Raw genomic sequence first — 72,089 nt, forward strand, 5'->3', positions numbered from 1 at the left:
AAATATACTTAAAATACAGCTTGACATAGATTTTTTTTATCTTTTACTGGTTGTTTCATTCAAATTTTAGTTCTTTCATGCACTAATTCTGGTTTTGTGCCTTGAAGCAGATGTTAGCTTGCCAATGAAAATGTTTTTTACACCTCTTTTCTCCCTCTTTTGCAAGCATGCAAGTAAAGGATATAAATAGCTAAAAATGAAAATGTTTGCTCAGCAGTAAGGCCTGGTGCATGTAGTGAGGTATTTTTCTGATTAATTCCCTAACCTAGCTATTTCCAGAGCTTGCTTCTTATGACTGTATAAAACTTTCGCAGATGTATTTGGTGCTTTATGATTTCAGTATTTTTTGGGGTTTTGCTTGTTTTTTTGTTTTCTTTTCCTGACGCTTTGGGATACATGTCTAATTGATATTTTATGCTCTTCACACAAGCTTGTCAGTGCTGGGTGTACAATGTCCTTGTTTCCAGGGGTGGGTAACTCACTTCACAACCTTGAAGATCCCAAGTTTGCCTGACCTTGTAAGGCCTTATGTATCTTGGAGCCTGCTTATTTTATGTAAGAAAAAGAAAATAATTGGTCCCTTTTGATATTTTCCCCTGACCATGCAATGCACATACCCATCCTTTCCTGTTCTGTAAGAAGATTTTTTTTTTATTGTTGATGATCTAATCATCCTCATCTTCATCATCATTATGGTAACTGGGGGCTTTTGGTGAAACGTCTGTGCCAGTCTGTCTGTCAGTTTAAAGTCAGAAGATAAGAGAAAAAAATCCCACCTTGAATACTTGGCATTTTTCTAAGTGCAGGAGAGCAACTAGAGACCTGAGGCACATTTGGACTGCAGATCCAGTGAAGCATAGTAAGACATGAGTTTGCTTTCAAAGCTATCTCAGATACCACAGGCACCCAGAAACGACCATGGGATAATTTTTCTTAAATTAGCCCATGTGTTTCTCTCTGCTTCCTTGGCTCAGCTGTTTCAAGGATGTGAGCTGGGGACAGGCATTGATGTGCAACATTACAACACTGACCAAGCTTTCTGCCAAAGGAAAATCACATCTGTCCCAGCACAGACAGGAGAAAACCTTGTTCTGCATTACATTTCCTAGTGTGGATGCTCAAAAAGAACCATAAGGCGGCACAGGTCTGAAGTAGAAACAAAAGTAAGGTGCTAAAGGATTGCTTTACCCTTAAGATTCTCTCAATCCTGACCCTGCAATGAGGTTCATGCCGTGGTTCCCACTTTACAAGATCCAAAAAGCCAAGACAGCAAGTGCTTTCATCAGGAAAAGCACAGGTGTACCATGAATTTATACTACAAGAACCCATCTGTCAAACAGCTGTTCGAAGTTATAAAACCCAGGAGGAAAGCCAGGCAGCTTTTGTCAATCTTTAGTGTTGCATTTTGAAAAAATTAGCTAAAAGAGTCTTTTGGTAGCTCCATAACTACACTCAACTGTTCATTTCTTTCTAGCTGCTGTAATTGATAAGCTTTCCCATTACCTCTAAATCTTTAGCGATTAATTCTTATGGGAAAGAAAAAAGAGAACAAAATAAATATTTCCTATTTTAACATTAAATCCAGTTTTGTGTTTTTAAAAAGTAAGCTGTGAAATACATTCAACATCTCTGATTAGCTGTTCTCTCCCAGAAAACAACCCCTACCTTACACAAGCGTAATGTACCTCTTTCACATTTTGTTTTTCGATATTCAAACAATAAATGACTGTTCTAAAGAATTCATAAAATTTAAGATGGAAAGAGATCATTAAACCATGACATCTAAATGTCACAATTTCACCCAGTAAGCATACAGTAGACCCATTAATTGTATTGAACTAAATAATTCTACCAGGAGGGCACCTATTTTTGACTCAAACTCACTCAGACACACAGAATTAAGCAATTATTTCAATGGTATTTTTTAGAACCCTATGGCAGCCACTTGTAAATATTTATAACTAAATTTCCATTCTACCTGCAGCATTTTCTTCCATCGGTTGCTTCCTTTCACACCTCTTGAGTACATTGCATTACCAATCAAACAAAACTTTAGTGTGAAAACTGTAACTCTTGGTTACTAAGGTACTTTGGAAATGCTGATATTTTCCTTTTTAAGACTGAAAGTTATGACTAGTTTTTGGAAATTATTTTTTACATACAGGGTTTTTCAAAAGTATTCCTTTATAACTGCATTCTGGGGGAAACAGAAGCTGATGATATTAGAAGATCGTATAGAAAAGGCACAGAGAGGAAAATTCTTGTGGGACTCCTGAAGCATTACTACAGAAACAGTGGAACATCTCCCTTATTCCTCTGTACTCTCTATCATGCCATTCAGGTTTAGGAAAAAAAAGATCTTTTTCAAATAAGGTCATCTACTTATGTGAAGCAGGAAGCCTATATTTTAATAATTGATTGATTGATTGATTGATTGTTTATTCACAGTATTCATTAATAGAGGCCAATGGATACTTTTGAGAACAGCCATGCCCTGTTTCATTTTCTGCCACAGGTGGTACCTGCTAGAGAGCTATTATCCAGATACACAAGACAACACTGATTTATGGTATTTATATTGGGAAGGATGGACAGTGAGAAAATAAAGCAACTTGTCCACTTCCCACTGAAGCAGAGCAAATCACTTTTTTTGTTTGTTTGTTTGTTTTAGTATTCTCCTGTGTCATTGCTGTAGCATTCTGAGTATACTACAACTTTAGCTATGATTGCTGAAGATGTACTGTTGCTTGGTGAAGATGTACTATTGCCCTCCTTTTTACAGAGATAGAAAGAGGGAGAGAGGAAAAGTAAGTGAGGGGAAGTCAGGACCAATTGTTTGAACAAGAAGCTACTTTATGAGATGTGAATTTTTGGCATGTTTCTATAGTGACCTTAAGAAAACCATGTTGCTGAGCTGCTCCAGGGTATTAGCTATTACTGTATGTAATATACCTCACAAGAGTGGAACAAATATAATTTTAATTTGCTTTGCATTACACCCACTGTTAAAAAATGGCACTACTATAACAAATGCTCTTTAGTTTCTTCATTTGTAGCTAAATTCATAAATCTCAGTAACTATAAATGTATCTCAAGGTCAGAGTTACTACAGTAACCCATTCATTTTGTTTTCCTTTCACTAAATCCATTATCTGAACAAATTATTAGGTGACCTTTTTAGTTACAGCAATTCAATAAAACTTACATTAGGTGGAGTTTCAGGAACATTAGTCTAATGTGCTTTAAAAGATCACCTTCTCTGAGCAATATAATAAGTTTGTGTGAAAAGCATAAAGCATGTAATATGTAATAAAATCCAGCCTTTAATGAACCATCTAGAAAAACTGATTCATGTTATAATTCGATGGAAACCCTCCCTTAATTAATGGATAAGAAACCAACAGTAACTACTGGATGTTACTTTTGATTATATATCTAGCTTGTTTTTCCTTTTAAAATGTATGCTCTTGAATTATACTGTTCAAGAAATTACAATTTAAATGACCTTGGTTTCAAGATTAATATGCTATGAAAAGGCATACTTTCACAGCTAATTAAAAAGGGGTCTCTGATTACTAGTTAGTAGCAGTTCCACTAAGATACTGCTTAATTTTCCAAAGTGGTACTAGGTCAAGACTGTAAATTTAATAAACTGTCTTAGATGTTTGATGGATGATAGTTTTCTTCACCAGATACCTCGAGGCCAGCCAGATAAACAATAAATAAAACACAGCTCCAGCTATCAAGTAGAAATTTTTATCAGGGAAGATTGCACATGATCATTCAAATCCATGATTTCCGTTAAGAATATACATTAATCTGATTCTCTTTGCAAATAAAATAGGAATAAACACTTTAAAAACCCAGTTGAAATTCTCTACGTCTTGTGCTGCCAGACTGATGTCAAGAAGAAAACTAGTTTAACTTTAATTTCTAATCAGTCTAGGGAGGTCTGTATGCAGAAGGAGAAGCAATAATAAATTTCCACCAGCTCAACATCAGCAATCAGTCATTTCTCCTGCAGATGTAGGCATCAAAGGAACATGAGCCAACATAAAGGTCAGGACACATCAAAATATTGAACTAAATAAGTTCCTCTTGCTATTAGGGTTTATTGAGCAGTCTTGCATTCACCCAGTTTGTGGGAATTTTATTTAGCCCTATATTTTTCCAAATACTTGTGTGTCTGTGGCCCTGTGAACCATCTGGACACCCACAAACTTTTCAGGATCTTCTCCTAATTGCTCACCCACAGGAAAAAAAAAAAGTAGTAATTATTTCCTTTTCCCAATCGGCACCTCTACTACTGATTTGAGATAGAGGCACTGAAAATATCAACAAAATTATAGAATATGTCAGATAATTGTTTTACAATTTGCAGATTGGATGTTCCATCCCTGGAAGCATTCAAAACCAGGTTGGATGGGTCTTTGAGCAACCCAGACTAGTGGAAGTTGTTCCCGCCCATGGCTGAGGGTTTGGAACCAAATGATCTTTACTGTTCATTCCAACTCAAACCATTCTAGAACTCTTATTCTATGAAATGAAAACCAGTTTTAAATTGCAATATTACAGTTAATTAATAGATGAAATGTAAACAAACAGTTCAAATATGACAACTAAATGTTTGCATCATTTTTCAAGTTGCACCTTTAATTAGTAGGTTTATTAAATCACATAATAAATTTAGGAATACCATGAGGTCATAATGCTTTTAAAAACAAATACTTTTTTTTTGTTTCTCTGATGAAGTCAGTTGCATAATCTGTCATCTTCCACAGGTCACTTTCATTTTAACAAACAGGGCATTTAGACAGCAATCTCTCTGATTATCCTATAAAAAATTTCACAGCGCTACTCTGCTAAATTTTTGTGTAACATATTTATTTGAAATCCAAAGAATGAGAAGAATGTGAGTTCTTATGCTTGGGCTAGATAAGCAAATTCAAAAAATCACCTAGTTAATTATTTTCTCTCTTACAGTCATCAGTAGATATTAATTAAAATGAAATTTTTAAAAAGATATAAGGAATACTCAGTTTTCAGTTAGAGATTTAGTTCATAATCCTTTATCACATTAAGCACACTTTGATGTATGGTTTCCATCATGCCCTCTTCTAGAATTTTTTTTTTCCTTATAGATATAACCTATTTTCTTGTAGGTTTATTTATTATTCTCATATAAATTACTGAGATATGTAAATGGTCTGTTAGCTTTCCCTTGCTGCTCTGTGAAATTTAAGAGATTAAAAAAGTTGATTGCTAAAGAACTGCTTAAAATATGCTATGTTGCATGTTGATAGAGATCAGCCAGTGATCTATGTTTATTTTCCTTAAGTGAAGAATCAGCAACCCACAAACATAACCCAAAAAGCATTCAATTTATCATATTTTTGCAAGTTTTTCCCAGATTACAGACAGCCCAGCTCAAGATGAATTTGCAATGTCATGTTATCTAAGCTATGTCTGCTTTTTATTAATGTCTAAAATATTAATATAATTTCATATCTACCCCTTTAGCTCATTATGGAGTTCATATATCATGGTCAAAAAAATGTTTTGGGTTTTTTTTTCCCCGTTGCTAATAATAACCAGTTTCAATTCAAAACATAATGGTCTCCTTTAATTATTTTTACATAAACTATTTTTTCCTTGCCAGATAAAGTTTTTGAGATTATTAATTAGGGCAGGAAGCAATAATTTATAGTTTTTCATTTTAATCATATTTATTCTCTTTAGTAATCAAGTAGGTCTTAAAAATTTCACTCTAGAAAATCAGAAAAAACCCCAAAATTTCATAAACAAGGTAATAAAATCATATCCACTTATAGTTCAATTGTAATAACACTGTAGCTTGACTGAAATAATACAGTACTAATGCAGTGTGAATCATCAATAACAATTATCAATTTAGGAACTAATTTTAAAAGCTTCATCTTTTAAAAATATCCTTGAAAGAAAAATCCATGTATTTTCTTTCAATTGCAATCGAACTCGCCAATATGAACAAATTCTGCTAAAAATTTCTAAAATAATTTTCTTCAAACTTTATTTTCATCATTGGAATAAATCAGACACACTTACTTTTGAGAACTTATTGATAATTTAAGTGCTACAAATGGCTGCACATACATAACAGAGATACCAAGGAAAAAGCTATGCTACAATCCTGAAAGACTTTGCAACTGTAGATCCAAAATGAAAAAGTGCTTGGCAACTTAAAGGATGAAGCTGTGTTTACTAATTTTCTAGCTGGGAGGTTAAATAGGAAAGAATCAACTGCAAAACATATGTGAGCAGTCTGCTTGCCCACTTCTGTAAGTCCCTAAACAGCTGGTGTGGAGAAAACCTACTGTCGTGCCGCTAATGGGCATGAAGAGAAACAAAGTCAGTGACACTTTTCAAAGATCTCTCATGTAACTGTGTGAAATAAAACTCTTCAGGAAAAACCTTAGTGTGGCATGGCCTGGTCTTTTAACTGGAATGAGGAAAGATTAGGAGCTTTAACAGATGCCATGGCGACTAATTATCCATAGAGGCTGATGTAAATGAATTTATGAAGTCCATCTTAATAAGAGAATAGGCTTTAGAGGAGCTGAGGACATCCTCTTAGAAGGACATCACCGAAAGAGGAAAGCTTGGTATAACTGGCAAAGAAAAAACAAAAAGAAGCATGAAGAGATGGTTGTGATGGATATGTAGGGAGAATACATATAATTTACAACTTTGAAGGCAACCAAGCGGGTTTGAGATATGCTAAATATATAAATTTTGAATTTGGAGACAAGCACATGGAAGAAACAGGAGGCACCACAGTATGGTGGCAGTCATTTTACTGAGCTGGTCAGCATCAAGTCAATATCAAAGGACAGTACTTCTCTATTTATCAGCATGAGGGGTTACTTTAAAAAAAAAAAAGAAAAGAAAAAAAAGGAGATCTTAACAAATTCATGAGAAGATAACCACCAAAGATAACTGCAGGCAAGTCCCAACCCCAAATGTTTTGAGCCATCTGTGCTGCATTACAGAGTCATAATAAAGACAAATGCAGACAAGCTTCATGCACTGAGACCAACTGCACATCTGAATTACTGGGGAAAAAATGGTAGTTGTGGGGCTTTGTGGGTTTGGATTTTTGGGTGTTTTTTTGTCAGGTAGGTTGTTTCTGTTTTAAAACAAACAAACAAACCAAAAAGACAACAGGAAAGCAGCAACTTTACTTCTGTGACCTCCATTCCAGACCCTAGGAAAAAGGTTATACCACCCACATCAAAAGTGCAGCTCCTACAATTTTTTCCCAGCTAAAATCTCAATAAATGCTGTAGCATGCAGCAATTTTTTTATGTAACACCCCCTTAGATTAGAGAGTCTCCTTTTTTATCTTGATAAATACTGTTCTTCCTTCTTGCTTCCCTTCTATCTTTCTCTGTGTTGCTCTTTACCTTCCTCTCCCATACTTTGCTGCCCATACATGATTTGATTATGATAATTCTTGTGATTCTGTTCACCTTTTGGACTATTCTAAAAAAATAACTATTGACAATTATATTTTGTCCAGAGATATTGTGAATTTGTGGCACCCATATCTTTGGAGGCCAGGCTGGATGGGATTTTGAACAACCTGGCCTAGTGGAAAGTGTCCCTTCCCATTGCAAGGAGATAGGAACCAGATGATCTTTAAGGTCCCTTCCAACCCAAACCATTCTATGATTCTATTTTTTGGTCTAAGATCCCTGTCCTTACATCTTAGTAGATTTATATGTCCAGAGACTGCTGATTTAAACCTGCCCTATCTCCTTTTGAGGTTTTCAGAAAACAGAATTATAGAAGAAATATCAGAAAAAGGGAATTTAGAGAATACTTTTTGCACTCAAAACATATTTCATAGCTTTTCTCTTTCAGTTATCCCTATTAGAGAATTATCTCTTCTCATATTCACTTGCTCAAATACAAACTCCAAAGTTTCTAAGATGTCAGGACAGGGCTGGCTTTTTTATTATTGATAACACATAAGTGCTTATTTTTTAGCTTATAGCAGTATTTCTATGCATGAGTTTAATACTGGTCGCAAAAGCAACCACGAAGCCCTTAATTTACGACTTTAAGAATGTTCCATGAACAAAGTATCTCAATTAGGTAGAATAAGAGATTCATTTTGACTTGGAGACTGTGATGCCAATTATTCCAACCTTGGCTCCAAGTTGAGCTAATTTAAGCTTTAGGTGGAGTTGCTCCTGGCCTTTTCTGCCTTACTACTCAATTATTTCATTATTTCCACAGCTGGACATGAACAACCTCTGTGGGCAATCCTTCCTTCCTTTTCCCCTCGCTAGGATTTGTGTGCATTGTTTCTTATCCTTTCACTGTCTCTCACTCAGTCTGTCTGTTTTCTCTCTGACCTTTTACTAGGTATTTGAAGACAGGGATAAAACTTTTCCTTTACTATTTGTTTTTCAGACTGAAAAAGCTGGTTCCCCCAGGCACAAGGACAGCACTCCAGATGCAGCCTCACAAGTATCAAACACAGTAAAAAAAGAGAATTTCCTGCCACCAGGCAGCTATACTTTTGTATGGAGTTATCTTTCAACAGCAAGGGTCCAACGTGATTTGTATTCAATTTGTTGCCCACCAGAATTCCCAGGAAATTTCAATGGATCTGCTTTTTTTCAAGTTGTTCCCCAATTTGTACTGTTGTAGTGGGTTAACTTCATCCCATTTTCGGAATTTCACATCCACTTTTGCTGAACTTCACAAAGTTTCTGTCAGCCCATTCCTGAAACTTGCTAAGATCCCTCTGAAGATTTACCCTGCTCTCCCATGTATCAATCAATTATGGCCCCAATCTGGCGTTATCCACGAGGTCTCTGAGACTGGTTTGTCTCATGGTCACAAATTGTCAGTGAAAAACCTCTGAGGATTGTCTCTTGTAATGGCAAACAGTGAGGCTTCGAATCCCTAATTGCTACCCTCTACCCAACCTGTTTATCATTGGCTCATCAGGGAAAGGCTCTGGATTGCTACAATTGCTTTTTTTTGCTTGCCAATATATTGATCTTCCCTGCTCTATATACGATTTGCTATTTAACTAGGTCATAATTCCTGCCTTGAGTTTTAAATTCCTGACAAAAAAATTTAAACATTTGTATCTATATGAAAGGCAGAAAAATTATAAAGTTCCTGTCCATTTTCACTGTAAAAGGGGAGTTGGAGAGGATTCTTTTTGGTAGATTTCTCAGACAAGCATAAAGGGCAAACGAGGCAATATTATGTCGGAGAAGTGTTTGTTGATAAAGATAAGAGTTCCTAGTGAAGGGGAATAGAAAAGGGAGCAGAGAGGGGAAAAGAGAGACGCAGAGAGAACCCGAGCACCAGGACAGCGTCACCACAGTACCCTGGGCTTCGTGACGGCCTCATCTCGGCAGCCGGAGCTCTGGAAGCCGCGGTACGGGGCGGGCCGGGCGAGCAGCAGCCGGCAGCGTGTCCCTTCCGTGGGCGAAGAACAGGCTGCCTGGCTGCGAGCCCGAAGAACAGGCTGCGAGCCCGAAAAACAGGCTGCTCCCGGGCAGCTGCGGCTCTCGGTGTCGGGGCAGGCAGGGGGAGGCGGCCTCTCCGTGAGGGGAGCGCCGTGGGGTCAGGGTGCTTCGGGGAGGTGGCAAAGCACGGCAGGACAGGCGCAGCCAGGGAAGGCAACCGGGGAAGAACCAGGACCGCAGGAGAAAAAGGCGAGCGAGGCCAGGCTTACCCTCCCAGCGAGCCCTGCTCGCTCCAAGAAAACCAAAGAAAAATTACTGCTGTTGTGGTGCAGTTCACTGCTTTTAGGTGCTAAGACTCTTCCCATGGCCCAGTTTTCCGGGCCTTTTATTGCCGGGCATCCAGGGGTCTGTTCCACCGATGATCAGATCCCTGGATGCCCGGGAATAAAATAAAATAAAATCCCTCTGTTCCCGGCAAAACCTCCCCGGGAACAGAGCTCCCAGCATTTGCACAGACCCTAGAGTAATTTTTCAACACATCAATAACACATATTGAGGTGTAAATAAAAATCAGATTGGTTCCTCTCAGTTCCATTTAGCAAATTGGGTCCTGAAGATAAAATAGTAAAGAAATACTACTTTATATTTCCTCTTTTCCACTTCCTATTGCCAATTCCCTAAGAATTTCCACTATTTTCTGGGCAGCTCTAGCAATGCCTTGTTTACCTGTTTCATAATGAGTACCTGCTGATTTTTTTTTTCCATCAGGTTGTCTTATCCAGAACAGAGCACACACTGCTTGCTTTTAGTTAAAGACAACTGTAGTACAATACACTTTCTACTTGATCCAGTCTTGTAATAATCAACCCTTCAGTTAAGTACGTGATACAGCAATGCTTCATTGCAGCACATCTGCCCCCAAAGGCAAGGGAAAGGCAGGTCTGACACAGAGGGAGGAATGGTGCAAATGCTCAAACAAAAAAGATGAGACTCAATAAACAAGGTCATGCTAGACATCAAACATTTTCAGAAAGCTTTACACAAACAGCTAGATATTAAAAATTTAATTCAAAAGGTACTGCATTACAGAAATAACTTGTTCAAAAAGACAAAGGTTTTTCTTTTGCCTTTTGTCCTTCATCTAAAGATATTCAAGGTCCATTTATTGAATTGTAGCGTGAAGGACATTAAATTATCAGTCAAAGCTAACAGCCCATACACTGAAAGCTTCATTTTGCAGGAATGGATATTACACAAGGTAAGAAATTTCTTTGAATGCTCTTATAGATGCCCGTGCAAAACCACAGTCTCCACAAATGGACTTGTAAAGCTGCTGATTGAAAACAAACCACACAAAATAAAACCTGACAAAGGCTGCTTTTTGTGGTCTGCATATTATTTGCAGTCCCCCACCTTTTCTCTATAAATATCAGCTATATCAACCTGCCCTGGTCAGTACTTCATATATGTAAATCAGCAGATGGAAAGCCTGATTTACATGTTAAATCAAAAGAGAGTATTTTCAACCTAAAACCAGGCTATTAAATCACAAATTTCACTGCAGTTAGTGACAAAGCCCTTGTATTCAACAACATATTTCCAAGCTAAAGACAGCTCTCCCTCACACAAGGGAGGAACCATACCACTGCTTAATAAACAATTCCTTTCCACTTTTGTGTAGCATCCTAAGATAACATGACACAAGTAAAAATGGTAATATTTTGCTCAGAGAAAGCAAAACAAAACAAAACAAAATGCCAAACAGAAACCTTCAGTACTTGTTGATTGCCCAAGTTACAGCTCACAAACTCTTGACAGAAGCAGAACAATGAACTACTGAATGCTGCATGGAATGGAGATACACTACATGATGCTAAAGTAGAACAGTGTTTTGTGAGCTGATCATGTCAGACAATCTTAGTCAGTCCTTGACAACACACTTCTGATCTGAGTTCTTTTTTTTCAATAGACAGCAAAAACTTTTCTACAAATTTATGTTTATTCAATAAATGACCCAACAGCAAAGTCAGTGCTGTGAGTGCACCTGTGGCTGCCTTCTACCTGTTCCCCCCTTGGTCAATGTTGGACTCTGCTCCAGGTAAGTCTGCAAGGTTTACTTCTTCAAATGCCACCTCCTACAAAGCTGAGGCTGAAGTAGCTGTTCAGGAGTTGTTCACTGGTGTTTGTAGTACTTTCCTCTGCACTTCTGGGCTGAACAGTGAAGAAAACAAACGTGATTCTAGGGAAGTTGGAGGAGAAAGTCTCCATACATTTCACTGAACAAGATGAAGAAACAGGGTACTTCAGTTTGAAAGCCTGTTATGAGCAGTAGAGCTCACTACTTATCTCTTCAATAACTAAACTTCAGTAAAAAACAAGAGTGCAAGAAGTTTGGTCCTTAGATGCATGAAAAGAAGATCATCATGGAAAATTTAAGAACTTAAATTTTGCTACTCTACAGTTATTTTGGTACCATTACAAGAATACTGAATTGAGGACCAGCATCATGAATACATCAGTTTATCAAGAAGTCAAATGAGACCCACAAAAAGTAGCTTGGGGATTGGAAAACAGACACTCCAGGAGTGAAATTTCAGGAGTTTGTCTTATTAAGGTAGGAAGTGAATCAGGCATTTCATAGTGTTGGTGTAAATATCTCTGACAGTGGAGGCAAGTATTTCAGTCTTGCTGACAAAACTCTGAAATGTCTCAATAGCTAAAAGATGTAACTTTTCTAGCAGCAAAAATATTAGGTTATAAGGAGAAGGTTGGTATTGGTTTTCCCTGGAATTATTAAAGTCAGGTCAATTATGTTTGTAAAAAAGAATATAGAAATTGTAGAAAGTGGATTAAAATAAACAGCCTGTGTAAATGAAAGCTGGATCATGTCTTGGCCAAAGATCATACCTGATCTTGAATATACAAATCTTTAGAGTCTTGTGCATTGTTGTACATCATCTCTCTTTTTTTTTTTTTTTTTAATTTTGTACAGGATATCAGCAAAACCTCAGCGCATGGATGACATTTGTGGTTTTGTCTACCACTAGTTATTTCACTCTATGTGGTTTAATTAGATTAAGTTGAATGTGGATTACATCTGAACCTTAAAACTCAAAAATATCAGATCTTTATGTAAGTATTTAAGCAAGGGTCCATCTTTGAACCCATGTAAGGGTCTGGAATTAGTCTAGGGGTAACAGAAAACTCAGAGATAGTCAGAGACAGTCAAGCTCTTGTCTGAAAAAGTGAAATTGACAGTGACAGGTTGACATTTCATTTTGAGCCATTAACCAGTCTTGGACAAAAGAAAATTATTAAGACACGAAAAGCAAAAGAAACCTCAATGGGAAATACACAGAACTCTTTCATTTCCTTCAGAAATATTAAAAAAAAAAGGGGAAAAAAATGGCCAGTCAGGTATTGCTACACTGGTAATTCTTTTTTTCCCTAATCTAAGATGTGAAAAAAAAAAAAAAAGCTTTCTGCAATATGATAACTTGATCAACCAAAAGTGGTGGTTCTATGTTGACATTTGGGCTTGATGATGTTAAAGGTCTTTTCCAATCTTAATGATTCTATGATTCTGTGAAATATACTAGAAGATGTTGATGATGGTTTTTTTTAATTTTATTTCTCCCTCTTGTGTTTCTCAGTCAATTATTATCCCTGAAGGTTTCCCTAAGGCATAACCACATAGTCATTTTGCGCATCACACTGAGTGTCACCAAGCCTCAGTGCTTGGTGACATGCTTCATCAGCAGTCAGACGTGGATTCCTGCTTCTGCAGCAAGACTGCAAGCGGGGGTTCATTTGGGTACTACCCCATCTGCCCTAGTCCAAATCCAGATCTTGCCAACTGCCGTCAACAGTCATAGAAACTATGGAGTATTTGAGTTCTCCAGCACTGCAGCTCCAGCACTGGGAAAACTGTAAGGTACCAAGCCACTTCAGCCAAAGAAGTGTTTAACCAGTTGAATGTAGAAAGAAAGCTTTGTGTGACTTCACAGAAAATAGCTTGCATTGATTTAAGGAGTGAAAGCTGGCAATTAACACTGCTAAATGTTAGCACGAGGGTGATGAATAGTCTCACTGCAGTTCTAAGGGGAATTTCTCCACTTGGAAAAAAAAATATTCACACCAGAATTTGGCAGGACATTAGAGTTAATCACCACTATTCTTCATACAAATCTTTAATGATCACAAACAGTCAGGACCTCCAATTTACGTCTCATTTACAAGATGGCATCTTTTAGCAGCATGAAGCCTCCCAACATGCTCTCAACTATTAAATGATTAAAGATTTATTCTTGCAGTACCTAGATTTTCTCAATCTAAGCTTACTTACATCTGCTGCAATTACAACATGAAGATGCTTAGCCTGTGCTTACAGAAAAACAAGGATGTGTTTACACTTCATGAGTTTTTTCCTTCAAGAGGCTAAAATTGATCCTAATGAGAGAAAACAGCATCCTGTCCTTTCCTTCTAGCAAAATAGGACAAAAACCACTGTGCTCTGTCGATGAAGCACTCTCCAAAGAAGCAGATGAACAGACCAGATGTACACAGCTTGTCTGATACCTTGCTGCTTCAATAATTTTCATCGCGGTAAATGTTGCTTAATGCTGGTATAATTTGTTGCTCAAAGGAAGCAATTTTTGTTTCCTTTAATGCTGTTATGATGATGCCTGCTCTTTTCCTGAAAGACTCAGGACATCTCCTACCCATGGAGCAGCTTGGAGGTGAATCTGACTTTACAACCCTGAAAGGAAGTGGGCAGCCAGGGACATCTGAGCATGGGGTCACTGTGAAAAGCCATGAAAGCCTGGATAGCTGTGAGCCAGTGCAGTTTGTGCTGTGCATCAGCAGACATCAGCAACTGGCAACTGCTGGGGTAGCTGTCCTGTATTTACTTGGCATGCCGCTCCTTTGTATGGACAGCTCAGTTTGATTAATGGCCACAAGTGGTTGAAATGCTATTTGCATAAAGTACACTTTGCACTAAAAGTAATTTTATGTAGGAGACACACATAGTTTGGAAATGTTGCTTGGAGGGCTATTTTTCTTGGGAAAGAATTTACAATGAAAAGTAAAATTATACATATTAATGTATTTATATCCTCCTTGATCCCAATTTAAGCTCTTTTCAGCTGTTTAAAAACCATCTTGACCCTAACAAAGTCTTCCATTTCTGTTCATGGCATGAAGATTTTTAAGAAAATTCTAGTCTGAGGAGCTGACTAATTTTCTGGTTTGGACAACTCACCTGCTAGGCTCAGGACTTGTTCAGTCCATAAGATCCCTTAGAGTTTGCCTGTCACAGCACAGAAACAGTTTTTGATGCTGACAAAATTAGTAAAACTAACTCCCAAAATGAATCAATTAGTTAACATTCTTATGGGTCATTTTTTTTAATATCTTTTGCAGACTGTTGCATCTTTTCTATCCTCCGTCTTGGTTGGAAGGCCCTTTTTTGAGCAAGATTATCCCATCAAAATTAAACCTGTATCTTATATGTACTTACTAGATATAAAAATGCATTAAATTTTGCAATATAAATATTTACTAAACATATACCTAATTACACCTACTTATAGTTCAGTACAATGACCTTTCCCTCTCTTCTGTGTTCTTGCAATATAATGTTGTTAAAAGAGGCATAGGTGAGCATGAGAGAGGAAACACTTATTTAAGAAAGGGCAGCAATTTGTTAAAGCTTTCTTTGCCACACACGAGTGCAACAACTCTCCCTTGACACATTATTTGCACTAATTAGACTCTCATCTGTAGTGGCTTCACCCTAGCTGAATGCCAGGCACACACCAAAGCCTCTCTATCACTCTGCAGTTTGATAGGGGAGAGAAAATATACTGAGAGATTCATGGGTTGAGATAAGGACCAGGAGAGATCACTCACAAACGTCAACATGGGAAAAACAGGCTAGAATTAGAGATATTTATTGAATTTATTACTAACAAAATCAGATGAGGATGATGGGAAATAAAACAAATCTTAAAACCAATTTCCACTCGCCCCTCCCTTATTTCCAGCTCAACCTCCTGATGCAGCAGGTAGATATGTCATAGATGTTATGGTGAGTTCATCATGTTCTTTCTCACTTTAGTCAGAGAGAGAAATCCCTCCCCTGCTCTAAAATGGGATCTCTCCCACAGGAGACAGTGCATGACTGGGTGTGTAGGGACTTGTTTGTACTCATTAAGTGGGAGAATTCACCCCAAAATTAGAGGTGAGTGCATTGACCTGCAAAGAACCAATTTTGCTAATGTGCAGTCTTGTCAAAGAGTATTTCTGAGCAATGTAAAAGTCCCACAGTTCCATATACACAGCCTCGGCCTCTATACACTATCAGAATGCAGAACAAATGAAATCTAATAAAGTACATAATACTCAAATAAAGTATTGCTGCCACATGAATTAACTCAGTCAGAAACACAAGCTCAAATAGTGCTGTTTGGGTCATTTGAGATCTCTCGTATGAAATATTATTTTCCCTGCTATTAACCAGTATTTACTTTAGTGCTTTTGTGTGCACCAGATTAACGACAAGAGAATGATAAATACAAATGTTATCTTAAAAGATTTATCTCTTCCCCATATAAGAGCCAAGAACTTCAAAGTTAATACAAGCTTGTTAATCTGTCAAATATAGGCTTGCACTTTTCCCCATTTGCAGAAGAAGAGCACTGTCGCATATTAAGATATGGGGTTTATCTGGCTTTCCTAAAGTATCGAGAGAATAGTTCCGATATATAAATAGCATTTTCTGTACAAATAGTGGTCATTCATTGGTTCATTTCCCAAAAAAGATAACTCCTATAGCTCCCTGATATGCTTAACAGGTGCTTCTTTAAGCACACCTCCCTCTTTCATCATTCACTAACCTTCAATAAATCAAAATAATTTAGAATGCAAGTTCTGCTCTCAGAAATCTGCTGCTGTAACAGAAAGTTTCAACGTGATGGGGCAAAATTTTGTTAACTGCAGTGCAACAACGTGAATCGCCAAATTTGAAATGAATGAGCCTTGTAATGCTTCAGGCTTAACATTTTAGTGGCTGAAGTATTTGACACTACATGCATTTTGAGTTTCTATAATCCTGTAGTTATCCTGACAGCAGAGAAATCTCTGCTCAATAACAGTAACTGCACCGAGGAAATTATTAAAATACACTGTACATACACAGGAAGGAAATTTAGCTTCACAACTGGAGCTCTGTATTACATACCTGTAACATGAAATCAGCTTTTAGGTGACCCAATTATTCTATATTTTTTCCACTAAGATCCTCAACAGCTTTCATGTTTAAATATCTCAGTCCACTGAGAAAAGAGAAGGATAAGATTGAGTTTTCTTTCAGACACGCTAATTCCCGAGAGGAACAGGTATACATTGGTGTTAGAGCTGGCATAAATGAAAGCCCCATAAGGCAAATAAATTCTACAAAGAACAGAAATTATTTTGTTTAAAGAATAACTGTGTTGTTTCCCTCAGTTCTGAAACTTACACAAAGCTCAGCTCTTTTCTGTTCCCCCATGAAATTAATTTAGCCCACAGTTTCTCTAGGCAATACCATTCAATTGATGTTAAATTTGTTTTTAAGGACAAAACAGAATTGTACCACCTTAAAAATGCCCGAAGCACAGTTAAAATTATTAACATTTTTGTCTTCAGCACAAGTGTGGAGTAACAGAAACACTTTTATACCCATAGGTGGTGTTTGGATTTGGAGTATAATACCTAAATCCCAGCTAAAGTCAAGGAAGTGTCTGAAGTACCTAAGGCAATGCTGTAGCTGTACCAAGCTACAGTCAGAGTAGAAGACCATCCACATTCAAAGGAGGATTCAGCCCATCTATTCTTTCTGCTGATTTCAGAGGGAATCTAGAGGAACTGCATGCCAATAGGAGATATCTCAGTTTTTGCAGCTACTGCTGTTTTCATCTTCAGAAAAAGCTCTTGGTATTGAAGTTGTGCAGATGTGATCATCAAAGGTCCAAAGCTGAGATTGTCTAACAATGATAAGATCAAGATCTGGTGAGAAGGTTCCCTTAGGTTACATTTAGGTGGATAGGTAAGGGGGAAGAAAGAGCAACTCCCTTCAAGTTGCATAATCTGCCTTTTTCCCATTCTTAATAAAAATATTCTTTATCACATGGCTTTTAAAGACCTAAAGCAAACAAAGCATGTGGCAAGCATAAATCTATTTACATGTATTTTAGCTCTCTCCAGTATGCTAAAACCACTCCTATTTTGTCTAACAGTATGTTAATAGGGAGACCTAAAAATAATTATTTATTTCCCCAAATAAAATTAGTCCTCTGTATTTTGTTTCTGCTTTTTCCTAAACAAAGCTTTTCTGAGTGCGCTATACCAACACTAAAAATGAGGGCACTCTACACTGTGGAACATCTCCGATGGTGTAATGGGGATTTACTTCCTGTTTCATTGTACTTAATCACTCATAGTTTGAAGGCATCACATATGGAAAAAATTGTGAAATGTCAGATACAGTGTAATTAATCCACAACACAAAAATTCCAGCATTATTTTCACACAGGATAAAATACCAGAAGAAATAATAATAATAATAATAATAATAACAATAATAATAATAATAATAACAACAGTAATAGATCTACCAACTCCAGGCAGAAAGGAACATAATAGGAATTGTCCCTGCTCACCTGCTCTGAGAATCGAAACTTTGCATGGTGGCTGATATTGGACGGATTACATGAGGAAAGAGAAGAAAAGGCTACTAAAATAACATCCAGATAAGCAAATAATAAAAGGAATACTATCAAAGACATAGCAACAGAAACATTTCCCTTGAATGTACATACATGGAGAAATGCCAGTAGAAAGTAAGAGCACTGGGCTTTGATCCAAGACAATTTTATTGTTATAGCTGAGCCTCCTGTTTTTATTCATGAAGAAAAGTGATGGCTACTCTTTCATTTATATATTCTTGATGGGTTTTGCCTGATGATTTACCTGCACAGATGGACCTCACAAGTGTATAAACTACTTCTGTGCTGAGCAATAGACCAGGAAGCCTCAGAGCCTTTAGATTTTTTCTAGAGTCCTCTTTGAGTACTGGAGGCTCAATTGTATCTCGTCAGCAGCTGCTTTTCCCCCACATACTGCTAACAGTGTAATAAATAAGCACTGGCTCATAACTGCTATTGCATAGAACCATTATGAATCAAATCAGTGGAGGTGATTATCCTCCTCCACCCACCACTTGTGACACCTTACCAGGAACTGCTGCATCCAGTGGTGGTGTCCCAACACAAGAAGGACATGGATCTGTTGGAACAAGTTCAGAGCAGGGCATGAAGGTGCTCAGAGGGCTGGGACACCTCTGCAATGGAGAAAAACTGAGAGAGTTGGGATTGTTTAGCCTGGAGAAGTCTCCAGAGAGACCTTAAAGTACCTTCTAGTACGTAAGGGGGTTAAAATAGGGCTGGAGAGGGACTTTTACAAGGATGTGTAGTGACAGGAAAAGTGAGAATGGCTGTAAACTTATGCAATAGGTTTAGACTAAATAAAAGGTAGAAATTATTTATTGTGAAGGTGATGAGGCACTGGCACAGGTAGCCCAAGGAAGCTGTTTCTGCCCCACCCCTGGAAGTGTTCAAAGCCAGGTTGGATGGGGCTCTGAGCAACCTGGTCTATTTGAAGATGTCCCTGCCCATGGCAAGGGGCTTGAAACAAAATAATTTTCTAATCCAAAGCATTCTATATTTATAGGAATAATTATTTGGAAAATATGCAATTCTAAAATATATTGGACATTTAACCAGCGTTAAAAAGTTTTGAATGGGATGTATTTGAACTGAGTCACTTATTTTTCAGCTGTTCACAAAATCAATTATATTTCCAATGCCTGAAGAGATTCCACCAAGCTACTTTTTAGGTCCCAAAACTAACCGTGCAATTTCAATTATTAAATTAGAATAAATGCTTAGGATACAAATTAATAAATCGCAGAAAAATAACCCAGACCACTTGAGTCTCTGGAAATTCTTGGTGCACATAGAGAATATTTGATCGGGCCCCAGAACAATTAACATCACAACTCCCAAATCAACACAGAAACTTCTCAGAAGGAAATATACAGCTGGCAATATTTGTGCCAGCATCTTTTTGCGCCTGCTGACTCTTTGTAGCTTTACTGTTTTTGTATATAATTTTCATTAAGTCGCATAAAAGGAAACCTGTCAACCAGATATATTTTCACCTTAAATTCCCTTTTTGTTCACAACGCCTACACTGCACACAAAGACCATCACATATGACTTACTAGTCATCTCCTCACTGGCAGCAGTAAGGAGACCTGGATACTTTTATGCTCTGGACCAGGGCATATCTCCTATCCAGTTGCCTATCACCACAGTTTTCAGTGTAGACAGTTGCTGTTCGTCTGGTGATTTCTCGAAGAGTACTCTTTGACCTTAACAGAGAGGCAAAAGTCACAAGCACTGATCTTAGATGCTGTGCTGGCTTATTAACAATTTTATTTAAATTTTATTCATAGTTTACAGAGGTTAAACTTAGTAGGAATACCAGTCCCCACTTATCCTATTCCTCCCCACCCCGCCTCTCAGGGGAGCTCGATCAGAGTAAAGTCATACCAAAGGGCAGCAGTAAACAAATTCAAAGAGCATACACTGATTTTTCTTGCTGAAACAATGTCATAGCTTGAGCTGCAGCAGTGCTTTATGGAAAAAAACTGTTGTATTTCACTCATATCTGCTAAATCCTTACAGCTGTGAGGCAAGCTGTTAACACTCTAGCATCCTTCATCTTAAGCCAAGACACAGACATCAATTTGAGGACTAACACAGTTTAATATTGGTCATTTGTAAGAGCATGAATATTTACAGGTATTTCAGTCTCAACTCTGCACTAATTTGGGGAAAAAGTATTAAATATTAAAAAATAAAAGAATCCCGTGGTGGATTTTCTTGCTAGGACTGGACTGGATTTCACAAGTGTTTTACAGCTATGATTTTACCTGACAAGATAGCTAGATGGTGCTAAAACATACTTGTTGCAATACAGTTTTACTGCAGGTTACATGTTTTGAAATACAACGTTGTATCTCTATGATTGCCTATAGCTACAATATTTGTGTACACTTTCCTCCAGCAACTTCCTGAAAAAGTTCCTTGTGAGTCTGGAAAACATTTTTATTTTTACACTAAAAATGAGATATTTGAGATAGAGAAATAGAAGGACTATGATCAATCAAGAGATTTCATGAGTCACAGATGAGTATGTTAGCCACAGGATACTGTGCCCTTTACAGAATTTGCCCACTACTGAAACACAGCTTCTTCTGGCACAAAATCCTTCAGGTTAACCACAAACCATGTTAAATAAAAATTTACATCTGAGTAAATTGGAAATTCAGGAATTAAATGTATTGCATGCTGTACCAATCTAGTAATCTGAAATATATAGTAACAAATTTATGAGAATTTTATGAGTAATAAATATGTATTAAAATAAAAAATAGCCACAGATAAAAAATATAACAAAAAATCTTGCCTTTTGTAATTCCGTATTTATTTAAGAGAGAAGTGGAGAATGAGTTTGTAAAGAAACTGAGATCAATTACAGATAACATTGTCTTTTCATTGTTAACCTTTTCTTGTTGAAATTTTCCCAGGGAAGTAAATGAGTTTAATTTTTTCACATTACAGGCTTTCATGCAGAAGACTGCTTACAATGTAAATTAAATAATTAACCTGAAAGTAGAAATATTTGAAGCAACCAAAAAAAATGTATTTACATACACTGCATTCATGTTTGTCGGAAAAATTCTTTGCTAAACACATAGCAATCTGCTGGTCATGGCCAGTAAATTAGATCAGTCTCATTACTTACATCACCTTCAACTGCAAAACTCCTCTATATTAATGCATTAAGCCCATTTTCTTTTTTTAGTATTTTAAAATGTGTTTTGTCATAAACAGATAAACAGGAACATTAAAAAATTGTATTTAAGCAAACTTTTGAGAGTATCTTGTATAACTGAGCAAATCTTCCAAAGCTGATCTAGGGTGTACAGCATTGAAAAACAGCTCAAGTGGCTTGCTCTGAGCAGAGATCTTCTCCATGTGTGATTCCTACCTGCCACTGTTTGGAGTTACAACAGATTGTCTGGAAATTCATGAATGTGCATATTCCACACAACTGTTTTCTACAGACCTCCCCATTTTAGGTAGGGGTTGGAGGTGTAAGATGTAAGAGAAATTTGTTTATGCTGAGTAACCTATTGAGCTAGGCGGTGAAGAGGCTCGCACAGTGATCCATGTGAAAGTTGGAAGTCATTCTCTGGAAGCTGCACAAAGCTGTCATTTTGAGCAAGGTCTTCTTTTCTCTGGTTGTACTATTTGTTTTTTCAACAATAGACAAGATTTTATTGATTCCTCAAAGTCTGCAATGCCACCTTGCCAGACTCTTAATTCTTGAAAGAAATACCCATTTTCAGAAAGAATATGTTTATAGTGAGCTGATCTCTGTACCAATCTGCCAAGCTGGGGCTGGAGCAGCTGGCTTGTGGAAGACTAGCTAAGGAATTAAACATATTGTCCTAATTCACATAGGCAGTTTGGCTGCTATATACCCAACTCTGAGGGAAGAACCCCTTCCAGAGATAGTTCCTTCTCCCTGTATTTTGTGGTTTCAGTCTTTTACTTGCCTGAAGTGCAAAGCTGGTGCACTTCATTGCAGCAACTCTCTTGAATCTGCTCATGTTCTTCTTTGTGATTCTGAGGATCTGCCAAATGCATTCTTGTGCATCTCATTCAGTGTAAGCACTAGAGCTACCAGTGACCTGGACCACTTCCTCAGAGCTCACACAGATGCAGGAGGGGAGAAAAGCACACAGCACAGCAAACTGATGAGGGAGGACTTGCTATTGCTGTCTCCTAATAAAATGTGAATTTCTCTGTCTTATTTATCTTGCTCTTCACACACACTAGTACCTGTGAAGATGAAAGGGTTTAAAACCAAGAGAGAAGGGGACACAGTAATATCTACACCACCTAGTGAAGAGTTTTCTTTTGTGTAGTGGCTAATAACAGATGTTTTAGGGGAAGATGCCAGAGTGGAAATTACTAAAGTTTTCCCATTAGGAAATGCCTGTGTTATGTTTCAGACCACTGTGTGGCTTTGTTGTTCTTGTCATTTTCCTTGGTTTAAAGTTCCTGTTTCACTTTACAATAAAAAATTGTCCCAGTCTTTAAAGTGACCTGTTCAACTCTGCAGGTCTCTGGACATTTTCCTATAGCTGGGTACAGGCAGCTGCTTCCCAAGTCCATCTACTCTGCTTGCCGGAGATGTATGAACCAGATCCAAGCCTGAGACCTTTCAAACACGCATAATGACCTTGCTGTCTCAGCAGGGCTCATTAGCATTGCTACTGCCTGGCTGCTGGACCAGAATGGCTTTGTGCCTGGCCAGGCTGGATGATGGACGAGCAGAGTGCCTCAATTTGTACAAAACAACAGGTAAAGTTCTTTTGCTTTCCCCTACGGAGCAGATATTTTCTTTCATGTGTGCTGAGAAATGCCACCCTCAGGGCAGAAAGCACGGCTAACTAATAAAATACAGGGAATTTTTCAGCTAGGGTATCCTCTTGATCATCTGAATTTTGAACAGAAGAGCCTAGAAATACAGATGAGGATTTCTCTTTTCAGTGCCTTGAGGGCTTCAGGCTATGGATTTGAAAAGGCAATTTCCACAGGTGATGAAATGCTCTCCTTGTCAAAACAAGACTTTTTATCCCACAGGTGATTAGCTGGCAATTTGGCTAGCAGATGGTGAGTGATAGGATCTCACAAATCAGCAAATCCTGCCTTTCTCCCAGTCCACACCTGTTTTAGTGTCACCATGATGAGTGCTGAACCATAATGTGATTAAATTTAAATGCCTCCCTCAGGTGCTTAGGAAAAAAAATTTAAAAAAGGGAAAAACATCACAATTTTGGAGAAGTAATGCTCTGGATTAGAAAGAAGCAAATTAAGCTGAAGGAAAACAGCATCTTGGCTTTTTAAAAGTTCATTTGCTCCTGCTGTTAATACCTTACCAAAAGCCACATCAGCCTGGGTTTCTGACACCTCAGTTGGTGACGTTTTAAAAGATTGCGATATTGGATGGATTATAAATTGCAATTTTTCTGCTTTCATATGAGTTTGCCCCTAGCAAGAAAGGAAGGACACGAGTCCTTTTGCTCTTTAGAAAATGAGCAGCAAATAGGATCCTGTTTTCCAAACATTTACATAGCTCTCAGGTTTTTTCCTGTTAAGGATTTGTTTTGAAAAGAATCAAAGTCAGATGTTGGGGTTGGGTTGTTTTTTTTTCTGTAGACATTAACATTTTATTCCAAACTGCAAATTGTAACAGCACAAAAAAATGCCTATCATTGAGTAACATACAAATTTTATGTCATCTGCATGGCTTTCTCTACACCTGTTTCTTAAAAGCATATGGACTTGGAAGAGACCTTAGCAGCCAAATCCTACCAGCGTACTTAGCAGATCTCAGTTACTTTACCTGCTCATAACACGGTCTTATTTATTAATGAAGAACCTTTAAAGCATTTTATATTTATGATAAACAATTAAATAAGTGGTTGTCATGTTTCATTATGGATCTATTTTATTTACCTGGAAAGGTTGTGTCTATGAAATGTAAAGGATTGGAATATCAACAAAAGTTTGAGTAAAAGAGCACAAAAATACACAATCTTTTTCTTCCTAAGCAAATCCAGCTAGTCTGTTATCCTCTGCTCTTCTGATTTCATTACAGAGATATCAGAGGAATTACAGTGATATTAGATTGGAGTAGCCAAGTGGTGAATTAGGTCCTGTTCATTTCATTACAGAAACATAAAGCAGATGCCACGTACATATGGGTTTCTGATAAGAAAGAAATTACACATTCTAGTAATTTAAAAATGCCTAACTGGAGAAAGTAGTGCCATATTTATTTCCCATCAGTAATACCTACAGACGACTGATATTTGAGAAATAAAAATTAAAATTTGCCATCATTGCTTACTGTGATTTATATCATCTTACTTTCAGGTGATGTTGTGCTGCTTTTGGTTAGGACACAGCATGAAAACATGTTCCAACTGGAATAATTTACTCAGCTTTCAGGTCAGCTCAATGTTGGACTTTTGTGTATGTGCAAATTCAGTTGCCCCTTCATATTTGTCCATATGTGCAAATGAATTCTCCTCCAGCTTTGACAGGAATCATACCTAAACTTGTAGGACAGAAACTGTAGAATTCCTGCTTGTCAAATCTCAGGTCATCTCCTCAGTGTCCCCCATCCCTCTTTTGTTCTTGCTGCTTTTTTGTCCTTTGGATTTCAATGTATCTCCTATCATTCCATCACTGTGCCAAAAGCTTACAAGCTTCATCTCCTGACTTTACAATTTTAATCACTGGATTGTCCTTAGAATTCAAGGCTTTTTTCTCCTATCTGTGTTTTGCAAATTTTATCATATTTTTGTGTTTTCACAATTCTCATTAGTATTTTTATTCCAAGGTCTTTCTAATTTACTTTCTGAATATTCCAGTCTGGAGGAAGATGTATGAACTCCATGAGGCAAGTGGCTGCATTTTCTTCACCTGAAATTTATTCAAACACTATGACACCTCTGTGACTAGAAGGATAAGGGAAGGTCAAGATAAACAATGATGTCTAAGAACAAGAGTAGAACTCTTTATGTGAGGTCATTTGACTGGAGAGTGGCAGATAAGTAAAATCTTTTCATAGTGAAAGAATCATTAAAATTGTTATAGAATCATTTTTATAGATGTCTGTCTAAATATTTGTAAAATGCTCAGTGAACAAATTGTCTGATAGAAATGAATAAGCAAATAACTCGGTTGCTTGGAAATTTTACATCAATGAAAAATGCAATTTCTATATGCCAATGATTTTCCATTTAAAAAATGCCTGTAAAATTGGCATTTTCAACAAGAAAAAAAATTGAAAGTTCTGTTTATTAAGACAATTGAAATATTTTTAATATTTTGAATGGGTAAATAAATGGGCTGAGTAGATAATTACCAGAAGCATGGTCTACTTATCTGAAACTCAAGATGAGGTAATTAGTAGAGTAAAGATAGTATTTTTTTCTAGAGTTTAAAATGGGTGAAGAGTGGAGAGGAAAAAGTGTCTCATATCTTTGTCTGATTTGCTTGGCTGAACTGTCTGAAGAAGGCACAACAACAAGTTCTGTACTTTCATGCTTTTTTGTCCTCTTTCACACAAGCCCCAGGAATACAGAAAAAAGCCTTGTAACCTCTGGAGAACATCACACCTGGAAACTTTTACCCAGGTTTTTCTTCATCTATAACTACCGTGTATTGCCCATACTTTCTTAAACTGTCACTTTGAAGCATAAAACAAAGTAGAAAATAGTTTATGGGATAGTTAAGGGAGCTTTGAAAGTCCATCAAGGACAGACTCTTTCTGCTGCTGTCCCAAGTCAGCTGGGTGGCAGCCACATCTAGAAACAATGTCTGCAACAGCATGATGCTCAAGCAAATTCATTATCTCGGCAAAATAAATTAGTCCAAACACAGTTTTCAAATAAGACATCTATACTGTATTTTAGTGGCTGAACTGAATTTATCTGCAGGGGGAAACTGGCTATTGTGTAAGTATTGGTTAAACTAAGTATGCATTCCTCTGCCTTAAGCCACTAATTTCCTGGTGAGAGAAGCCTGAAAACAAATACATTTTGCCATGGATACAATGGCATTCATGGCCACCCAATTTTATTTATGTAGACCCCTGGGAGAACCTTTCTGATGGTTATTTCTATCCAGCACAAACATCAGCTGTGCCCACACCCACCACCAAGGCAGGCTATCCAGAGCACTGTAGGAAACACACACCAGAGCATGATATATGCTCTGCTTGTGCTTGGAGACCACACCAGGTACAAAATATCACAGCTGTTAAATGCCTGCCAGATTTACAAAGCCTTCTTCACCCCTGCTCTAATGATTCTTAAAGATTCTTTATCACATCCTGGTTCAGGGTTATTGTTAATTGTCATGCAATTAGCACAGTATCTTCTGGTTAGCTTGAAATGCTGGCAGAAAAAGATCACATCTGCCTGAAGCTGCTGTGCACAGTCATACCTGGGAGGAAAGGAAGCTGTCTTACAGTCAACACCATTCATATTTTCTCCCATTGGCATGCAACTCCAGCACGTCATGGAAGGCATGTAGCTGCTTTCCAAAAATATTGAATCCTGGAGCACTTTGGCTGGGAAGAGACATTAAAGATCATCTCATTCCAACCCTCCTGCCATGGGCAGGGATGTAATCTAGTAGATCAGGTTGCTTATCAACTCCATCCAACCTGTTCTTGAACACTTCCAGAGATGGGGCATCCACAGCTTCTGTGGGCACCTCTTCCAGAGCCCCACCAGCCTTACAATGAAGAATTTCTTTCTAACATGCAATCTAAACCTACCCTCTTTCACTTTAAAACTTTCCCTTTACCTTCCACTATTCGCCTTGGAAAAAAAGTCACTCTTTATTTATAAATCCCCTTTTACTCTTTCTTTCTCAGCCTAGTGTTCATCCTGCACTCCTTTACCAAACAGACTTCTCCCTGCAGCAGATGGTAACAAGTAGTGTCCAATGAGTTACATGGTAATCATCAGGAGAGGAGGCGAGAGAGGCTTGTCATGTCCAGAGGCCACAGCTGCAAAACATTTTTCTATCAAGTGCACACAGAGATGTGGGAGGGAAATGCCTCTTTCCTTATCCCACATTGGGTAATCTTTGAGCAAAATAAAGCCTTGTTGACAGCTCAGCAACCTGCCCTTGTCTTAGCATTTTGTTTCAGTAAACCAGTTATTTACCGTGTTTGTATAGACAGATCAGTTGTTTTGGGTTTTTTTCTTGATAATAAATACACAAAATAGCACTGCCTCATCAATCTGTCTAAGTCTCCTCATCCTGCTTTCTGCTCCACAATGACCTTTTCAAGCTGACTGAATAATGTGTCCCTTACATGATTTGTAACAGATACAGATTGCTTACCTTCCCTTTCTGCTTGATGACATACTGATTAATAGCACCATGAGAACTAGCTCCTTGTGATCAATTAATCATCCGTCATAATTGTTCAGTAGCTAAACAATTATTAATTTTGGGTGCTTGTGATAGTGAAGGTTGACAATGTTAGAAAGGAGAACACGTTCCCTTTGCTTCACCAGGGACCTGAGTCTAAAAATCTCATAGAAATAGAGATGTGTCAAGGCATTTATCCTTCTGTACTTTGGATTGTAATAATTCCTTTCAGGGAATCCATCAAAGTATTCACTAAACGTCAGTTGCTGAGGGAACCTGATAATGGAAAAGCAATGCCTTTCTTGAGCACACATTAAAAGCCTGAAGGCTGGGCCAGACAGCCCAGTTCTGCTCATGAATTGTAGGATTCATAGGTAAAATTGTTCATCTTCACCCACTATTTAATGACCTATGTGCAGAGAATTAAGCAGATTTATTATCTCCTGCTAGCTATCAGTGAACATAGATAAGTACTTGAAAACCTAACTCCTCAGAGGTAAAAAAGGTGAAGCAGGGCTTCACAGAGCCCCCTACTTCGACACTAAGCTCTTGGCACATAGGGGATCTCTCTGAGACTGTGGAGGACTCAGTGACCCTCTCTTTTTCCCTTTAGATCTCTAGTTTGAGTTGCCACTGGAAAGCATGTTAGGGAGTTCATAACAAAGGAGAAATCTGATTCAGCATCATTATAAACCCAAGTGCTCAGAAGACAATTGAGCAGTGCAGTATTAATTAACTGAGAAGCATGACATGGAAAACTGACTTTGTCACTTTTTGCTAACTCTTAAAAACCAAACCTATATAACTGTTTGTAGTACTATGTAGATATAATGATATCTGATACCACGCCTGAAAGGTTAAACCCCCCTAAATGATTTCTATGTAGAGAGATTTTACATTTTAAAGTTTCCTTCAGAACTAGTAAAAGCCAAAGCTACTTCTCCAATCCTCTGATTAATGTTAAAAATCTTAAACAAACCTAAGCACAAAACAAACCTAAAATTTGTCTAATAGGAAAAAATTCATTACACCATACATTCTTCCCTTCTTGTTTGAACACATATCCTAAGTACAGGGTTTGCAAGCAGAGACATGTAGGGATTGCAAATTAACATTTTGTGTTCATAAGTATTGTGGTGATGCAAATTCCGAAGATGATATTCTTAATCCTCACTATTCCTAGTCCCAGTGCTATTCCAAAGGATTGATAATCCTTTGAACTTTATGCATCATAACATTACTGAAGGAAAAAAAAATCTGTGATGAAATTTGTAATTTTTGGTTTGGGCATTAGTACTGGACAAAGAGCATTGAGAGTACAGGAGGAAAGCAACCTTTCTTGGTCTTGTTTCTTCCCATTAAAGGAAGTACTAAATACCTCTGAAAAATACACACAAAGACATAAAGCAAATATTCATGAATGTTCTCCTGAAATTTTGAATCGAAAACAAAACATTCTTGGGCACATAAAGCAACATTTCCTTGTTTTTCTAAATTCTCAAGATTAATCCTCAGTGTTGAAATTACAAGTAAGGATTTAGTTATCCTAAAGATAACCAACTCTTTATATCCTCCTGCATTTTTCGTATGAAAACTTAGATCTGTGGTGGTATTTTAAATGAAATTATAATAGCACAGTTGCTTGAGCAATAATATTGATAAAAAAATCAGATTATGGAGCTCTTGGAATAGCCAGTCCTGTTGGGTACGTGTCTAATTACACAAAACAGGCACAGTGGTTTCCATTGTCTTGAATGAGAACCATTGGCTCTTAAGAACTTGGAAATGCAGCATTAATGAATGTTACCAAATTAAAAAAAATTCCGTTCTGAAAATCTAATAGATTAATATTATTATTTCTATACAAATATATAGTATGACTTCTATGTTATTTCCTTAGTAAATTATATAAGTAGGAAAATAGCTGCTTTATGAGAAAGGAGTAACAATATTGTTAGAATATCCTCTCAAAGGATAGCAATTAAATTTGTATTTAATAATAATATTTGAATGCAAAGACAACATGGAAGCCAAATATTTACATTATGTTGGGTTGCCTCTTGAATAAATTACTATTCTTAAAGAGCAGCTTGAGGATTACATGTATGCAGACACAGGCTTTTCCAAAAATAATTCAGCAGGATTAATAGTCTTTGACCAAAGAAGTTAATGACATGCTTTCCTAAAAGGTTAATTCCGACTCACTGTGGATGTAGCTATCTGAGGTTTTCTTTTCTGCTCATTTTTTTCTGATAGCTGACATTTTTATTATTGCATGCTACAAAATGTATTCCCTTGGAAAATATGAAACTGAAATCAAAATCATATCTTAAATTCCTCATAATTTTCAGTAATCTACAGATTTGTTAAAGTTTAGACGAGCCTCCAAATTTTATTGCATCAACTTCTTCCTTTTGTCCTCTGAATTTTTTTTTTCTCCCAGTTGTTTTTACTTATAAATTTACAGACTTTAAATTTGCTAGGCAAAGGTAAAACTATGCAAATTAATTAGTAAATTAAACTGCATTTGCTGAGAATAGATAAGCTGTTAAAATAAAATTCTCCTACTGGTCTGCAGAATTTACAGAAGGAAGAAAAAAGCTGGGGGGGGGGGAGTGGAAGAAAGTAAATGTCTTACAGAGAGTTTAAAAAAAATCTTAAAATAAATGACAGATTATATATCATGCTACCCCTCTTTATCTTCAAAATTCACTTCATCTTCATTAAAAAAGTAAACCAAAGCCTGCCTCAAATCCTGAGGATTTAATATGTTTGGTACCTTGCAGAGCATTGTATCACTTAGACTTGTGCTTGTCAGCAAGATTTTCCACATCTGATCTGACCTTTAACTCAGGTAACCTGGCAGAATTCATGGACAAGGAAAGGAAGATATTTAGAATTGTTGCAAGATTAATTTCCTCTACTCTTATAGATGCAGATATATTTTAAATATCACTTAATTGGATAGAATGAAAGTTGAATTGTACCCTGAAAACACTGCCTTTGTCCACTTTACTAAAACATAAATATATCTTTTAGGTGATTTGACTCCACTTCTCTACCATGTCATTCTCTCCCAACACTTCAAGTAATAGTTAACTGTTCAGAAGAATTCAGAATTGTGCTTAATTACGTTAAGTATCTGAAAATGTTTCACTCAAATGGTTTCAGTTCATGTCCTTCTTCTCTACTAGATATAATTCAATGGATAAGATAATGATGCCAGATAAATTTCACCTCCTAAGTTGTTTTTCAATATATATTAATAACAGATTATGATAATTTATACTGACTCTAATTTATATAGATCTTTTACAGGGCAAATTTTCCTGGGAAATATCTTCAGGTCACCTTTTCTTACCAAACTGCTCTTCAGTGACCTATCCCTGGTGATATTCAGAGGTGCTGAAGTATGGGAATAACAAAGTTCTGTTAATTTAAACCATAGCAGTTTAATATGAAGCTGGTTTATTGTATTTGCCATAATGGATACCATCAATCACATAAAAGGAATTTTGACAATCCTACATTACTTGTGGCAACGAATTTTTATAAGTCTGTGGGTAATTCAGGCATTTTTATGGCCTAGTCTTTGGTAAACTGTTGGACTTTCTGTTCAAGGTAGAATTATGTCATGCTGCCCATGTCATAGAGACAAAATACTTCTAAACTTTTTCAGGTGATCAATGCACTCAATTATTTTTTTTGTTAGTTTATTTATTTATTGTCTCTTAGGACTTCTTCAGACTTTCTTGTTTGTACAATTTACTCTTCTGTATGAATGCGAATACTTCAACATTACCATAGTATCTTATGGCCACTATTGCTATTCTTAATGTGTATTTTGATAATTACTCCTGTGGCAACAGAGAAGCAGCAAGTCTTTCTCAAGGTCAGAACTCAAACCACATTATGCCTGCAGGGTGAGGTTTGCAGTGAGAAGTAATACCTTTGGCAGGCTAATAGATGCATATGGAAGAGACACACCAGAACTTGGACACTCAAAGCATTCCTCAGAGAACTCTGACTGTCACAACCTCATGTTCCTCTTGAAAAAAAAGTTCACAGTCCCTCAGCAAAATGTATTATGCAGATATGTACATTAAATTTCTAGTACGGTCAGGGCAGAACTGGCGGAGTTAATTCTCTTGGGAAGACTTGTTCCCACTGTTATTTACTGAGCTTGAGTTTTCTGCAGATCTTCTTGCCAATAAAAACATTTTCATCTGAAAGCAAGCATAATGACAGTGAACAAGGTTGAAAAGTACATTTAAAAAAGGGCTTAAATTTTTATTTACCCAGCTTTAATAAATGCCCAGGTGCTTTGAATCACTTTTGCATTGCTAAATCAGTGCAGCAAATGACAGAGGACAAGAGGGAAAGATAAAAGGCATTTGTACACAAGTAAAAGAGTACACAAGACCTAATTATCTCTCAACAGGAATAAGGGAACTTGACTTATTACCTATATTATGTATTGTTACAGCTTTACAACATTGTCTGAATGAATTCCACACTTTAGCCTTTCTTGAGTCATATTTTAAGCAATTTCTGGAAGTGGGCTGTAGCAAGTAAGCAGTCCTACTAAAGATCTTCACACATCAATCCACAACTGCAGACACAAGAACAGTCTTAGGCATGTTTGGAACTCCAGTGGGTTGTATCCACTTATGTTTAAATCTACAATCCCAAGCCCTTTGAACAGGTTTTGTCCAACCCCAGAGACCTCAATGTTTCACAGATCCATAATCACCTGGTTTTTCAATATATGAAAAACACCATTATTTGTACCAGGCTTAATCTGACACTCGTTTTGCATAAGTTTTGTAATTGATTATAAAAAATGTGATGGATTAGATTTTTAAGTAAAAAAAGAGGCATTGCAAAGTGTTGTATTATCAAAGTCAGAAGAGGAATAAAAGTGTAAAATAAAAGTGGCATAAAAGTATACATAGCTGAAACTGGAAGGTTTGTTTTCTTGAGTTTGGTTTTGTTACTTTGGTTTGTTTGGGGTTTTTTTGAGACATTATAGTTATGACTCAATTAATCTAAAAAATAACAGTGTTTTGATTTTGTTCAAATAATTTAAAAGTAAAACAGGTCTCACTGTTATGTTATGGTGAATAAAATAATGGCAATGTGTTAAAACCTCCATGTAAATTATCTCATTTGTGCTGGTATTATTGTCTAACACCAATATTCAATATTTTCTACTACTGATACACTGAGAGACTTGTGACAGTCTTGATGATCTAATGGAAAAACTACACAATAAAACTTTCAAACTTTGTTATATAAATGTTGTATAGTAACAGGCAGCTATGCCATCACCCTCAGTTTGTTTAGATTGATTATTGCCTCCTCAAGTCAGTCAGCTAGAAGTCAGTGTTAACATTTCAGAAATAATGAATGAACTGGTGACAATATATGGAAGTAAAGCAGGCTCCAGTGGAGCTGTACGCAAGAGATGACAGAGTGTCAGAACCTGTCAGGTTTGCATTTCAAACACAGAAAGAGCATTTACAGACAGCTTTATAAGGAGTTAGTTCATCTCAAAAGGAATAGATGTCATCACAACTGCTCTGAGAATTCACCATAAATCCATGCATCAAATATGAAGAATTATTGTATCTGAGCCTTCTGGTGGAGTCTACTGAATAACCCAGTCTGGCTAGGCTCTGGGTTTATGAGGTCTGCCATCCAACCCAGAAAAGCATAGATAAGTATAGACATGGGATAGATCCATATGGGATGTATTGGAGGTCGAGAGGAGGCATTAGGAGAGCAATTGGAGATTGCCATTCTCTCACTTTGAACTGAAAGCCTGTGACTACCACATATAAAACAAAGGGATAACCCCAAGGCCATGGACAAAAATGGAAATTTTTCATTGTCTTCTTTTATGGATTTAAGCAGATTCCAAACTTGCATTTTTTTCTATTAGTATTTTATTTTATCCAAAAATGCTTTTCACTGAAAAGTCTAAAAAGAGAGAAATAGGTTAGGCCAGGATTGGGAAGCCTCTGGAATATTGCTAGAAGAGATTGCTTTTGTTTGGCAAACAAGAGGCAAAATGGAGCTATATTTCTTCTTTGTAGTTATACCAATGGGATAAACGACTGAGACTTAGATGAGTTATGTGAGATGAGAAACTGATGTAAGAACAAATATAAAAAAGCATAGGTTGAAAATATGATAGTCTAAACATTGGAAAACTGTGATTTTAGATCAGACTTCCAATAACAGTATTAGAAGTAAAAATAAATCTAGCAAGGTATAAAATGGAACTCTAGCTTATATGGTGCATGGTCCAGACTGAAGTGGTGAGGAATAAGAGCCTGACTAATTAATTTCTCATAAGACCTTTTTTTCTAAATTATAACCTCTTAAAACTAAAAGGGTAGAGAGAAGCACTTCCTCCCTGTCCATCCTGTGAATAAATTGTAGGTGTCTCCTACACATTGAGATGAGAGGAAAAAAGACTGCCTGTGATTGTCTCCTGAGAGATCCCAAAATGATGGCCCCACCAATCTCTGTGCTCTGAAGTCAGTTTCCTTTCCATTTATAAGAGAACCAACAGGATTAAAGCACAAACCACCAAATTTACCTTCTCTATATTTTTTTTCATACTCCCAGGAAGGGGAGGAGTAGGAAGGAGGAAGGGGAACAAGATAAGAGGATAAGAGGATGTTACATGTTGTAACATTAGACATACTTAGCAACAGCATGAAGTCTGTAAATCTGCAGTGCTCCTCTACTGTAGGACAGACTATGTGGAATCTCCACATACAGGTCCTCTAAGATTGCTAAACTTTTCTACTATTGGATTTAAAACTGTGCCAATAGCTTCCTTTTGCTTTCACTGTCACTGTCTCAATTCCTTTCCTGGTTATGCCACACTTCAGCAGGGCTTGGGTGTTATTGTTGAATACCTTGTTCTGAAGGATATATGCAAATAACTAGGAAAGGCTGTTATCAGCTGCTTTGAGATAAGCTTTCTTTTTGGTCACAATGATAAGATTAAAAAGATTATGGCTACAACACATGGCTATGAAACATCCTGACTCTTCACTGACAGGAGGAATTGCTGCTCCTGGACAAATGAGGCACAGTAACTTTTACTCACTATAAAAAAACAAGTAAGCTAAAAGCCCTCCCCCAACAGCTACAACAATTAACAAGAAGGAAATTGCAGCCAGTGGAATTTGGTTACTCTCCAACTTTAAAGGTTTGCCTTGTTATGATCAAATTGGATTCAATCGATTCATTCAATAGATCACATGCTTTTAGAGTTTAAAACATGGTGATTACAACTAACATGTACAAGTGTGAAATATATCACTTTTAAAACAAACAGAAAATAGAAATTAAATCTAATAATGTTGTATAGATCAGGTGAATATATAACGTTACTGAAAGGCTTTTAGTTGATGTTGTTTCCTAAGGAGTAAAAAAGAGCAGAGTGCTTCTTTTGACCCATAGAGTGGGTGAAAAAAAGAAATATCATTTTTAATTACAGCATTAGGTACTGAACCTCCAAAGCAATTTTTTTCATTGTTGTCTAGTAATGCTCTGCAGCAAAATATTAGTTCAAGACCTTGACATGACCTATGATGAACAATGAGGTGTGTGATTTTTTTGGACTATCCTCAGGTCTGAGCTGCATGGCTTTTAATTGGGTCAAGGCAGACTTATAATAGACTTCAAAGTCTTTTCTATTTTGTTATTATTGCCATAACAGTGGCTCAGTTGGATAATGCAATTTCAGAGAATTATCATGTAAGTAGCTTTCATATTGAATTAGAAAAATAAAACAGGGTAAGAAAAGTAATGCATGCTAGACATCTCTTACAATAAACTTCTGCATCTTTTCACCACAAAATGACATCTGTGACCTTTCTCTTCCCTTTTCAGTACAATCAGTCAGTATGAAAAGCTCTGCTCTACAGTTAAAAATAGATAACCCCACCTATTAAATGTTGTTCAGCAGAACATGCTCGTCTAACTTGAAAGCCAAAGAAAGAAGGTAGCGGTATGAAATTACTTAGGAAAATATATTTTTGTGTTCCTATTTTCTGTATGAGCTGACAAAAATCTATGACAAGGATGGGAAAATAATTGACCATGGTACTCAGGTACCCCAAGTATCTTCCTCCTTATCCAGAGAAACAAAATCCAGTGTACTCTGAACATGAAAGTAGTGAATCCTAGAGATAGAGCTGACTTGAACATTTACCCATTCCGGGAACAACAAAATCTCCTTCATTTGCATGATGCACAAGCAACCTCAAAAATGCATTCAGCTTTCTTACTTGCCTCTGACGGGATACACTTTTGTTTTACAGATGCTATGCTATTTTATTTATTTAATTAGTAACTCATAACTGTACCAGCATATTTCTTCATCCTCCATAACTCTGAACGAAACTCTTTGTAGTTATGAAAGTTTTTCACTTACATATGAGAAACTTTCTCAAGGAGGTACGCCTCTTTAGGTGCTGACAATATTACTTCATTGCTTGTTTTATTAATTAGTTACCAAAATATTAATATATTACAGTATTTACTGAATAATTTTATCACTAGTCATCCTTCAAGGATTTGTCTTTATGTTTAATTTCTGATTCAGAGTGCTATCAGCCATTATGGCATAGAGTTTGGCTAAAGGTTGTTGATAGACTGTTGGCTGCTGTGATTTGTCACAGCCTCAGCAGTTTGCATAGAGCTGTTTGCAAAGAATATTAGTGACACAAACTGAATATGTATGATATGCTCCCAAGAGAAAAAATGATGGTTTTAAAAATGAAACTATGGCTGTGTTGGTAACAGTCATACAATGAAGAGGAACATCTTAATCTCTAAAGTTCATGGCAAAAATAACACTTATGTCAGGACTTGTGTCAAATTGTTTTCCTGTCTTGAATATGATAGGTAATAAATACCCTTATTATGAAGTTTATTCACCTTGTACAAAAAATGGAAAAGAAACAGCAATGGTCAAATCTAGGTGAAAGCCCCATAACAAATACAGCAATAAAATAATAATAATATTAAAAAAGCTATCAGGTATGTACCATGGAAATAAAGAATCTGATACTTTTGTAAGTGGGTTTTGATTTATAGAGAACTGTGTATTTCTGTACTTTACCCACCACTACCTGCTTTTCTGTTCCTTCACTTTTAAAGGTTAGTGCCCAGTGCTCCTGGACAGCTGTGGGTGCTGATGGTGTAATCCCATCACACTGTGCTTCAGCTTCATTTTCCAAACAAATCAAGCAGGAGCAGCAACACTGCATGCGTTTGATAGGCCTGAGCATATCTAGAAAATATTAACTTGAGAGTAGATGTTTTCTATCTTGGCAGAATCTGGCTCTATACTGAGGACTCCATTCAAATTAGAGTAATACTATGGTTCCCTTTTTTTTTACAGACAGAAAAATAAACCAGGAGAAAGATTTTTAAGTTTTTCTCCTGCCAGTATAGACCTGGACTGTAATTTACCATTAACCAGAGTTTACCAGAAAAAAAAATTAATTTACCATTAACCAGAGGTTACCAGAAAAAATAGAGATAACCATCAAAGAGAATTGTACACAGCCATGGAAACATGAGAAGGCACACCAAGATTCCATCCTGACCCATTTTTCCTCTTGGAGATGTATTGGCTACCTTTTCAAATGATAGGCACAACCGCTAAACCCCTGGCACCAATCTCCATTGTGGGCAGAGCTGCAAACCTTAAATCATGTGAATGATACTAAAAGCACATGTTTAAACCTTGGAGGGCAGGGTTTCTCTACACAGAGATTATTTAAATTTGTCTCTCAATGTTTGGGAATGAAGGAATTAACTTGGGGGATAATACACAAATACATGTGATGCCTTGGTCCCTAAATCTCATAATGATCTATGACTTGTGATGCTGCTGAGAGACCCGAATTTTTGAAGACATAACCTGTTATATATGTGTCTTGCTCTGTTTACACTGAACTGAAAGCAGGAAAAATAGAGATCAGGAATGGGTTTTATAATAAACCCTTAACAACAAAAATACTTCTTTGTTTTTTGCCCTTGGAGGACCTGGAAAATAAAGTATTAGGACGTAGTACACTGATTTCAGTAGTTTCTGAAGCTAAGCAGTAGTTTTGCCTTGTGAATCTGATGTACAGGAAAAGCAGCCGTAATTTAATGGATTAAATTTGAGTTTAACAGGTTGCAAGTTCTAGTCTGTTAAGTGGATCAGCCCCTTTTTTTGGTGGTGGCTAAAGACTCTGAACCTCAGTGACCTGGCTTATCTGTGCAACAAGGAAAACAAAGCTGTTATCTAAAATCAAAACAGGTGTAGGAAATCTAAATTATTAATAAAGCTGGGCTTGGTCAGAGATTTTTCATATCATATCTTTCTTTTTCCTGCTGTATTTGAATGTATGATAATTGAATTTAATGAGGGGGAAAAAACCAAAACCAAACTCACTAATATTCTTGTAGAGATTATAGACATTAGATCTTTGTTTGAAAGATTCTTGGAAATTTTATCTTTTTTTTTTTTTTAAGCTGATAGATGAGAGGAGTTCAGGAGTTCCATGGGGAGCTGCTACTCAAGTCCCTTTCTGTCTGGTTCATTTAATTTCATTTTGTTTTTTTCACAACAGTATCTTTCAATTAGCATCCCTATTTTTCCACTGTGGCTTTAGGCTGCTCATGTTTTCATGAACCTTCTGTTCTCCAAAATTCTCTCTTGCTTTTTTGTTCACACTTAAGTTTGTTAACTTTGCTTGCAGATGACTTCATAAGTCATAATTAAGAGTAATTCCACAATATCAACAAATGGACGATTCTCATTTACCTTACAGGAATAAACCTCATCAGATATTATGTATTCCTAGTGCAGTGCTTCTCTTCTGGACTCTGCTAAATACCAACATTTTTTTGCTAGCTTATGGAAAATTTTTCCCTCTGTTTGCTGACAAAAAGTCTATATCTTGATTAAGGTCTCAACTTCTCTTTCAGTAATAATAACAATTTTTGAGCAGTAACTGATATAATCCTGCTAGATTTTTTCCAGAATTACTAAAGAATTTTGACCCCAAAAAGTAAAAAAGGAATTCAGATGGAAAGAAATAAGATTATTGTGTACTTTAATCTCCACAAGTCTATTGACATCACAGTCATTTTCTTACCCAGTGAAACCCCATTAGGGCAAAACTGGCCATACCTCTGCTGACTGAAAAACAGCAAAAAAGTTATAGCAGAGTATAAAAGGAATGGATGTTTCTCACCAGGAAAGAAATTTCCTGTGTGCATTGCTAACTAGTCTTGTGACGCTGTATGTTAACTCCACTCTGGAGAACAAGAACTTGTTTCTCAGAGACTAGGAGCTGGAATGGTGAGTGGAGTTTCCATCAGTGTATGAGGCTATAAAGACAAATTACTCAGTTCCTCTGCACAGCACTTGGAGCAGAATTTCACTAAAGAACAATTTTTATCAAAAGTAAAACCTCATGTTGAATTATACCTTAGCTTAAAAGAGCTCTGATAGTAGTTAATCTATCACAATTTAATGCACTTTGCTCCAAGGGGTAAGCTACACTTCCAGATGAAATGAGGACCTTGTTCCCAGTCTAATTTTGTTTTTCTTCACCTCTCAGGCACTGCACCTTATTGAGATTCTCAATAAGCTCAATTTAAAGAGCCTTTTCCTACCAGAGAACTTTTCCCTGTGCAGGACTTATTGACTTTCTTTTTGATAGCATTCTTAGCCTGAGTTACTTCACTCTTTCCGTCTCCTACAGAAATATTCTAGTGAAATTTTCATGAAGTTTAGACAGTCAACTGCACTTTTGAACCTTTCCTCTCCCTGGTGCTTTCACCCCAATATAATTCCACAAAAAGTTGGACATCATCAGAGCCCAACAGAAGTCATCAGAGAACTGGGGGGAGCAGGAAAGTACCACTACCAGCATTAGGTACCATCATTCTGTCTGTTTACTGCTTTCTTTTCTCAGTTGTCCTGTCTTTGGGCATCCAAAATTTCTCATATGGAAAAGAGATGATAGAAGGGAAACATCACAGGCTTTTCACATTTTTGTTTTAAAATTTCAATTTTCTTGTGTAAGTTTCTATCAAAAATTTGACAAATGAAAATATACAGCACATTCAGCCTGAGATATATAGCTGCTATACAGTATAGGATTTATATAGATAACATAAGGTTTATTCAGGCTTTTTTTTTTTTTCTTAAGCTTTTTGATTTATGTAGAAAATACTCAAAATAAGATTCTCACTGAAGGCTCTTTGGGGACTCTGTTGAAAGGCAAGAATATCAATTGTTTATATAGCAACATCACTTTAGGCATGGCCTGAAGCACACAACCTGGAATAAATAAGGTTGAATGAAATGCAGGCAAACAAAATAAAAATAGGAAATAAAATATTCTGCATTTATACAGCAAATCCTATGTATTATTTCAAACAAATTTAGAGTGGCAAATAAAAACCTTTTTATTCCTGCAGGACAATGAAGCATAGAGATGATTGATGTATCATTGGAAGCCCCACAGATAATAGAACTAAACTGAGGTGCACCTTAGGTATGAGTCCCACTTGCCCTACTTACAGTGCTTTTTCATAGAACCTACTAAACTTTGTAAGGATCAGAGCCAGAATAATTTCTTTTAAATTCAGTCTGGAAAGACGTTATTCCATAGAAACTTTTGTTGAATAATGTATTTGGATGAAGATTGTTCTATCAGTGCTATGAAAGTACAATGCTTGCAACTGCATGTAAATATATATTGTAAGAAGCTCAAGTACTAGAAGTTTGTGGGCTCTTCACAGCAAGCAATCACTTATCAAGCCACATGACAGCAAAGTGTATGATCACAACATCAGTTCAATGCAAAAAGTGATTTTCTGAAGAAATCATGACAGCTGGCTTATAGATAACTGTACTGCTTTTGCTGTCAACTTTTAAATAATAGGCTATAATACAAAAAAAACCCCTACACAAAGCTCCTATAGGAAAAAGTGTCTTGAGTGAAATGTTTGATTCTTAGTATTTCAATATAAGATTTAACAATTTGACTCATGAAAACTCAACAGCCTGCTCAACTGAAAGATGAAAGGATACAAAGGATTTCACCATGAAACTAAAATATAGAATTGTATTTATCTCTGCCTCCAAAATAAGTGAGGAAAATATACCGCATATTCACAAATTTTAAATTTTTTGTACTTTGCATCGCTGCCCTTCACCTCAAAGTTTGGATATATAAGAACTTGATCAGTTCCAGGGATTTTCCTACTTTTCTGTTTGCATTACTTTTAGCAAGTTTTTCTTAGAACTTACCCCTTAAAATAAGGATGGAATTTTATGTGTTATAATGACTTAGAGGAGGTAGAGGAGGATATGCAACATCGAATCAATGTTGTGTTTTAAATGTGTTATAAACTGAATATAGTGTATTTAAACAAGAAGCAGTGATCCCCAAAAACAGTGCAGGCAATCTTGGTGATTTAGCTGCACCAGTTGAATAACAAATAAAAAACACTAGAAACATAGAAGGAAAAGGGAAAAAGACAGAAACTGGATGATATTTAGATGCCTAGATGTCCTGGAGCGGCCAGAGCTGTGAGATTTCTATCTCCTCCTTCTGATAAGTTTGAGGACAGAGATAATTAACTGATTACATTCAAAAGGAATGACGACAGGTAAGTACATCCCAATGGTGTCCAGTGGAATGATATGGAGAGCCAAAAAACCTCAGCATTTATCACCCTGATTTCTGTCAGAGGATTCATTACTGAAATAGAAAAGGAAAAGGTAAAATAAGCCAAAGTATTGAGAGAAGAAATAACATAAGAGACCATCAGTGCTCTGAGGGGTGATCTGACAATCACCCAAAAATTCTCAGTTTTGGTCATAACAGCAGTTTGGAACTCGAGATGTTCATATAGGTGAAGAGGTTCCAAGAGAAGGTTACTCAAAGGCTGTTAAGCATCTCATTCCTTAACTTGGTAATGTATACAGGTTGTTTCTACAGTCAGCAAGAAAAGCAAGGGATTTCTGGAAGCTTCCACAAGGCCAGCCTGAGATTTTAACCTTTCCCACTAACCTTGTAAGGCAAATCAAGTCATGTCCATGTTGATGAGATGCAGCAGGCCAAGGGACTGGGAAGGAGAAGTTTGGTTTGACTCATTGCAGATAGTTAATGAACCTTCTCCTTCTTCCCAGTCCCTTGGTCCAATGCCTACGTATGTCAAGATCTTTTATATATGTGTTCAGCCAGTTTCAATCTTAATACAAAGTTTGAATTGTCATTCACTTTCCAAAAGCCAAACTCTCTTTTGACAGAATGTGCTTCGGAGCAGACTTTTTAAATAATAGCAGACTGGCTTTGTAAGAACCAAAAGACAGGGGACCTGAGATTTTAGCTTTTCACAGCATCAGGGAATTGAAGGCAAGAGATTTTATATCTCAGAATAACCTTTTCCTGGGGATATTTTTGGGAAATTTTCTCCCTTTTCCTGCCTGAGTATAGCCATGGCACGAGAAAAATGCACAAGTTTACCCAGTTGTAAAAAAGCAATGAAAAAGGAAACTGGCTGCTGCTGTAGTCTAAACATGACTTAAGAATGACAAAGTTTTTATATTATGTCTTTTCTCATTTTGTGCTGAATTTAGCGGACAGATAGATACTTATTTAACAGGGACAGATATATTTCTCTACATGTGCAATAACTCTGCTTCAGATTCCTAAAGAAAGCTATGGGTACCTCAAGCAAGAGAAACATTATATCTGTGACCATGGAAAGTCAAATTATACCCACATGATATGTTAGGGGTTTGAACCTCTGTTGGCTATATAAAGCTCATGTTGTGTTTCTTATGATTTACCAAATGAGCTCGATAAATACCTATTCATAGTTCCTGCTATACATCTTTATTGGAGGAGATTGAGAAGTTCCTCAGGAAAAAAAGGCTGATTTCTTTCTGTTCTGTTGGTGAGAATTAATTCTAATAGGCAGACTTCTGTTTTCGTCTTTAAGAGAGTGAGCAAGTTTCTCAGGATGCATTTAAAATAATTTTAGTCATGAACGTAGAATTTACACATGCAGTATTTGAACTCAGTGTTTTCCACTTTGATGTTTGCATACGTGCAGCTACATTCTATTTCTTTTTCCTTCTTATCTCAATCCTAGGCAATGAAAATATTTGGATGGTCATCTCTACTCTGGAAGGGAAACAAACTGTGTAAGCATAGCAAGGAACAAGTGTTTGAGGGATTGAAGGGTGGCGATTAAAACTAAACAGAGGAAGAGAAAAGTAAAGACTTTAAGAATGACCTTAAAGGATACAGGTTAAAATGAGAAAGAAAATAACAGTCTGTAAAAGAAAAAAGGATCCACACTGGAGTGAGAGAAAGCAAATGGTAGAGAAAGGACAACAAAGCAGAACTGACTAAAGTGGGATTTGAAAGGGAAGCTTCACATATCTCAGGGTCTCAGCAGTTTTGGTTTTGTTTGTTGAGGGTTTTTTTATGTTTTTTGAATGCCTTCACAAGGAAAGGGAGAAATTTTATTTGCAATGTTATCACAGAAGAAGTATAAGTCTGCCAAATCCAATAAGGTGCATTGGAATGTGTGTTCATTATAATAAACTAAATATGTGAATGAACCCATCTTGATTTCATTGGTATATATTTTCAATAACAGCAGCAATAGCAGCAAAAATAGTGGAGATTTTTAGGGGAAGTGGCAAGACATATGAGTGATACATGTATAATTAATTTTCTCCTAAAAAGGAAAAGAAAAAGAAGTATTCAAAGGAGAGGGGAAAAAGAAAAGATACAAAATGAGAAAAAATGAAATTCAAATATTGCACTGGAGAAGGGGGTGGAAGAAGATAAAATATAGAATGAAATTACCTACCAACCATTTTTAAAATTTAGGAATTATCTCATACATCTTAATCTCATCACAATATCACATCTGAGTGCCTGAAGGCCAGAGAGGGTTTAATTTCACCCCTTTCCCCCAAGAGACAATTAAGAGACGATGACGTCAAGTCATTATTCCTGTTTAGCACTTTGCCTCTGCTTTTCCTGTGGCAGCAAAAGAGCTGTTTTGTAGTGGAGCATTCAGTGCAGGGACCCCAGTTCAGCAACAGCAGCTTCTGAAGGCTGCATTGCTGCCCCAGTTTGTTTACCTGTACTGGGAAAAGAGACCAGTCAAAGTCAATCTCATGGATCTGTGAGACTTCTCCTCGCTTTCCTCACCTCTCAAAAGCCCAATTAAATCCCACTGTAGCCACCACCCATACTACTACTCTGATTTCTGATGATAAAATATCCCTTCCTTTCACACACAGATAGGCTGAATACTCAAGAAAGATATATCTCAATGCAGAGACAAGAAAAACTTAGGAATGAAAAACCATCTGACCACTGAAAAGCTTATGAGCATCAGGAACTCTGTTTTCAAGAGAGCCTATGCTCTTCTCTGATGCAATTGATATCCTTTATGACTACTTTGGCCAATGTAAAGTTAGGATCCTTGCAAAAACCTAGATATTGGGAGGGAGAAATGGCCCTTTGAAATTAATAAATCTTAGAAGTGATATTAACATGAGCCTAGTTTATATTTTTAATATTTATAAGTATTAAAAGCCATTTTCACATTAATTTTTAAAGGGTTTTTTTTTAAATAAGCCTTAAAACCCATGTGTCTATGAAGATTTATATAAAACATTATTTATACACCTAATTAAGCTCCAATGACCTCCCACCCAGATGTCCTCAAATGAGGAGCAAACAGGATAAGAAATATTGAGGGGAAGGGGAATTAGCCTTCAGAAGTGTTTTGTAACATTGGAGAAACTGTCCTTGTGATACTAATGAAATGAAGGCTGAGTATTATGATAGGGAAGACAATAAATAAATAGGAATAAAAGTAATCCCAGGTTATAATCCTATTATAAACTCTTACAGGAAGAAAAACTTTTCTCCAGACCTTGCACAAAGGTAAGAAGTCATATTTCAAGAAAAGATAGGTACACTGTGGCATTTCCATTGCCACTTATTTTACTTTTCAAATTACCCAAAATTATTCAGAAAAAATTAGCACCATTGTGCTCTCAGATGCAAAGAAGGTGAAAAGCTTCCTGATTACCACTAGAAAACCAGCAAAAGTGAAGATTGGCATTTTAGTGGCATTTATAAGAACACCTCTTCTGGGCTCCACGGAGCTGGCAGTGCTGGCTTGTGTTCCTAGCGGAGAGGAAAGGATGACTGCATGGCTAGCAGAGGAGAGGCAGTAGGTTAGGGATAGCAGAGTTCATATCCACCACCCCGCTACTGATTTGGTCAGGTAGAGCCTCTGAATAATGCAGGCAAAAGGAAAGATATGACAAAGCAAGTTTCATCAACTGAAACTCAGAATGTCTCTGGTAGTTCTTTCCGATTCTCATGCTGGACTGATAGTGAGAAACTTGCCAGCTTCATGAACATGCTACTGAGATTGAAATCAAAAGTCACTTAATTTCTGCCCAGCAAAATACTGGTTTTTCTGGACACAAAATTGTGATGAATTCTGACCCAGAAAAAGCAAGAACAAAGGCACTAAAAAAAATAAAAATTGGAGAAGGTGATGAAGACTAGGTTTGATTTTTCATGCAGTGGGTGTGAAAAACTGCACTAATCACTATTTTTTTTTTTCATACTCACAATGATCTTGGAGCTGCCACAATTTCTAGCCTTATAGAAACTGCAGACAGTATTCTCCTATTCATGTTATTCCTATTTCATGTAACTTGAAAAGTTCCACGAGAAATGTACTGGTAAACAGTCTTATTTTCCATCATCGTATAAACACTTCTTAGATAATGAAATCTCAATGATGTTATTCTTATGATTTTTGGGGGCACAAATAATAATTGACAAAATATTCATCAGGTTTATTGAGCTGCTTTCTGAAATAAACTAGATATAGAAACAAGTCTATTTTAATTTAGCGAGTGATTTTTTTTTTGTAAAATAATAATGAGAAAGCTTTTTTAAAATGTACCTGAAAGAGCAGGCTAGATCCGAAGAGAATGCAGAAGATTTTAGGATGGGGTAAGATGAAATCCAAAGAGCAGGGTAAGATCAAAAAACAAATAGAAATCTGTATATACTGTGGAAGAATTCATGAAAATAAATTGAAGCTTGAGGGAAGGGTGGAATGGAAAAGGACAAAACTAATAATTTATTTACCAATCCAGTAATTTAAAATTCTAATTTATGTACCCATCTATCTCACTCTATGCTGTGTGTAACAAAACTTTCATCAATACAACATAAAGATGTCAAGTCCTTGAGCTTTGTCCTCCTCTTCCCCTGGAAGTACTGGAGGATATTATTAATGATTGTGCCTGCCTCAGATCTCCCTCTCCTGAAGGTGAAGAAGCTGAGCAAGAGCTGTTATTATCATCTTTGGCTCTGATCCCTTTACTTCAGACTGTCTTTAGAAACGGGTTTGGAAATACCTGAAGAGAAATGAGCTCACTGGGGAAATTATCAGCTTCGGAAAGCCAAATACCCCTACCAATCACCCCGCAATAAAACAGCCTCAGACAAACTCATTTCTTACAGAACACTTTCTTTCCACGATGTTGCCAGCTGGAATAGCTATTGCTGTGTGACTGCTCTAACCTTGGTGCATGCTGGCATGGCAGGGCTTGCAGCTGTAGAGCAGAGCAGAGCAGAGCAGCGCTGCTGGGACATGAGCATTATGGTTCCCACCTGCTTCCCTCGAGGGACTTCTGTGTCTCTCTTGATTCAGCACCACAGCAGTCCACCACTGTGGACATTATAGAAGGTTTAGTTTTACAGTACAACGTACTGTGCCTCCAAATGCTGTGTTTGTGACGTTTATGACTCTCCCTTATGCTCTGCAGTCTGAACCCGTGGTTTTCACATGCTAATAATCATATCATTTCATATCACACAGACATCCCCTTATGTATCCTATTAACACATAGATAATTTTCAAAAACTTTTAAGGTACCAATTAAAACCATTATATTCACTCTTTATCTAATAATGTTAAAAAGTAATTTGTTTTTCAAAGAATTTTATAAACTTATTATATAATTATATAAACTCTGATGTTTCAAAAACTAAGAACACTCCAAGAATAAGTGTATCATTCTGCTCATTAATTTTATGGGTGGGACTGAAACTCTCACCACAGTAATTTATAAGCTGAGAATTTAGAACAGATTTATCAAACACATTATTTGATAAAACACGACTGAACTTGCTAAATATATCTCACCAACCTCATGTGAAACTTCATAGTAACACAAAATTTTAAACGAAAACAGCCTTAGAAACATCTCATAGCAATATTTCTCAAAGCAATAGCAAATCATGACAATAAAGGCAAATCTATGATCAGAATGGTCAAGTCAACAAGAGCGAGATTTCCTACAGTTAGTTCTATGTACCTACATCACTTTACGTTGTAATCACTATCTTGGTAATCCACTTAAAAGAAAACCAAACAAATAAGCATAACATATATTTCAAACAAAAGTATCAATTTATAAATAGGTATTTAACATTGCTACAGACATACTGGAATTCTAACACAAATAAACCTCATTCAGAATGCAATTTGATTATATTAAATGTCTGTGTCCTTCCAAATCTTAATTTTCCCTCAGGTTATAATCCAGTTAGCTTTTCCAGCCTAAAAGCACAATCTTTTTCCATGTAGCACCAGCTATGACTTGTACAACATGTTTTTAGTCAAATTTCAACCTTCTCAGGTAAAAAAAAATCCTTTACCTGAGAGCTGATACTTGTGAGCTCTGTACATTTTTGTCTTAGTCCCCATTTTTTTCAATTCAAACAGGTCATAAAACTTTCAGTCTTAAACTGATAATCTGAAATCATAAAGCAAGCTAAAACTGGTTTCTTACTTAAGTACATTGTTTCCATTCAGTACATTTTTATTCTCACTCGATATTAAGCAGGAAGGAAGAATCTGGAGTGGTGCACAAGTAAAGCAAAAATGCACTTTATTTCAGATGCACTGAAATGTTAAGGAGGACTAGTCACAAAAGTCTCTGGAAGATGAAAGTTACCATTTAAGAAAAAAAACAGTAAAACAATTGATTTCATGTATCTTACTGGAGAGTGTTTCTCTCAAGCCTGGAGCTTGGAGGCTTATCTTCCAAATGACACTTAAAATGCAGGCAAATTTTCCTAAACAACAATTTCAGTTTTGAATTGACTATGATCAGGGTAATTGAGTGCATGGAAGGATATGCCTCAACTACAACTAAGGATACTGCAACTTTCACCACGTCTTTACTTTGAGATGTCGAGAGTATCAACAGAATTTGAGCTACAAAACTGGAAAGATACAAGTTTAAGAAAGAAATAATGGATTTAATAGCATTTAGGTGAACATCTATCATAGCATCCGTGAAAGTATCTGCATAACATTGCATTGTCTTTCTGTGTTTCCACAGAGAAGTAATTAACAGAGCTGAGGTCACCACGGAGAGTACTAGAGGGAAAAAGCAACCTACAAAGTAAAGAAGCAGCAAATAGAGAGATGAACTATCCCAGTCCATGATATCAGCTGTGCTATTTTCTCTGCAGTTCCCTGTTGAGCTGCATAGGTAAGTGTTGGGTGTAATCCATAGTAAAGGAAGAGACGTCATAGAGGAGATCACCAGCGATCCAAGAAGAAGCCATGGGACCATCCCAGCTATTCTGCACTTGATTTGCAGCAGCAGCCAGTGGGTGGTATTGATTATTTTTACACAGTACAGTACATAGAGCCAGGTACTGAACCACAAGCTGCTATGGTTTACAAACATCCACACAGCAGCAAAGTCCTTGTACACTGAAGCCAACTTGAACACATCAGCAAAGTAGAGACTGTGGATGTGCATCAGAACTGTCACTTGCAAGATAAATCTTGATGTGCTCAGAAAGATCAGGATCATATCAGCAGAAGATGTCTTTTTGCTTTTGATCCAATTAATTATATTAACAGTTGTAATAAATCCATTTCCAATAAATCCAACAACAACTTCAACAGCTACAATGCTTATTGAAACAATAAGAAGTGGTGGCAGCATCTTGCTGCTTTGGTCGCTTCTGCCTGATTAGCATGTGTAGCTGTGCAGGAAGTTGAGCAGTTCTGATGGTATCTGGCTAGTCCCAGCTCCTGCCTGCTTACCTTATATCTAGGAACAAAATGACATCTGGAAATGACAGCAGATATGGAAATGATAGTGAGAAATTATCAATGTTCTTCCTGAATGTACAAAGCAGAGAAAGATTTCATAATTAATTCTAACCTTTTACATGCATAAGATTTGCCTATGCTTTCCCTTAGGGGTGTGAGATAGCCAGCTGTATTAAACAAGCCATCTTGGTGTCCAGCTGTTTATATTCTTGTCTAGAGTGACAGAAAGCCCTGTGGCTCTCTGGTTACCGCAGTACCTGACTGTGTGGAGGGGGTTGCAGCATGAAACCCAACAGAGGCACCAGTATATCTCAGCAAAGATGTCTTGTATTGTAACTAGTATCTTTCAGGCTGCATTGAAGGTTTATAAATTATAACCAGACCAATTAGTTGCAACCACTTTAGCAAGGAGAAAATTACACAGCCTGCATCCCTATTGTAGAGGAGCACTCCAGACAACAAGGCTGTCTTTATCCAAGGATTATTGCTGAATTTAGCTGACCACTTCTTATACATAGTCGCATATATGGGATCGAAAGATGACAGTAGCCGATGTGCAGAGGACAGGTTAGTCAAGTAGAGCAGTCCACCTAGCAGAACCCAGTTAAAAATCCCACTCTCTGCAGCTGTTTCACTGTCTCAGTTTCTATCTCACCAGCATGACACAGTTTGATACTGAATTTAGACCTGTTCTTCTTTATAGATTGAAAATGTGTCATCCATCTTCATCCATGTCTTTATCTGATGCTGTAAGGAGCACAGTCCAGAACAGTGGTGGGCCTTACTGATCTGCATCCTGTCATTATTCCATATTTATAAACAAATATGTCTGGTTTAGAGAACAGTGTGTCCTCACCTTCTCAATCCCAGACTCATGAATCCAAGTTATGAATACAGTATTTGAAAATTTATATTGCTGGTATATTATTTCATGAAATACAGAAATATTAAATACAATGATGAGTGTAACAACAGGTTGAAAAGCAGGTGACATCATTCAGCCACTGGAAAAAGTCTTAAAGTTCATTTGGCAGTAAAATATTTACTGATTTTGTGGGAAAGTTGATATATATTTCTGGAGTCCATTTCTCGACAGAGTAAAATCTTTCAAAGTCAAAGACTGAGCTTCTAATCTGGACATGGTAAGAACTGTCAATTGGATTTACTACCTATCAATACTTTCATGCTTCAAGTTTTTGTTGAATTTCTAAGAAGACAATAAGTTAATAGTTATTCATTAACTTATTAAAATTAAAAGCTAGATTTAAAATCTTCATAGTTTTTGTTTCTGTCAATCAAAGTTTCATTAAGCTTAGATTTCATTTTAGGTCCTTGCAATATCAAAAACTAGGAGCTCTTTCCTCTAAAAACTGAACATACTTTTGTTATCACAACACTGCAAATTGTAAAAAATAATTGAGACATATTTACAAAACATTGTGTATAAGTTTCAGATTTAAAAAGCCTAAAAGAATAGAACAAACAAACAAATTTAAATGAAAAATAATTCATATGTTTACATTTTTTAACATGCTTTACCAGAAGTATTCAAGAGTGGAAAAGACACATTTTACTAAAGAAAAAAATCACAAAGCCTAACTCAATGACTACTATGTATTTTAAAGGTATATGCCTACAGCTTCCTGTATACAGAATGTGCTTTACATAACTATAGTAGTCAGTTACTTCAAAAGTGTGGTTTTTATGTTTCTCAAGGGAAAGTAACACTGTATTTTTACGTACTTGTGAAAAAACAGCACTGCAATTATGAAGTGGGAGAATCTAAACCAGAAAATACATTCTAGAAAAGTGCATGATTGAAGCAAATTGTCAGATATTCCAACAGTTCCAAAATTCTGTTCTATCTTTGTATCAAAAACTAAAATTTGAAAGACAACCATATCTGAGCTTTACCCACTTCTTTGAGCCCCAAAATGGGAACAATTTACTGAGAACAAAGTAACGTTCCTACAAAAGAACATTCCACCATGGTGAACTCGCACCAGCTCCTTCAGAAAATAGCTGCCACTCAACCTATGCACCCCAGTGATATTTAATCCTCAGCTCAGGTAGAGGAAAAAGCCTGTTCCTCAGTGCTCGGTCAGGGACCTCAGTCTGATGTGCTCTGCTCTCAGGAATGGCCTCTAAATTTTGTCTTGCTTTGTGCCTCAGTAACTCAGGAGCTCCACAGCGAACTGCTGTGATCTCCAAGGGTTCTCTAGAGTATGAGTTCACTCATGGATGCTGGTGACACACACAGGCAGGCACCAAAATACAAGAAGCTGGTTTGTGTATCACTGCAACTCGACCACACATGAAGCTGGTCCAGACTGGAAATTATTATCATCTCAGCCCCTGGTATACAGATCCTTGAAAGTGCTCATTCCCCTTACTGCTCTTTCCTGACCTCACAGATAGGGTTGCCACATTTATGCTCATTAGCAGACCTCCTTTTGGGCCACAGAGTTAATCATCATGGTCAGGCCAGATTTATCTGGCAGAGGACACACAAGGGATCCTAAAATATGTCAGACTGCCTTGAACTTATCGTCTGAAAGAGCACTTGAGTGAACTAATAAAAGCAATTGAGTCACAAAGTAAAGCAGACCGTAATTTCTTGAAAATAATCACAGTACAATGTTAGCATGAGCAAATTATAAATACTAGAGAAAAGTGTCTGAATTTATACAACAATTTCCCTTGAAACATAAATCTCACTTTATGAGAACAGAGAAGACCCAGAGAAGTCAGGTTCAGCTCACAGATAGCACCTTTCCTCCTTTGATTCATGCATTTCAATTAACAACAGTAATAAATATGCTTCACACAATCCATATAAGGGTTTTAATTGTTGAAGTAGTAGAGAAACTTTTGCAGCAGAACAAGCAGTTTTCAAATCTTGTGAAGCTCAAATCTTGTGAGTATGTTCAGCTCATACAAGATCCACAATGCACCAGTTAGTGGTATCTGGTAAATATTTTGGTATTTTAGTGTGAGCAAGAATTGCATGAATACAATACTGTAATTTATTTCTGATATTGTTCAGAAAAATGCATGCCTTGGAAATGTTGCTAATTGTCACAGACATCTTTTTACGAAAATCCTTTCCTTGGGATTTTTTCCTCCTGAGAAGCTGAGAGGTCTCAGGGAAAAAATGTAAACAATGGTTATCTGCTACTGTGGAATGCAACAGGTGGATCTGTGATTGGTCTCATGTGGATGTTTGGAATTAATGGCCAATCACAGTCAGCTGGCTTGGACACAGTGTCCGAGCCACAAACCTTTGTTACCATTCATTCCTTTCTATTCTTAGCTTACCTAGCCTTCTGAGATGAAACCTTTTATTCTATTCTTTTAGTATAGTTGTAATGTAATATATAGCATAAAATAATAAATAAAGCCTTCTGAATTATGGAGTCAAATCCTTGTCTCTTCCCTCATCCAAAGACCCCTGTGAACACCATCACAGCTAATGAATCATCCAACTATGATCACAGCTTCACAATTTTTAGTGAAAAGCAGCTTCTTTGAAGATAGAAGAAATTACAGCATGTCCAATACAACTGGATTTTTCATCTCTTAAATTTGTTGCCACTACTCAGTGTCAGGCTGGATAGAGCTTTGAGCAACCTGATCTGCTGGAAGGTGTCCCTGCCCATGGAAGTGGGGGTTGGAGTTAGGTGGTCTTCACAGTGTCTCTCAACTCAAATAATTCTATAATTCCATGATTCCATTCCATCAGGGATGGGATCCTATAGCCTTCCTCCTGTCTCCTATCTGAAGGCAAAAGAATACCCAGATGTAATCCTGGAATTTCATTTTGAGATTATATCCAGAGAGAAAAATCATAGAAGAATTTCAAATTTTTACTTAGATCGTAATGATATTATGACTTCATTCAGCAAGTATTGACCATTTGCTGATGACTACTGTGTAATTCTACAAAAACTGAATTGCAGGATTCACAAAGCAATTCAAGAAACCAAGAATGAACATTACTTTGCTCACAAAGATTCCATTTCCTGATGAAAAGAGACAAGGACATGAGAATAATTTGTTATTGTTTATTTTGTGTTGGAGGAAGGACACTGCTTTCCAGACAATCATATTTAATTAAATTCTGGTGGTGTAAGAGGCTATAAGAGCATCATGACATTTGTTCACCTCTACATCATGAGCTCCTTAGCAAATAAGCTTTTTACAACCTGTAGTAAATTGCACACAGCATTTATTGTATCATAAAGTCCATCTCTAATGGAAACCTCTGAACACCAGCATAAGACAGTGAAGTACAGCTACTATTAAGATCCTTACACCAAAATAATTGAGTAAAACAAAACATGGGAGACTATGTCTTGTAAAAGATGCACAAACTAGCCTACAAGAGAAAACTTGCAAAAATGTTTTAGGAAAGCCATTAACATCTGTGTTTAACAAACATGGACAGAATGAGCATTTTTGGTTCTACTAATGGCTGATTGCATCTTCAACACTTTTAAAAATAGTTTAGCAAGTGTTCCTCAGATGTTTGATGAGGTATAGAAGACTTGTGAACCTCAATAAAATATCCTGTCTGTGGAAATCAGCAATAAATTATGCTGCTGTTTAACACATCGCAGACTTTATATTGTACAAAGAAGTAATGTTGCAAATATCTCAAAAATGAGTGTGAAAGGGTGATAATCTATTTTACCATTAATTTGCAAGTTGTCATGCCGCTGTCATTATTGTACTGGAGATAATGTACTGTTAATTTCAGTACCACAAAATTATTTATTGTTTCTTTTAGGAATGACTGTCAAAATAGAAACCCCAACAGGCTCAAGTGATGGAAAGAATCCTCTGTAATTCATGCAAGGGGTCAAGAAGATCAAATCATATAAAACACATGAAAAGGAAGATGCAACTTTAATTTTAGAGAGGTGAGAATGCGCACGCACCCCAAAAGCAAGGAGCAGGCAATAGGTACAAGCTAGTGAGGGTTATCAGTTGCTCCTTGACATGATCAAAAGGAGATTAATATGGATTTTCATTAATTTAAGGCAGTATTTTTAAAGATGAGTTTATGGTTTATACCACACAAAGTGTGAAAGGTTTGTAGACCTCTTCTGATCATGTTGTTTCTTGCTATCAAGGGAGTCAATATGTCCAAAGGAATGGTGTGCTTTTCTGAGCTAGATTTCTCTACAAACCAAACAAGATTAAAGAAAGACTGTGAATTTGATTTACCCTATTAAGGAAAATGTTAAAATTGCACACTAGAAGTTGAAAAATTATTGAACAATTAACGAGTTTCTGTTTGACAGTATTCTCAACTGGTCCAGCTTCTCTATGGATTCAGGAAATTTTCCTTTCTTCTTTCCCCTCCTCAAGGGAAGCTTTACCTCTTTGGCTTAAACAACTCTTGTTGTTGAAATATGAATTGTTTTTCATATGTCCTTAACTAGACTGAAAGGTTAGACAGCTGCTTCTGGTTTCTCTTTTCCCAAACCATAGCTGCAAGTAAAGGCCTCTTATTTTCCATATCCATTACATTTTATGGTTAGTGCATGCTTTCCGCACCACTGGATTTTCCTGTTCACAAAGTTTTCAGGGACTACAGTGAAACTTCACGCAGTGATCCTTGCACTAGACTCAGCACTTACAATTTGTGCTTAGCTTCATCCAATGAGTAAATACACATTTCTTACACAGGTGACAGACTTGTATATTGGAGCATATTTTTTGAGCCAAGTTCCTGTATCTTGTGTTTTTTTTCAGAAACCCCGCCATCACCAGCCGGTATCCATTTCATGACCCCAGTTTGGAAATAGCATTCTTAAAAGCTACCTCTATTCATTACAGTCTTTGTAGCATACACCTTGCCTTAAGATTGCTAATAAACTGCCAGCGCCTAAAGATAAGTACAATCCTCATAGTGCATTTTTGTCACAAGTTAGGTTACTTTACTAAACCACAGTTTGTGTAGATAAAGCACATGAAAGAGAACCTATCTTTTCATTTCCACTACCACTTCAGCTGTCTTTCTTCACTATTTATTCCTGAATAATGAAAAAAGCACTAGGAAGCAATAAAAATAACATAATTTAAAAGAAATTAAGTATAAAATGCTAAAAATTACTTTAGTCTTCTTACAGTGTAGTGGTGGACTGAAGAAAGGAGACATATTGATAAATTAAATCCCTTTCTAAAATGTAAAAAAACCTGCCTCATGAAAATACTTTTTAATGTTCAGGTAAATTAGTTTCATGTAAACTGCTTCATATATCATTTTACGCTTAAAAGAAATGGTCTTTGACATTGTTTTAGGAATGCTGTTGTAGTCTTTGTAAATTATATTTGAAATTGAGAAAATACAAATCTGTGCTTCCTGTTGCAATGAATCTATCAAATAGAAGCACTCAGTGAAAAGTGTTATGTGATGATATCATTAAAGCATTTACCATCAGGATGCTGCATAGACAACTGCAAATAAATAATTTTTCATTAAAAAATTTTAAGTGCTTACTTTTGCCAAAGCTATAACTTTAATGTAAATGTGCCTTTTAGTATGTGGAAGTACTAAGAGCATAAGACTTTTTGAAGGCCATCACCACTTCAGCACCATTGGCAAACAGCCCCACACTGACTGATGCTGGGTTCACTTATATTTGTATAGCCACTGTGCCATTTTGACAGCCAACTGCAATTCAAATCCCTTTTTCAATACTCTGCACCACCTGTGATGCAAATTTAACTTAATCCTGATTTTTGTGGCTTACTAACACTGAATCCAGCAGAGAGAGAGTGTTATCTGTTTGGAAAAATTCGCATTGGAGTTCCTCTTCATAAGCAGTATGAAGAAAGAAAAAGTGGGTATCCTGATACTATTTTTTTTTAATGCACACCATCTCAGTTACAGTCTTTGTACAATGCTGAGGCTGGTTTCACTCACGTTTTTAGTTTGGATTCCCAAACATAAAGAAAATAAAAAATAAACTCCAGTTCAGTCACTTATTTTGCAGTAAGCAAATATCACATTGCTGGGAGCATTTGCTTGGGGTAGCTCAGTGCAATGAAACCCAACACAAATGTGCCCAGATATTATTTCTCAGTGTCCTATCAATTTTTTAATTTCACAGTCATGAAATGTTACTTTGTGTGATTACTACAGCTAGGAGTGAATGATGCATGAATTAGAGAGCTGACAAACCCTTGAGAAAGTGCTCAGCACAGTGACACATCTGCTTACTCCATTTAAAGAGCAAAAAATGAAATTCTTCCCAGGTGAGAAGAATGGAGACAAATGATGATCTCTTCCTAGGACTTACTTGGAATATATTCAAAATCACAAAAATCTTGTGCATTTTTTTCCCTATTTTTTAGGTTAAAATGCAAAAAACATAAGATCAATTTATCCAATCACAAATTAATTTCTGCATATGGACTTTTCCTGGGACAGTTATAGTCATGCTTCCATAAAGTGAAGTACTAACTAAACTCTTCAGCAAGGGGGAATAGTCAGTTGTGGAGGTTAAAATTTGTAGGTGCATAAAAAACTCTCATATGAAGACCAATAGGATTGATGATTTATTTTCTCTTCCAGTACATGAAATAGGTGACATCAGATGAAAGAGAAGTTAAAAGCAAACAAAATAAGGTGATTTTCCACGTAAAACAGAGGGAAGATGTGGAACTCGTTGTCATAAGATATATCTGCAAGAAAAGGCTGCATGGATTCAAAGGATGAACAGACTAGCACACAGGAATGAAATCAATTGGGTGTTACTTAAATACATAAAAACCATTTCTGGTTCACATAATTCCTGTAAAAGTTTAATGTCTGGGAGAGTAATAGAAGCAAGTAGAATTTATATTTCCCCAGTTTGTGCAACCTTCCCTCAGCTCTCTGCTGGCTATCAAGGAGAGGTAATTGCAAAGGCAGAACTTTCATCCCAAACAATGTGATTGAAATAATGCTACTGTCTTATCCTGACTCATGATATCTTTTAACAGTTTTCAAATTATGATAAATCATGGTTTCAGTTATGTCCAAGTAAAAAATACAGCCCTGGTGCCACATCTATAATTACAGGTATCATTATATCTTTGTGGAAGGGAGAACTTCAGAAGGGATAGTGACCCTGCAAGATAGGCTGGAAGAGTGGACTAATGAGAAGCTTATGAAGTCCAACAAGTATGAAATCTTGCACCTGACAAAACAAGGTCCAGGAATGCAGCAAGGCTGGGATATATACCTGGCTGGGGAGAAGCTCTGTAGAAAGGGACCAGGAGCTTCTGATGAACACGAGCTCCATTTAAGTGAATAGGGTGCTGCTACAGCAAATAAAGTCAACAGGACCCTGCATCAAAGAGTGCTTCAGCATCAGAGATAAAGAAATCACTGCACCACTCTGCTCAGTGCTTTCCACACAACACCTGGAAATTTATTTTTTTCCCCTTGATACAAAAATAAAAGTGTGAACAGGCTGGAAAGGGTCCAGAGAAGAGCCAAAATGATTATCCAAGGAAAAGTTTGCCATGTGAGGAAAGTCTGAGACCTGCTTTGTTCAGCCTTGAGAAAACAAGACTTAGACATGTCACCATAATCCAGTATTTAAAGGCTGGCTACAAAGAAGACTTCCTCTTACAAGGAGTGCCATCAAAAAGATGAGGGGTACAAGTTACTCCTGGGGAGATTATGGCTTACACTAGAGGAACATTTTTCACAGCGAGAAAAATCAGCCATTGGAGTAATCTGCCTGCGTAAGAGGTGTATTCCTGAATGTTGGACACTTTGCAGATTTAGTTGAACAGAGTGCTGGGCCATCTTGTCTAGACTTGTGGTTTTGCTTTTGTCAAGGAAGGTTGGACCAGATAATCCTTCACGTCCCCTTCCAACCTGGCATTCTATGATTCTGTGATGGATTCTATTTAGATTAGGAAATGAACATGACCTCAATCCCAGAAAACAGTTTAATCCCATTGTGCCAAAGGCTGTAAATACATGCACACCAGTAAGAGCAGTTTTGTCCCATGTAGCATACGGACAAAATTAGTTCCAACTACAATTTTATTGGCTTCAGAATGGCCTTCCAAATGAAACAATTCTGTTCATTCAGAAAGATTCACACTGCTGTTTCAACTCATTGCTCTTCATATCCAACAATAAAACAGAAGCTCAAATTCTGATTCAGTTGTATGACTAGCGCAGTAAAATACAGTGGAATTATTCTTGGTTTACAGTGTAGTAAACAAGAGAATAAAGTTCATTTCAGAAATGGCAATTAGTTATTCAATTCAGACTCAATTATTGATTTTGTTGCAGAACATCTCATTCTTCTTTTAGATGCTATTTCCCACAGTGTTCAACTATTTTGCATTTAGCTTTACTATGCACATCTGTCTAAATCCATAACTTTCACTGGGAAAGAAGAAGCTTAAAATGATCTCCAGGATCTTTGCTGCAGATTTTCTTTACCCGGACTTCAACTTTTAAAGATTATTATTATTATTATTATTATTATTATTATTATTATTATTATTATTATTTGGGATGAGAAAATAGTAGGAATACCACAAAAACATTGACAGATTTTTTTCAAATTCTGAATATCAAAACCTGTAATTAGCTTTCATGGCTGGACAGGTCTGATTGTTGAGATTGTCTCAGTGCACATAGATTACACATTGATAATTTATTAATAAAAAAGTAGAATTAAAGCACAATTTAGTGCTCAGATACATATGAGACTGTGCAATGTCTCCCCATGTCAGAGAATGATTTATCCTGCATCTATCAGATGATGCTGGTTTGCTTATGCCAGAGCTAGTGCCCAGCTAGTTCCCCATTGTGGGGATTTTTTTCACTGAACTGAAAATTTACACTCCGAAATAAGTATGTGTACTCTGCAAACCCAGCAAATTCAATCAGCTCAGTGAAAGCACTGAGATGAGCCCCAGAGGCAAGTTCCTATGTGACGCAGCTGAGAGCAGGGCTGGAGAGGGTCTGGGAGAAGAGAGGGCAAAAGGGAGCTGCTCTTTACATCCACAGCACACGGGCACACAGATGGACACAACTGCACCACGCAAATATGCAACAGCAGCTTCTGGCAGGCTGCAACATAATCCTCACAGTGTTTCATAAACAACTTCAGGCACCAATTAACTATTTTGTCTTAAGATCCCCAGAGCCTCAGACAAGAAAGATGTTCTGTGCTGTAGATCCAGCCAATCTGCTCTGTGTGGAGACACCAGGTCATTTTGGTTATTTTGCTGTAGGGCCAAGAATCCATCTGTGTGTACTAAGCAGTTTACGCCAATGTGTTCACATTCTGGATGGATTAAAAATAACAGTGCCTGTATGGAAGCTTTTAAATGCTGTTTAAAACCTAACCCTCAGCTGTCTGTTATCCCAAACTCATCTTTCATCCACTCTACTTATCTTCATTCTCTATTCAAAGCTGGTTAAATATAAGCTTATTTATTAATTTTTTAAAACAGTGTTATTTCACCAATTCAGAAGCTTAATATTGGCTTCAATTAACCAAACTTATATTAGAAGTTACAGAAATTTCTCCCCTTCTTTTGTCACTCAGTTTCTCCCCTTCTTTTGTCACTCTTAGACAGACAGTGATTTAAGGGGTAACTTTTCAATGTGTACTTGAGAGACAGAGATTTGAATCAAGTAAAAAATTTGTGGACTGAGAGCTTACAGAGTTGTTTTGTGAGACACTGGAAGCATTTTGTTTTAAGCTATTGATACAACAATTCCAGAGATTTGTTTGAAACCCAGACAGCCAGTACATTATATTTATTTCCCTCCCATCCCCACTCCCTTTCTGCACCTTTATTATGGATACGGGTCAATCACATCTCCTTCATTCAGGAAAGGCTTGAGTCTGACTTTTACAGTTGGGATTGCTTATCAAGTCACAGCAGCTACATGATCCTCTTCAATTCCACACCCTTTTTTAGATGAGCCAGAAGGTCAATTTGATGACTAAGGACAGTGAAACCCAATTTGTCATTCTGCTGTGCTTCACCAGGGTGCCTTGTTATTTTAAAGTCCCTCTTCCTATGGTGGCATGTTCTTGTCCCCATATTTCACTGTCTCCCAGGGGAACATCCATCCTCTTATCTGATACCACCTTGCCCCCTGGTGACATGTTCTCATTCGTCTCTCCATCTAGGTCCTGCAGGCCTCACTTCATTTTCTGCAGCATTTGTTCAGGTTTTGTTTTGGTTCGCTATGGGTTTAGAACATACCCTTTTTTTTTTTTGTGTGTGTGTGTGTGTGTGTGTGTATTGGAAATAAAATTTTACTAATTCTGTCTCTTTGTGATATCTAGTTGAGTCAGGTTCCTCCAGTCTGCAAGAAGAGCCCAAGTTTCTGTGCTGCTTTCAACCACAACTATATATATGAATTAATACAGGCAGGAGTTCTGCCACAGAGTTCAGTTATTATAGAAATCAGAAGTTCCTTTGCCTCTATCAGCATGGAGGCAGATGGGCAATGATATTTGCCATGTAGGAAATTCATTGGGAAATGGGAGGCATAAAAAGGGGTGGGAAGAAAAGTGCTAAAGTGAGGCACTGATAACCTGGAGGCACAGGGAAGGATTGTACAGATGTCACTTGTACATCCTGACAAACTTGGTGCGATGGGCTAGGCTCTGACTCTGGTTTTGACTGAGTTAATCCTGGTCCTTTCCTTTTAATTTCCATTTAACAGATGGTTATAAAACAAGCAGAGACATCTCCTGTGTTTGTGGGAAATGCTGTGTCAGGAGCTGGTCACCATTCTTTCCACACAAAGAATTCTGACTTTACATTAAGGTGGACATTTGAAGTGCTTCCTTCACTCAGGGCTCTGATTCAGCATAATCCTGCACATTAAGGAGGTGTCATTTCTTTGCATCTGCTAAATATAATTTCTGAAGGCACTAGCTTCCAGTGAGACCTCTAGAATCCTTTTCACTAATGCATGCAATCTGCCTATGCTATATTATCTCTCAAAAAAAAACAAAAAACCACAAAACCCACCTCCCCTGTAAAGGTCATATGGGCTCTGAGCAATCCTTATATGTCAAAGCTGATGAGAAAATATAGATGACAGAGAAGCTTATTGCCTAAAAATATTTTATCATGATAACTTGTTATGAAGCACCCTTAAATCAGAGGCAATATTATTAAAAATATTTTGCTGTCCTTGTTTAATGTTAATACTACAAATATAGTAGTGAGAGATATTTTTTCCAAACTGTTCCATTCAGGTAATGAAATAGTATTTTGTCTTGCTTGGCTTGGACTCACTGTTTTCATTCTGTTCTGTAATCACCTTTTAGATCTGCTGTGATATAAAAGTGATTGATAAGTTGTGAGGCTGGTGGGGAGTATTACCACAAATCAACACACGCATTAGCACATCTGCCCCACACTAGTGAGGATTCTGCGTGATGGACAGCACATCAGTTTCCAAATATTGAACATAATGGTGAGCAAGGTATCCCCAGATCTTCAGGAAGAGACACTGGATCTTTTTGTGTGACCCAAGAAGAAACCACCTCTATGAGCTGTACCAAGATAGTTTTCACTAACACCTACTGCATTTGGGGGGCTGGTTGGTTATGGCATCTGTTTTCCTCACAATCATCTGGGTAGTCTTCTGTTTTCAGAATCCCAATATGCAACTGTATTTTTTCTAAGATAAAAGACACTAATGGGATCCTTGATAAAGACATGCAAGAGAAAACAATGTAGGCTGTTGGCAGTTTCTAAATCTCCCTGCTGGTTCACTGCATACCATTATTCTCTGTGCCATGACGTTTACTGCTGCTCATGAGAGGTGCTGTTTGGGGCTGCCAAAGATGCTATCAGAGAACAGCACTATTGGAGAATCTGCATGAATGTGACCAGACAACTAATTTAACATTTTTCAGTCAGCAGACTATAGTTCTTGGAAGAAAACTGTATGGTGGCAACAACAAAGGAACAATGCAAAACAAACAAGCAAAAAAATCCCAGGCCTCTGCCTGGAAGGGAGACAAACATTTTTACAAACACAGGAATTAATACAGAAGTTTTGCAGAACTGTGGCTTAGGCAGATTTGTTTTCCCAAACAGATTCATCCATCCTTAATCAGCAGCCCCAGCTGTCCCTGCTGGGAAAATCTGCATCTCTTTTTCTGCTTGTTGCTGGCTGTGCTGAACTGGCATTTCTAAAAGTAATTACCCCACAAACTGCAGTCGAACACTCAGAAATAGTAAGAATTGTTAATTCTGTGCCAGCTATGCTGGTTTGGCTAGCTGAAAACACCAGTTCGTCTCAGCAAGAGAAGCAAGACTCACAGGGTGACAAGGGAAGCCAGGACTTTGCCAACAGGGACAGGTTATTCAGCAGCTGACTGGGAAGGGGTGCCTGGCTGCTTATGAAATGCAGATCCAAGACACTCTCTAGTCTACACTTTAGAGAAGTGCTACACAAAAGAAAGCAAACTCTGTCTGTGTGTCTGTGTGTCTGTGTGTCTGTGTGTCTGTGTGTCTGTGTCCATACACACCTGCTCAGACTGGAGAAGGGTCTGGAGCATGAGTCATGAGAGGAGTAGCTGAGAGAGCTGGGGGTGTTTAGCCTGGAGAAATAATAGGCTCAAGCAGGACCTTATCACTCTCTAAGCTATGTGAAAGGAGGCTGTAGCCAGGTGGGAGTCAGCCATTTCTTTCAGGTGACAAGCAAGGGAATGAGAAGAAATGGCCTGCAGTTGTACCAGGGGAGGTTTAGACTGTACATTTGGAAAGAGTTTTCAAATATTGAAACAGGGTGATTCTGTGGAACACAGAACTGAGCTGTTGAAAAATTAATGCTCTTATTTACTGCAAATCATTTCTAGTGATAATATTCTATTATCTTTTGAAATAATAACTTGATTTGAAAAACAGCAGCCTTAATTTTGTTCTACCTATAGTTTAGAAGCAGTGATATACTCTAAGAAAGTAGTTTACAATGCAGAAATCAAAATTCAGTAGGCAAACACTTTAAATCACATTGCAGCTCAGAAATATGATGGTATTGTCTGCTCTTATTTGTATTGTCTAAGCGTGATCTGCACAGCTATTATCACCTCACAGACACATGCACCACATCGTCAAATTTGCATGAGAACAACAGCTGTCAAACAGCAGTAATTACAAGAAAGTACCAGGGTGAAAAGAGGCAGCTATGAATTCACATTGGCAAAATTACTGAATTCATCAGAATTAGCTTCTACATGACCAAATGGGATAGAATCACGTCTACATCATGAGGGTCCTCCAAGTACACAAAAGTTAGCATTAATTAAAATGCTTATTTTCCATCTGTACTTTGCAAACCATTTCTACCCAGACTGCCCTCTGTGTGCGCACTCCAGCAGGAAGTTTGCAATCCAGACATTTACATTAAGATCCACATTTTCAGTAACAAGACGTGGCACACAAAGAGCAGTCACAGCTGGGAGCAGGGGATATCATCACTGGATGCAAGGAGCCATTTGTGTGCCTCCAGGCCAGTTATGTGATGAGTCTGCTAAAATACCTCAAGAAGTTTTGGCCATGATCATGGGGATTACCTACATATACGATCAGTGACAGAGAGCATCCTTTGTGACACCACAAAAGCAGAGATTGTGACATAGCAAAGAAAATATGTACAAATAGGTCCTTACAGACATTCCTTGACATTCTGCACCTGTGCTAGTGACTTCAATGAAACAACCAATGTGGCCAGATGGGAACGGACTTCCTTTGTCACACCTTCATCCCCTAACCATTTATTTACTTATTTATTCATTCACAGTGTATTTTGTACAATTTAGTACAAAATTGTTCAAGTCTCAGTGGAAATATTGGTTTTGCTTTCAGAAGGGTTTGTTTGTTCAGTTGTTTGGGGTTTTTTGGGGGGGTAGGGGGAGGTTTGTTGGTTTTGGTTTGTTGTTATTTTGTTGGTTTTTTTTTTAATTTTCATTGTTTATAATACCTACATTTTAGCATGTTTTGTGATTTTAACACAGCATTTAAATAAAGCACCCTAGAATGATGAGGTAAAAGGCAACAATTTAAAATAGATATCTAAAATTTTGAAGTATCTCTGGTAACCCTTTTACAATAAATATTACATTTGTTATTGCTTCATTGTACTCATTGAATGCCCTTTTATTCCTGTTTATTTTCTCATTATAATTCCATACAATTATTCTTTATAATTTTACTCTAGTATCTGTATTATTAGCTTCCAGTACTATAGAAATATCGTAAAATATGTATATAGTTAGTAGTCCATGCTAGCCTGGGACTAGCACCTGAAATCTGAACTTAAGCCTTAATTCAGGCACCATGAGAAAAAACCATGATCTTTGTGCTTAGGCCAAGTTGTCACAATTAGTCCTGAGAAAACCTGCTTTGTTTTTCTTATTATTATTTTCTTCAGACAGCAAACTATGATCCTTGATGCCAAAGGCTGCATCACAGTCTAGGAAGCGCTGGGATGCTGAGTATCTGTGCCAGCTATGAATGATACATGTGAGAGGAGTGAGGTTGTTCTGTGAGCAGAGTTAAAGTGAGTTTTGATCATCTGATCAAAGAGGACTGTAAATCAACATGGGCTTTAATGTAGCGAATATAAAGTTTTGTTCCTTCCCAAATGGAGCTGAGTTGCTGTATGTAGGCCAGGGCTGTTTATAACAGAGTGCTCCACTGCTTGAGCTGTCATTTTGTACTATGTGCAGAGGCGCTTCAAAAGAGTGGGAAAAAAGAATGCTTGCAAATATCGTTTAAGGGTTTTTTAAACTTTGAGGGACCTGTCTGGCTTCAATGCTTAGGTAGAAATCAGAATTCTGTCTTTCTATGATGTAAGTATTAGTTTTTTATTTTGATAGGTTATAGTTTTACATTGACTTCAGCCACTGCAAGTAAGAGCGACTTTCATTACATGTGAAGTCCATTTAAACACCTAAAGGCTTCTTAGATGAAGCTATCTCATGTCTTCTTGTCATCGAGGTCAAGAGAGCTGGCTGTTTTCTGTGTTTGGCCTCCAAGATGCATTGAAGGAATTGTACACTATAAATGCCAATCTCTCCCTGCCAGCTAAAGGAGGAGGTTAGATCTACCAGTGTAGAAAGAATAGACAGAGCTGCCACATCCAGTCACCCTTGATCTCCTCAGAGTGCAAGAACCTGTCTGTGCATGTAACCAGGAGAGAAGGGTGTCAGAGTGAGTGGTGTGATTTCCAGGGATGACTACTGTACCATGTTCCAGGGCCCCAGGATGCCTGCCAGAGACTTGCTTGGATTCAGAGAAGGGGCAATCTGTCCATGCACATGCAGAGACCCTAAATGTTCCAGAGGAACCACACATCCAAGCTTCTTATGTCACTTGCATTGACTAACATTACCTAAACCCTGCCTTTCTCGTTCAACTTGAATCATGCAACACAAAGAATAATGTCTCCATGAAAGGCTCCATGAAAGAAACCTATGTTTAGTAGCCTCACACAGGCCTTCATTTTGCTTCATAATATGAGGATTGTGCATGCAGCATGATGTGCTAGGTCTGTCTCAGTCCATGCATGAATTATCCAAAGTATTTTCACTGCCTTAGTATTGTTCTACCAGAGTTAATGCTATGGGAGAAATTGTTTGAAAAAATGAAGTATGAAAACAAGTTTTGCTTTTAATGTAGCAGAAAATAATTCTAAAGGGTGAATGACACAAACTCCATATTTAAAATAGGGACCTAGAGTATCAAGAAAAAGAATAGGAAAATTATCTGGATGCCAGGATTCAAACAAAATCAGTAAATCCCCATACTGAACATAAACTCTTTTATTGTTGCAGAGTTTACTTTGAAAGTAAAGTGTCTTCAGGTCATGCATGTCAGAGTAAAATTAAACAAAAACCTACCCAAACACAGATTGATATCCAATTTCTTTAATGACCTTTTCAAATCTTCATGTGTTATTTCTACTTCTATAGAACTGAAGAACATGGACTATTTTAGAAATCTCTGTGGACAACACAATGAAAACAAAAACAGTGAAGACACCAAAAAATGAAGGCTCTACATTGCAGTTTGTGTCATGGCCTAATTTTGCAACTCTAATTTTTATATTCTCACTAAAATTTCTAATTTATATAGAAAATCCGTGGACATGGCTTTTGCCAAGTGCTGAATAAACTGAGGTGTTCAGAAAAGTCTGGCAGCAAAATGCCCCTTCACTGAGAAGCTGTCTCATCACAGAGTCTGCTGAAGTTCTGTGCAATGTTCAGCATGTCCATTTGTACCTGCAGACTCCAAGTCCTGCCAGCTTACAGTGCATTTACCTCTAGTGTACCAGACAGCAAAGAAATGGAACCAGCTTTACTTTAAAGGTGCAAAAGTGAGTTCTGGGTAATATCCCTGTGAGTAGAACAACAAATGTGCAATGAGTTAGGAACAGATGCCAGCTCCTTGAATATTGACTCTATATTTAAGCATCTGCTTGTGTGCACATAACTGGAGTTTTCCTGAAGATAAAGCCTTCTGATTTAGTTTGAAGGTCCTGTCCCTTTATCTAAAGCACAAATATTCCAAATCTTAATGGCCTATTACTAACTGTGTACTTAGCCTGGATCAGTTCCAGAATTTGCTTATCTTATTATTGTGGACAAAATTAAGTGTGACTACAAGCCTTACAATAATTCATTATGGATCCATTCCAGGTTCTCCTGAAGCCACTGTCTCTCTTTCTGATAGAATTTCACTAGTCCTAGATCAGCATTTAAGACAAATACAATAAGAACAAAGCAGAAGAAAAAAATTCTTGCATTGCTAGTGTTTGCAAACACTTTGGGAAAGTTGTCCTTTTTTATTGAAACTTTTTCATTTAAAGTACTCCTGGCCATCTCTCTTGGTGATAAAAAAGATGTAGAACCTAAGTTATAAATGGGATGTAAGAATGAAATACAAGTTTGTCCTGTCTATGCGGGCCGTGCCTGCACATAAAAACAGTTAATTATCTCACTGATGTCACAATTTAAACACTGGACCAGCTTGAGAAAGGGTGGTGGACTGAACCTTGAGCCACTGTCTTCACTAAGGAACTGAATAAGTGTTATGGGAGCCCTCAGTTATTACAGGCAGTAATAACAAATCCCCTTGGCAGCTCATGTCTGTGTGCCAACCAGTTTCTCTCCATTTCATTGACTCATATACACTCAGAATCTCTGCCAGTCAGGATGACCCCAAGATACATTAGAAAATCTCTTTTCCCAGCCTGGCAGTCAAAGAAGGAGTCCGGATTCTTCAGCTGTGGTTTTCAAGGATGTTTATTTTTTGTTATCTATTACATTCTTTCTCTGGCCTGGTGAGGTCCGTTCAGCAGGTCTGTCTGAGGCACACTGCCCACCCTTGGGCTGGTGTCAACATTTTATGCTAAAAACTATGTGTACTTTATTTACAATTATTTTCCAGTACCTATCACCTATGTTAGACAGTCTGCCTCTACTTTAAGCCAATCCAAAAGTGCCAGCATCACACAGAACCTGGAGGCTAGGAGGGAGAAAGAAGAAGGACTGGACATGCCCAAATTCCTCCCATCTTGGGACCCCAAACCTCCATTCTAAAAACCTTAAAATTCTACCTTTTCACCCTGTGACAGCTAACTATTATTCTACTTAAACTCTCCTGACTTGTAATTCTTCATGCAAAGCTGTTAATTTGCTCCATGGGTCAAAATCAAAGTCACAGGTGCCTTTGGCTTCGTGCCAGAGTCTCGGAGCCCCCTGCCAGGGGCTCAAGTCATCCAGGACAGTCAGAGGGATGTCCTGGGTCCCGACAATATACCAGGTGAAGAAACTGCCATCCCAAGGGGTGCTCCTACTCCAGAGCTAACCATCCTGTACATTGGCAGGATTCTTCCAAATATTCAATAGGAACTTCTAAACATCATCATGTTGATGTTTATTCTATTCTATCATGCAGAATAGGCTTTTGGACATAGTTAAGATCATTAGGAGCTGGTGGCAGATAGTTTAAAATCATTAACAGCAGTGGCAGCAGTTTGTGATGAACACCCAGGACTTCAGGCCAGTTGGATGTAGGAACCCAGCAGAACAATATTTTGGTGAGTCCTGTCCAATGTTGCTGGAGATACCATTGAAAGAATGATCCAGATAGTGGCTGACCATCCAAACCAAGAGATTTTATTTGTCATAGAGGCATTATCCTTTGCAAAGATCCAAATAGATTAGGGATATTTTTAGCAACTTTCCCTCCATGAGCATCTGTACAACACCTAAAGTCACATGTGCATGTCTTCAATATGCTTCATGTACAGATGCATCAATCTGTCTTCAGTCATGTCGGCATTTATGTTTTGCTTGCTTGATAGTCTTTCTTTTACAGAAATTAAAAAAAAAAAAGCTGAGGTGAAGTGCAGCAATCTCTCTCAGCCAGCCTCACTGTGAAATCAAAAGCAGAGTCACAGAAGAGCTTGAAGACTTTCATTCTCTCTGTTTCCAAATACATGGGGAATTTGCATTCTTTATTCACTGATGACTTTTTCAGATTTCACCTTTTCAGATGACATTACAAGCCTCCAGACTTGCAAAAGAGTAGAATAGTGGGTTACTACTATTACTACTGTAACCCAGTACTGAATTGTTTAAGTGGACAGTTCATAGTTGGTTAAAGCTGTGGAGAGCCTGGTTCAAGCATGGCTTAAAGAAAGAGGCCATGAAGGTATACAGCTGATGGGAAAGTAAAAGGTAGCTGTAAAGCAGCAGTTCCCAGGCTTGATTTTGTAAATAACTAGGTTCTCAGGCACCTTTTCTATAAACAGCAGGATTCTCAGACAGTCTTCTCATAACAGTCCTTGGCTGCTCTGGGAACAGATATGAAGGTTTTGAGAACAGATATGAAGGTTTTGAGAACTTTTCATATCACAGTGAGAACACTAATTTTGGTTTCAATAAACAATCACGGGTATTGTGGACAAAAGGAGGGGTTAGAGTTTTCTCTGTAGCCTATCGTGAGCTCGGATTTTGCAATATGCATGAAGTTAATTAACACTATTATAAAAGGTGACTGATTTGATCAATAAATCGGAGTCGATGCTGATCAACAAAGATGGGTCGTCTCCCTTCGCTTTCAACATAAAACTGAATGAGAAGATGGTCTTTTAGAAACATCAGAAGAAAACTTGGAGCTTTATTTTTATCGATTTCTTTTGGTTAATTTTATATTGAACTGAATTGTCTAATTTTATATGAATCTGTCATATTCTGCATTAACCAATTTTCTTAGTCATTTGGTTCATGAGCAACATTTTAATGAGTTTTAACAGAAATTTTATTACATCCATAATTACTTCAAAGTGCAGACTTAATAAAAGTATTGCAAATCATAAGTGGCCATATGCAAGATCTACAGTGAATAAGAACCTCTAACCCATGCAAGATTGATCCATGTCATTTTTCCATGTTCAATATTATTTGTTAGGTTTTTCCAATTTTTATCTAATTGGGACTCATTAACGAATCTTTCCCTGGGGAGTCTATTTACTTGCCAGCATTGTGTGTTTTACAGAATCATATAAAACACATCAAAGTTTTCTTGTAAGGGAAATGTACACCACTAATAAATACAATAGACATCCACAGGATATTATTCACGGAAGGTATACAAATTAAAAGTCATAAATGTTAAATAATTAACAAGGGAAGAGAATGGCTTTCTTTAATTTTTTTTTCTCAGCCTTCTATCAGATGCTGATAAGAGACTGGCAATGAATTCAATGAATAAAAGACCCATTTAGAAAATGTCTCGGCACACACCTTCTTGTGATTATGACTGGGTGAAATCAATGCAGAGGTGTACAAAGGGACAATTAGATAAGGGGCAAGGAATTATTTTTTTCTATAACTACCGAAAATGAGGTTATATTTGAACTAATTAGAACTTCTGAAAACAGTTACAACCTTGCTGCTTTCTCATACACAGAACACCAGCTCCCTGAAAAATAATACTGCTTTTCTGGTCTCTTGGAAGAAAATCACACAAAATAAATTTCATTTCATGTATGTCAGAAATAAAAAACATGCCAGTCATACTGGCTTAATGACCATTTCCTCAACCCTTTTGCATGGCAGTGGTTCTTGGATTATGGCTCCAACTGCAGCAAAAGGCAAACCATTGAACCCTCATTTTTTCATGGAAATGGGCAAGAAGTGTTGTCAGTCACCATCTCCCCTGGGCTGCCTAATATGGATGGCTGTATGGAAGATGGGGTTGCAGTTCCAAGCAATAATTCTTCTCCAGTTTCTGACAACAGAATGCTGATGTCAAGATGATCTCTACCTTTGAGTTGCAGTATCATTTGATGTTACCCTTGGGATAAAACCACATGACCCCACTCTCTTCTCTAGATTGTAACTCAAGGCATAAAGTAGTCCTCCCTAAATGTTTGTGATTTAGGAGTTTCAAAGTACACATTGCAAAGAGTAGCCCAGCTTCAGAACCAGTGTCAGCACAGCTATACCAGTGTGATGCTAAGTCTTGGGTATTAAATATGATGCAAAGGCCAGAGTCCATGGCACATACACACCCCACTGGGGTGATTGCTCATTGTTTGCTCCTTAGGGCTAGCTCTTGATAATTTTTATGGCTTTGGGCTGCTCCCTGTCCCTGCTAAAGCAATCCATTCAGAGTTCAGAGCTGTGGGCTTCAATCTGATGTCTAGACATATGCTTAACCTACACTACATAGAAGCATAGCATAAAATACCTCTAGGAAGATAGGCATTTTTATTATGCCACCAATGCTATATTTCCGTTGAATTCCAACTATTTGAAAAAAAAAAAACCTTCAGAACACTTACTATGTGCATTCACTACTATAGGCAGAAACATAATATTATGCATAAATATAATATGATAGGACATATATAGGCAGTATACAGACATATGTTCTTTTTTTAGAATTTTATTGCATTTATATTATGTACTTAGGGAGAGTTTGCTAAAGAAAGTCCCAAAGAATATTCAGTCAATCTAAAAATTTACTGGTTTCAAATATATAACCCATTATATAATTTTAGGTGGAACTGCCTATTATATCCCATACATATACATTTACTGACTTATGTATTTAAAGCAGAAAAAGAAGCTTACTGAGAACATGCAGAAACATAAATAGTGATTTGTGTTACAGCCTGCACATGGAAGTGGGTGCAGAGAGTTTCCTACAGATCAAACCATTGTAAGTGGTGAGACATGTCAGCTGTGCATGTGGAGATTTTCTGCATCCACATCTGTTTGATCCAGTCCCTATTCCCTCATGAGACTGAAGTTATGGACACAGCCGTATTTGTTTTCCATCTACAGCCCCTGGGTATGATTTCATGAAGTGTTCTCCATCTCACAGGCTGGCTGCTCAGATTGTTCTCTGAGGATAGGATTAAGACCCAGCTGAATTTTTCAGCCAGTGAGGAATTTCTGTAAAAGAATCGGCTTTCAAAATAAATTACAGTTGTATTTTAGAAAAATAGAAATATAGTTAGGACCTGTCTATATATTGACAGGGTCTCTCTGGGTATTTCTCCTGGATTAATTTGCACTATGTGTCCAAAATGCCAAGATAGATATTGCAAGTGAGAGGTACATTATATCTAGGAAGAGACAGGAAATCTGATAATGATGGAGAAAGAAACACTTAGAAGTGTGAAAAGAACAGCTGCATCTAAAAGTTATAAAATGCTAATATGGAAGTTTGAGCTTCTGATTTAGAAACCTAATATTTTTTCTCAAAATCAATGACAAAAAATCCCAAGAGAGCTACCTTATCCTATCAATTCATATATATAAAAGTATAGGGTATTTTACAATGTTAAACCATTTAGGGCACGGACCCTTTTAGCCATAAGAACTGCTTGATAGACTAGCCTCATCCACAGCACACGACATTTGGCCTGGATCTCCTCTGAGCTCTTTTTGTAGGATTGCAGAAACTGTTTGAAATAATCTGAGGGTTGCTCTGGAGCCAATATGGCTGAGATTGCTGAAATATGCATCTGTGGCAATGCATTGCATGTTCTGAGGAGGCTGAATTAGCTGACCCAAAGATAATTCCAATCTGAATTGTCATAGGATCTCACGATGCTATGAGGTATGCCAGAATGACCTTGGGATGTTTAAAAGCACAAAGGAGGGCATTGGAGGATGAATGAAAACAAATTTAGAGA

The 72,089-nt window shown here is 37.2% G+C and overlaps 1 protein-coding gene across 1 annotated transcript; it reads right to left on the minus strand.

Moving 5' to 3' along the window:
• Positions 1–47,783: 47,783 nt before the first annotated feature.
• On the minus strand, positions 47,784–48,749 carry LOC131572398 (taste receptor type 2 member 40-like). Its single transcript, XM_058825569.1, has one exon. It carries the CDS (start codon positions 48,747–48,749, stop codon positions 47,784–47,786), a length of 966 nt encoding a protein of 321 aa, XP_058681552.1.
• Positions 48,750–72,089: the final 23,340 nt, after the last annotated feature.

Source organism: Ammospiza caudacuta, chromosome 2 (assembly GCF_027887145.1).
Source record: "Ammospiza caudacuta isolate bAmmCau1 chromosome 2, bAmmCau1.pri, whole genome shotgun sequence".
NCBI classification, from domain to species: Eukaryota; Metazoa; Chordata; class Aves; order Passeriformes; family Passerellidae; genus Ammospiza; species Ammospiza caudacuta.

Coding starts and splice junctions, on each gene's coding strand:
- LOC131572398 (XM_058825569.1), bottom strand. CDS start 48,749: ATGCTGCCACCACTTCTTATTGTTTCAATAAGCATTGTAGCTGTTGAA.